This window comes from Emys orbicularis, chromosome 10 (genome assembly GCF_028017835.1).
Source record: "Emys orbicularis isolate rEmyOrb1 chromosome 10, rEmyOrb1.hap1, whole genome shotgun sequence".
Lineage (NCBI taxonomy): Eukaryota > Metazoa > Chordata > Testudines > Emydidae > Emys > Emys orbicularis.
In genome coordinates this window covers 41041903-41113608 of record NC_088692.1, presented here as the reverse complement: position 1 = coordinate 41113608, position 71706 = coordinate 41041903, and the positions used below count along the sequence as shown (strand labels likewise).

The 71706-nt window shown below is 48.3% G+C and overlaps 2 protein-coding genes across 2 annotated transcripts; one reads left to right on the top strand and one right to left on the bottom strand.

Moving 5' to 3' along the window:
- The first annotated feature begins 14502 nt into the window (after window positions 1-14502).
- On the top strand, window positions 14503-21055 carry ANTKMT (adenine nucleotide translocase lysine methyltransferase). The gene is made up of 6 exons (XM_065412382.1): window positions 14503-14546; window positions 14867-15030; window positions 16071-16175; window positions 17119-17259; window positions 18405-18455; window positions 20529-21055. The coding sequence occupies exons 2-6, from the start codon at window positions 14869-14871 to the stop codon at window positions 20715-20717; spliced, it is 648 nt and encodes a 215-aa protein (XP_065268454.1). The 5' UTR covers window positions 14503-14546; window positions 14867-14868; the 3' UTR covers window positions 20718-21055.
- Window positions 21056-21978: 923 nt separating this feature from the next.
- Window positions 21979-65431, bottom strand: CCDC78 (coiled-coil domain containing 78). Its single transcript, XM_065412381.1, has 16 exons — window positions 65331-65431; window positions 63648-63785; window positions 63239-63370; window positions 61438-61524; window positions 60936-61115; window positions 56867-57040; window positions 56720-56770; window positions 53243-53331; window positions 52387-52465; window positions 51067-51192; window positions 49593-49804; window positions 42000-42174; window positions 41047-41090; window positions 30169-30235; window positions 22820-22920; window positions 21979-22105 (listed from the first exon to the last, which is right to left on the bottom strand). Exons 2-16 carry the CDS (start codon window positions 63723-63725, stop codon window positions 21979-21981), a joined length of 1722 nt encoding a protein of 573 aa, XP_065268453.1. The 5' UTR covers window positions 63726-63785; window positions 65331-65431.
- Window positions 65432-71706: the final 6275 nt, after the last annotated feature.

Below are 71706 nucleotides of genomic sequence, written 5' to 3'. Positions count from 1 at the left end.
TACCCAGTCAATATGGGGATAGTTGAAATCCCCCATTATTATTATTGAGTTTTTTATTTTAATAGCCTCTCTAATCTCCCTGAGCATTTCAGAGTCACTAACACCATCCTGGACAGGTGGTCTGTAATATAGCCCTACTGCTATATTCTTATTTTTCAAGCATGGAATTACTATCCATAGAGATTCTATGGTACAATTTACTTCATTTAAGATTTTTACTTCATTTGATTCTATGCTTTCTTTCACATATAGCGCCACTCCCCCACCAGCACGAACTGTTCTGTCCTTCCGATATATTTTGTACCCTAGTATTACTGTGTCCCATTGATTATCCTCATTCCACCAGGTTTCTGTGATGCCTATTATATCAATATCCTCATTTAATACTAGGCACTCTAGTTCACCCATCTTATTATTTAGACTTCTAGCATTGGTATATAAGCATTTTAAAAACTTGTCATTTTTTGGCTGTCCCCTATTGCATGACGTAATTGAATGGGACTTTTTTTCATTTGACTGTTTCTCATCAGATCCTCCCTGTATTTTATCATTTTCCATCCTCTCCTCCTTATTAGGACATAGGGAATCTCCATTTATAGATCCTCTCCTAAGGGATGTCCGAATCACATGCTCCTCCGCACCTGTCAGCTTTCCCCCAGCCCTTAGTTTAAAAACTGTTCTACGACCTTTTTAATTTTAAGCGCCAGCAATCTGGTTCCATTTTGGTTTAGGTGGAGCCCATCTTTCCTGTATAGGCTCCCCCTCTCTCAAAAGCTTCCCCAGTTCCTAATAAATCTAAACCCCTCCTCCCTACACCATCGTCTCATCCATGCATGGAGACCCTGCCTGTCTAACTGGACCTGCGCATGGAACTGGAAGCATTTCAGAGAATGCTACCATGGAGGTCCTGGACTTAAATCTCTTACCTAGCAGCCTAAATTTGGCCTCCAGGACCTCTCTCATATCCTTCTCCATGTCTTTGGTACCTACATGTACCACAACCACCAGCTCCTCCACAGCACTACACATAAGCCTATCTAGATGTTTCAAGAGATCCGCAACCTTCGAACCAGGCAGGAAAGTCACCATGCGGTACTCCCGATCATCGCAAACCGAGCTATCTATGTTTCTAATGATCAAATCGCCCATTACTAATACCTGACTCTTCCTAATAACTGGAGTTCCCTCCCCCGGAGAAGTATCCTCAGTTCGAGAGGATACCACATCATCATCTGGGAAGAGGATCCCAACTATGGGATCGTTTCCCTCTGCTCCAGTTGGATATTCTCCTTCCCTGAGGCTTTCATCCTCCTCAACAGCACAGAGGCTGTCAGACCAGGGGTGGGACTGTTCTACCATGTCCCGGAAAGTCTCATCTATGTACCTCTCTGTCTCCCTTAGCTCCTACAGCTCAGCCACCCTGGTCTCCAAAGGCCGTACACGGTCTCTGAGGGCCTGGAGCTCCTTGCACCGAATGCATACATACACCACCAGCCCATAGGGCAGGTAATCATACATGCTGCGTTGGGTGCAATAAACTGGGTAGCTCCCACTCTGTAGCCCCTCATAACCTTCCCCAGTGCCCCCCATCAAATCCCGGAACCCCCCATTTTAACCTTCCCCAGTACCCCCCATCCAACCCTGGTACCCCCCGTCATAACTTAACCCAGTACCCGCCCCATCCAACCCCGCTACTCCCCATCATAATCATGCCCAGTACACCACATCCAACCCTGGTACCCTCATTATAACCTTCCCTGGTACCCCCGCAATCCAATCCTGGTAACCCCTGTCATAACCTTCCCCAGTACTCTCCCCATCCAACCCAGGTACCCTCCATCATAACCTTCCCCAGTATACCCTGTCCTACCCTGGTAACCCCCCAACATAACCTTCCCCAGTACCCACCCCATCCAACCCCAGTACCCCCATAATAACCTTCCCCATAACCCCCATTCCAACCCCAGTATGCTCCCCATCCAACCCCGGTACACCCCGTCATAACCTTCTCCAGTACCTCCCGTCATAGCCTTCCCGAATACCTCCCATCCAACCACGGTACCAGTAATCATAACCTTCCCCAGTAAGTCCCCATCCAAGCCCGGTACCTCCAGTCATAACCTTTCCCAGTACCCCCCCCCATCCAATCCCGGAAACCCCCATCATAACCTTCCCCAGTACCCCCGATCCAATCCCGACACCCCACGTCATAACCTTCCCCAGTAATCTCCCCATCCAAACCCTGGGACACCTCATCATAACCTTCCCCAGTACCCCCATCCAATCCCGGTAACCCTCATCATAACCTTCCCCAGTACCCCCCATCGAACTCCGGCACCCCCCGTCATAACCTTCTCCAGTACCCCCCCATCCAACCCCGGTACCCCTCATCATAACCTTCCCCAGTAATCTCCCCATCCAAACCCCGGGACACCTCATCATAACCTTCTCCAATACCCCATGTCATAATGTTCCACAGTACACACCATCCTACATCAGTACCACCCCGTCATAACTTTCCACAGTATCCCCCATCCAAACCCGGTATCCTCCGTCATAACCTTTCCAGGTACCCCCCATCCAACCCCGGTAACCCCATCATTACCTTCCCCGGTACCCCATGTCATAATGTTCCACAGTACACACCATCCTACATCAGTACCACCCCATCATAACTTTCCACAGTACCCCCCATCCAAACCCGGTACCCTCTGTCATAACCTTTCCAGGTACCCCCCATCCAACCTCGGTAACCCCATCATTACCTTCCCCGGTACCGCCCATCCTACCCCAGTACCCCACATCATAACCTTCTCCAGTACCCTCTGTCATAGCCTTCCCCAGTACCTGCCATCCAACCACGGTACCAACCGTCATAACCTTCCCGAATACCCCCCTATCCAACCCCGGTAACCCTCATCATAACCTTCACCAGTATCCACCCATCCAGCCCCGGCAACCGCCATAATAACATTCCCCAGTACCCCCCATCCAACTCCGACACCACCCGTCATAACCTTCCCCAGCACACCCCGTCCAATACCGGTACCAACCGTCATAACCTTCCCGGGGTCCCCAACATCCGCCACTGGAACCCCCCATCATGACCTTCCCCAGTACACCCTCCAATCCAACCGCGGTACCCCCTGTCATAACCTTCACCAGTACCTCCCGTCATAACCTTCCACAGTACACTCCATCCTGCCCCGGTAGCTCCCCGTCATAACCTTCCTCAGAACCCTCATTCCAACCTCAGTACTCTCCCCATCCAACCCCGGTACTCCCCTCATAACCATCCCCAGTACCTGGAATCCAACCCCAGCACCCCCACTCATAACCTTCCCCAGTACTCACCCCATCCAAACCCAGTACCCCCGGTCATAACCTTCCCCAGTACACCCCCTCATCCAACCCCAGTATCCCCCGTCATAACCTTCTAAGAACATAAGAACATAAGAAAGGCCGTACTGGGTCAGACCAAAGGTCCATCTAGCCCAGTATCTGTCTACCGACAGTGGCCAATGCCAGGTGCCCCAGAGGGAGTGAACCTAACAGGCAATGATCAAGTGATCTCTCTCCTGCCATCAATCTCCATCCTCTGACGAACAGAGGCTAGGGACACCATTCTTACCCATCCTGGCTAATAGCCATTTATGGACTTAGCCACCATGAATTTATCCAGTCCCCTTTTAAACATTGTTATAGTCCTAGCCTTCACAACCTCCTCAGGTAAGGAGTTCTACAAGTTGACTGTGCGCTGCGTGAAGAAGAACTTCCTTTTATTTGTTTTAAACCTGCTGCCTATTAATTTCATTTGCTGACCCCTAGTTCTTGTATTATGGGAATAAGTAAATAACTTTTCCTTATCCACTTTCTCAACATCACTCATGATTTTATATACCTCTATCATGTCCCCCCTTAGTCTTCTCTTTTCCAAACTGAAGAGTCCTAGCCTCTTTAATCTTTCCTCATATGGGACCCTCTCTAAACCCTTAATCATTTTAGTTGCTCTTTTCTGAACCTTTTCTAGTGCTAGAATATCTTTTTTGAGGTGAGGAGACCACATCTGTACACAGTATTCGAGATGTGGGCGTACCATGGATTTATATAAGGGCAATAATATATTCTCAGTCTTATTCTCTATCCCCTTTTTAATGATTCCTAACATCCTGTTTGCTTTTTTGACCGCCTCTGCACACTGCGTGGACATCTTTAGAGAACTATCCACGATGACGCCAAGATCTTTTTCCTGACTCGTTGTAGCTAAATTAGCCCCCATCATGTTGTATGTATAGTTGGGGTTATTTTTTCCAATGTGCATTACTTTACATTTATCCACATTAAATTTCATTTGCCATTTTGCTGCCCAATCACTTAGTTTTGTGAGATCTTTTTGAAGTTCTTCACAATCTGCTTTGGTCTTAACTATCTTGAGTAGTTTAGTATCATCTGCAAACTTTGCCACCTCACTGTTTACCCCTTTCTCCAGATCATTTATGAATAAATTGAATAGGATTGGTCCTAGGACTGACCCTTGGGGAACACCACTAGTTACCCCTCTCCATTCTGAGAATTTACCATTAATTCCTACCCTTTGTTCCCTGTCCTTTAACCAATTCTCAATCCATGAAAGGACCTTCCCTTTTATCCCATGACAGCTTAATTTACGTAAGAGCCTTTGGTGAGGGACCTTGTCAAAGGCTTTCTGGAAATCTAAGTACACTATGTCCACCGGATCCCCCTTGTCCACATGTTTGTTGACCCCTTCAAAGAACTCTAATAGATTAGTAAGACACGATTTCCCTTTACAGAAACCATGTTGACTATTGCTCAAGAGTTTATGTTTTTCTATGTGTCTGACAATTTTGTTCTTTACTATTGTTTCAACTAATTTGCCCGGTACCGACGTTAGACTTACCGGTCTGTAATTGCCGGGATCACCCCTAGAGCCCTTTTTAAATATTGGCGTTACATTAGCTAACTTCCAGTCATTGGGTACCGAAGCCGATTTAAAGGACAGGTTACAAACCTTAGTTAATAGTTCCGCAACTTCACATTTGAGTTCTTTCAGAACTCTTGGGTGAATGCCATCTGGTCCCGGTGACTTGTTAATGTTGAGTTTATCAATTAATTCCAAAACCTCCTCTAGTGATACTTCAATCTGTGACAGTTCCTCAGATTTGTCACCTATAAAAGCCAGCTCAGGTTTGGGAATCTCCCTAACATCCTCAGCCGTGAAGACTGAAGCAAAGAATCCATTTAGTTTCTCCGCAATGACTTTATCATCTTTAAGCGCTCCTTTTGTATTTTGATCGTCAAGGGGCCCCACTGGTTGTTTAGCAGGCTTCCTGCTTCTGATGTACTTAAAAAACATTTTGTTATTACCTTTGGAATTTTTGGCTAGCCGTTCTTCAAACTCCTCTTTGGCTTTTCTTATTACACTCTTGCACTTAAGTTGGCAGTGTTTGTGCTCCTTTCTATTTGCCTCACTAGGATTTGACTTCCACTTTTTAAAGGAAGTCTTTTTATCTCTCACTGCTTCTTTTACATGGTTGTTAAGCCACGGTGGCTCTTTTTTAGTTCTTTTACTGTTTTTCTTAATTTGGGGTATACATTGAAGTTGAGCCTCTATTATGGTGTCTTTAAAAAGGGCCCACGCAACTTGCAGGGATTTCACTTTAGTCACTGTACCTTTTAACTTTTGTCTAACTAACCCCCTCATTTTTGTATAGTTCCCCCTTTTGAAATTAAAGGCCACAGTGTTGGGCAGTTGAGGTGTTCTTCCCTCCACAGGGATGTTGAATGCTATTGTAATATGGTCACTATTTCCAAGCGGTCCCGCTATAGTTACCTCTTGGACCAGCTCCTGTGATCCACTCAGGATTAAATCTAGAGTCGCCTCTCCCCTTGTGGGTTCCCGTACCAGCTGCTCCATGAAGCAGTCATTTAAAGTATCGAGAAATTTTATCTCTGCATTTCGTCCTGAAGTGAAATGTTCCCAGTCAATATGGGGATAATTGAAATCCCCCACTATTATTGGGTTCTTAATTTTGATAGCCTCTCTAATTTCCCTTAGCATTTCATCATCACTATTACTGTCCTGGTCAGGTGGTCGATAATAGATCCCTAATGTTATATTTTTACAAGAGCATGAAATTTCTATCCATAGAGACTCTATGGAACCTGTGGATTCGCTTAAGATTTTTACTTCATTTGAATCTACACTTTCTTTAACATATAGTGCCACTCCTCCCTCTGCACGGCCTGTTCTGTCCTTCCGATATATTTTGTACCCCGGAATGATTGTGTCCCATTGATTGCTCTCAGTCCACCAGGTTTCTGTGATGCCTATTATATCTATATCCTCCTTTATCACAAGGCACTCTAGTTCACCCATCTTATTATTTAGACTTCTGGCATTTGTGTACAAGCACTTTAAAAACTTGTCCCTGTTTATTAGCCTGCCTTTTTCTGATGTGCCAGATTCTTTTTTATGTGACTGTTTATCATCTGATCCGGCTCCAGTACCCCCCGTCATAACCTTCCCAAGTAACCCCATAAAATCCCGGTACCAACCGTCATAACCTTCCCCGGTACCCCCCCATCCAACCCCAGTACCCCCCATAATAACCTTCCCCAGTACCCACCCATCCAACTCCTGCACACCCCGTCATAACCTTCCCCAGTACCCACCCCATCCAACCTCAGTAGCCCCCATCAAACCTTTCCCAGAACCCCCATTCCAACCCCAGTACTCTCCTCATCCAACCCCAGTAATCCCGTCATAACTTTCCCCAGTACCCCCCATCCAATCCCGGTACACCCCATCATAACCTTCCCCAGTACCCACCCATCCAACCCCGGCAATCACCATAATAACCTTCCCCAGTACTCTCACCATCCAACCACGGTACCCCCCATCATAACTTTCTCCAGTACGCCCCGTCACAACCTTCCCCATGACACCACCCCCCAACCAACCCCAGTACCTTACATTATAACCTTCCCCAGAACCCCCATTCAAACCCGAATACTCTACCAATCCAACCCCAGTACCCCCCGTCCAAACCTTCCCCAGTACACCCCGTCCTACCGCGGTACCCGCTGTCATAACCTTCAGCGGTACCCCCCATCGAACCCCAGTACCGACCATCATAACCTTCCCCAGTACACCCCCCAATCCAACCCCTGTACCCCTTGTCATAACCTTCCCCAATACCCCACGTCATATCCTTCCTCAGTACACCACATCCTACCCCAGAACCCCCCGTCATAACCTTCCACAGTACACCCCGTCCAACCCCGGTAGCCCATTCATAACCTTCCCCAGGATTCTCCCCATCCAACCCTGGTAACTCCTGTCATAACCTTCTCCATTACCCCCATCATAACCTTCCACAGTAAACCCTGTCCTACCCCGGTACCACCCAGTACCCCGGTACCACCCCATCATAGTCTTCCCCAGTACCCCCGATCCAACCCCATGCCTCCCGTCATAACCTTCCCTAGAACCGCCCCTTCATAACCTTCCCCAGTACCCCATGTCATAACCTTCCGTAGTTCACCCCATCCTACCCCGATACCACCCTGTCATAGCCTTCCACAGTACCCCCCATGCAACCCCAGTACCCCAGTCATAACCTTCCCCAGTATCCACCCCATCCAACCCCGGTACCCTCCATCATAACCTTCCCCAGAACCCCCATTCCACCCCAGTACTATCCCCATCCAACCACAGTATCCCCCGTCATAACCTTCTCCTGTACCCCCCCCGTCATAACCTTCCCAAGTAACCCAATCCAATCCTGGTACCAACCGTCATAACCTTCCCCGGTACCCCCCCATCCAACCCCGGTACCCCCATCATAACCTTCCCCAGTACCCACCCATCCAACCACCATAATAACCTTCCCCAGAACCCTCATTCCAACCCCAGTACTTTTCCCATCCAACCACGGCACCCCCCATCATAACTTTCTCCAGTACCCCCCGTCATAACCTTCCCCATTACACCACCCCCCAACCAACCCCACTATCTCCCATTATAACCTTCCCCAGAAACCCCATTCCAACCCGAATACTCTCCCCATCCAACCCCAGTACCCCCCATCTAAACCTTCCCCAGTACACCCCGTCCTACCGCGGTACCTGCCGTCATAACTTTCAGCGGTACCCCCCATCCAACCCCGGTACCGACCGTCATAACCTTCCCTAGGACCACCCCATCCAACCCCATTACCCCCCTTCATAACCTTCCCCAGTACCCCATGTCATAACCTTCCACAGTACACCCCATCCTACCCCGGTACCACCCCGTCATAGCCTTCCACAGTACCCTCCATGCAACCCCTGTACCCCAGTCATAACCTTCCCCAGTACCCACCCCATCCTACCCCGGTATCCCCCGTCATAACCTTCCCCAGTAACCCCAATCCAACCCCAGCTCACACCATCATAACCTTCTCTGGGACACCCCATCCTATCCCGGTGCCGCCCCGTCATAACTGGGGGAAATTATGATGGGGGGTACTGGGGTAGGATTGGGAGAGTATTGGGGTTGGAATGGGGGTTCTGGAAGGTTATAATGGGAGATACCGGCTTATTTTGGGGAGGGGTGTAATAGGGAAGGTTATTATGGTGGTTGCCGGGGCTGGATGGGGGGTACTGGGGAAAGTTATGATGGGATTACCGGGGTTGGATGAGGAGAGTACTGGGGTTGGAATGGGGATTCTGGGAAAGGTTTGATGGGGGGTACTGGGGTTGGATGGGGTGGGTACCGGGGAAGGTTATGTTGGTTGGTACCGGGATTTTATGGGGTTACTTGCGAAGGTTATGACGGGGGGAACTGGAGGTTATGATGGGGGATACTGTGGTTGGATGGGGACAGTACTGGGATGGAATGGGGGTTCTGAGGAAGGTTTTGATGGGGGGTACCGGGGTTGGACGGGCTGGGTACTGGGGTAGGTTAGGCTGGGAGTACCAGGGTTAGATGGGGGCTGTTGTACTGGGGAATTTTATGATGGGGGGGGTCCTGGGCTCGGATGGGGGGTTCTGGGGAAGGTTATGAAGGGGTGTACCGGGGTTGGATGTGGCGGTACTCAGGAAGGTTATGATATGGGGTACCAGGGTTGGATAGGGAGAGTACTGGGGAAGGTTATGAATGGGGTACCGGGGTTACACGGCGGGGTACTGAGGAAGGTTATGTCGGGGGGTACCGGGGTTGGATGGGGGGTGTTCTGGGGAAGGTTATGACTGGGGGTTCTGGGGTTGGATTCAGGGTAGTGGGGAAGGTTATGACGGGAGGTATTGGGGTTGGATGGGGAGAGTCCTGGGGAAGGTTATGAGGGGAGTACCAGGGTTGGATGGGGGCGTACTGGGGATCGTTATAACGAGGGGTACCAAGGTTGGATGGGGCTCATTGGAAAGGTTTTGAAAGGGCGTACCGAGGTTGGAGGGGGGGTACTGGGGAAGGTTATTATGGTGGTTGCTGGGGTTGGATGTGTGGTACTGGGGAAGGTTGTAACCGGAGTTATGGGGTTGGATAGGGGGTACTGGGGAAGACTATGACGGGGTGGTACCGGGGTAAGACGGGATTTACTGTGGAAGGTTATGACAGGGAGTGAAAGTACATCCCGTCAAACCCCAGTAGCCCATTCATAACCTTCTCCAGGACACTCCACATCCAAACCCGGTACCCCCAGTCATAACCTTACCCAGAACACCACCCATCCAACCCTGGTAACTCCTGTCATAACCTTCTCCATTATCCCGTCATAACCTTCCACAGTAAATCCCGTCCTACCCCGGTACCACCCTGTCATAGTTTTCCCCAGTACACCCGATCCAACCCCATAACTCCCATCATAACCTTCCCTAGTACCACCCCATCCAACCCTGGTACCCCACTTCATAACCTTCCCCAGTATCCCCATCCAACCCCGGTACCCCCCATCATAACCATCCCCACTACACCTCCCAATCCAACCCTGGCACCCCCCGTTATAACCTTCCCCAGTACGCCCCCAATCCAACCCCGGTACTCCCCTCATAACCTTCCCCAGGACTCTCCCCATTGAACCCTGGTACCCTGCATCATAACCTTCTAGAGTACAGCCACATCCAACACCAGTACAAACCATCATAACCTTCCCCAGAACACCCCCAATCCAACCCCGGTACCCCCCGTCATAACCTTCTCCAGTACCCCCTGATCCAACCCCAGTACACCCCGTCATAATGTTCACCAGTACCCACCCCATCTAACCCCAGTACACCCCATCATAACCTTCCCCAGAACCCCCATTCCAACCCCAGTAGTTTCCCCATCAAACCCCGATACCCCCAAAAACCTTCTCCAGTACCCCTTATCATAACCTTCCACAGTACACCCCCGTCCTACCCCGGTACCACCCTGTCATAGCCTTCCCTAGTACCTCCCCATCCAATCCCAGTACCCCCCTTCATAAAATTCCCCAGTACCCCGCATCCAACCCGGTACCCCCAATCATAGCGATCCCCAGTACACCCCCCAATCCAACCCCGGTACCCCCCCGTTATAACCTTCTCCAGTACCCCCTCTCCAACCTCGGTACGCCCCGTCATAACCTTCCCCAGTACTCGCCCCATCCAAACCCGGTACCCCCAGTCATAACCTTCCCCAGAACAACCCCCAAACCAACCCCGGTACTCCCGTTATAACCTTCTCCAATATCCCTCATCATAACCTTCCCCATTACCCCCCTCCAACCTCGGTACGTCCCGTCATAACCTTTCCAACGACCCCCATCCAACCCTGGTACCCCCCGTTATAACCTTCCGCAGGACTCTCCCCATCTAACCCCAGTACCCCCACTCATAACCTTCTGCAGGACTCTCCCCATCTAACCCCAGTACCCCCACTCATAACCTTCCCCAGTACTCACCCCATCCAAACCCAGTACCCCCTGTCATAACCTTCCCCAGAACACCCTCCATCCAACCCCGGTACCCCCCATCATAACCTTCTCCAGTACCCCAAGTCATAACCTTTCACAGTACACCCCGTCATACCCCGGTACCGCCCCGTCATAGCATTCCCCAGTATCCCCCATCCAACCCCGTACCTCCCCTCATAACCTTCCCTAGTACCGCCCCATTGAACCCCGGTAACCTGCTTCATAAGATTCCCCAGTACCCCCAATCCAACCCCAGTACACCCCGTCATAACCTTCCCCAGTACCCCCCATCCAATCCCCGTATCCCCATCATAACATTCCCCCAGTTTTCTCCCCATCCAACCCTAGTACCCCCCGTCAGAACCTTCCTCAGTACCCTCCCATCCAACCCGGGTACCCCATTCATAATCTCCCCAGTACTCTTCCCATCCAAACCTGGTACTCCCAGTCATAACCTTCCCCAGAACACCCCCCCGCCATCCAAGCCTGGTCCCCCTGTCATAACCTTCTCCAGAACCCCCCGTCATAACCATCCCCAGTTCCCACCCCATCCAACCCAAGTTGGCCTTCCCCAGTATCCCCCATCCAATCCCGGTACCCAATTCATAACCTTCCCCAGTACCCCCCATTCAACCCCGGTACCCCCCATCATAAGCATCCCCACTACGCCCCCCAATCCAATCCCAGTACCCCCCATTATAACCTTCTCCAGTACCCCCCATCATAAACTTCCTCAGTACACCCCATCCTACCCCAGTAGGTCCGCGTCATAATCTTCCCTAGTACCACCGCTCCAACCTCGGTACGCCCCGTCATAACCTTTCCAACGACCCCCATCCAACCCTGGTACCTCCCGTTATAACCTTCCCCAGTATGCCCCCATTCAACCCCGGTACTCCCCTCATAACCTTCCCCATGATTCTCCCCATCCAACCCCAATACCTCCCATCATAACCTTCCCCACTACCCCGAATCCAACCCCAGCACCCCCAGTAATAACCTTTCCCAGTACCCCCCCATTCAACCCCAACACCCCATTCATAACCTTCCCCAGTACTCTCCCCATCCAACCCCGGTAACTCGCATCATAACCTTCCGGAGTACAGCCACATCCAACCCCAGTACAAACAATCATAATCTTCCCCAGAACAGCCCCAATCCAACCCCGGTACCCCCCGTCATAACCTTCTCCAGTACCCCCGATCCAACCCCTGTACCTCATTCATAACCTTCCCCAGTACTCTCCCCATCGAACCCCGGTACCCCGCATCATAACCTTGTGGAGAACAGCCACATCCAACCCCAGCACACCCCATCATAACCTTCCCCAGTACCCCACATCCAATCCCGGAATCCCCATCATAACACTCCCCATCCAACCCCAGTACCCCCCGTCATAACCTTCCTCAGTACCCCCCATTAAAAGCCAGTACCAACCGCCATAACCTTCCCCAGTACCCTCCCATCCAACCCTGGTACACCCCGTCATAACCTCCCCGAGTACCCCCCATCCAAACCCAGCCCCCCCATCATAACCTTCCCCAGTACACCCCCCCATCCAACCCTGGTACCCGCCATCATAACCTTCCTCACTACCTCCCCATCCAACCCCAGTACCCAACATCATAACCTTCCTCAGTACCCCCCCATCCAACCCCAGTACCCCATTCATAATCTTTCCCAGTACTCACCCCCTCCAACCCTGGTACCCCCGCAAGTACCGCCACATCCAACCCCGTCATAACCATCCCCCAGTACCCATCCCATCCATCTTGCATCTGAAGAAGTGAGGTTCTTACCCACGAAAGTTTATGCTCCCAATACTTCTGTTAGTCTTAAAGGTGCCACAGGACCCTCTGTTGCTTTTTACAGATTCAGACTAACACGGCTACCCCTCTGATACTTGACATCCAACTCCAGCACACCCCGTCATAGCCTTCCCCAGTACCCACCCCATCCTATCCCGGTACCCCCCGTCATAACCTTCTGGAGTACAGCCACATCCAACTCCGGTACACCCCATCATAAGCTTCCCCAGTACCCACCCCATCTAACCCCGGTACCCTCCATCATAACCTTCCCCAGAAACCCCATTCCAATACCAGTACTCTCCCCATCCAAACCCGGTACCCCGCGTCATAACCTTCCGGAGTACAGCCACATCCAACCCCGGTACCCCCGCCCCCCCGTCATAAGCTTCCCCAGTAAAGCCAACCCTCATCCAACCTGGTCCCCCTCTCATAATCTTCCCCAGTACAAACCCCAATCCAACCCCGGTACTCCCCATCATAACCTTCTCCAATACCCCCTGTCATAACCTTCCTCAGTACACCCCATCCTACCCCAGTACCCCCCGTCATAACCTCCCCAGTTCCAACCCCATCGAACCGTGGTACCCCACATCATGGCCTTCCCCAGTACCCCCCCATCGAACCCCGGTACCCCATTCACAAGTTTCCTCAGTACTCTCCCCATCCAATCCCAGTACACCCCGTCATAACCTCCCCCAGCACCCCCCATCCAACCCTGGTACCCCCCATCATGACCTTCCCCAGAACCCCCATTCGAACCCCAGTATTCTCCCCATCCAACCCCGGTACCCCCCGTCATAACCTTCTCCAGTACCCACCGTCATAACCTTCCCAGTGCACCGCGTCCTACCGCAGTACCCCCCGTGATATCCTTCTCCAGAACCCCCCATCCAACCCCGGTACCAACCGTCAAAAGCTTCCCTGGTAGCCCCCCATCCAACCCCGGTACTCCCCATTATTACCTTCCCCAGTACACCCCCGAATCTAACCCCAGTACCAACCGTTATAACCTTCCCCAGTACTCCCGTTCCTAACCTGGTGCCCACCGTCATAACCTTCCCTGCTACCACCCCATCCAACTGCGGTACCCCCATCATAACCTTCTACAGTACCCCCATATCTAACCCCGGTATCCCCCATCATACCTTGATAACAACCGTTATAACTTTACCCAGTGTCCCCCATCCAACCACGGTATCCCCCATCATAAACTTCCCCATTGTCCCTCATCCAACCCCGGTATGCACCCTCATAACCTTCCCTAGTACCCCCCATCCAATACAGTGCAACCCGTCATAACCTTCCCTAGCACCCCCCCATCCAACCCTGGTTCCCCTGTCATAACCTTCCCCAGTACACCCCCCTCACATCCAACCCCGGTACCCGCCATCATAACTTTCCCCAGTACCCCCCGTCCAACCACAGTCCTCCCCCCCCCGGTCATGACCTTCCCCACTACCCGCCCCATCCAACCCCAGTACCTCCCATTCAACCCCAGTACCCTCCATCATAACCTTCCCCAGTACCTCCCATTCAACCCCGGTACCGCCGAGAGTTATGTTCCGAACCTCTAAGTCTGTGGCACCTCCTTTGGTGGGTCTCGAGGTGGGGGAACTGGGTGTAGTGTTTGGGAAGAGAGGGAGGGTTAACGGCTGTCTAGGTCCCAGCAGCGGAACTAATGTTGCTAGGGACGTGTTTTCCGCACGGACCACCTTTTCAGTATACCTGTGTTCACGAGCGGAGCACCACCTCCTGTTCATCACCGGAGAGACGCGCGCGCCAAGACAGTATGCATGTCTCGGTACGGTAGTATGCGTAGTGCATTATGGGACGCATACGGGTAGTTCTTGATGAGTTTTGTGTAGGGACGCCTGATTTAAAGGGGCCGCGCCCTCGAGCCTAACCTCTCCCCTGCCCGCCAGGTGGGGGAAACGGGCCGTGGGAGGGCCCATGGGGGAAGGGCGTACATGAATACAGGTACCTGAGGGAGGGTGTAATAGTGGGGGTTTTGCCACCCTGTGTGTGCAGTGCTGTAAATACAAATACAGCATGCTGAATACGTGCCAGGTATGATTAGCTGGTTAATGAATAAATCTCCTTCCGATCCTGGTGTTTTTACAGCTATGGATCCTGATGACATAGAAGAGCTGGCAATGGAGTTTCAAGGGAAGACTATTGGTGGCTGGGGCCTCGTGCAGCTTGCAGCAGGCACAGGTTTTGCTGCCTATGTTATGTGGGCAGGAGTTCTCATGCCTGGCTTCCGCAGAGTGCCTTTAAAGTTACAGGTAGATCATTCGCCAGTGCTTTTTAATGGGGATTTGTTCTGGTTTAAGAGAAGAGGCCGCATTAAGTATATATTTGGGGGGGAATGAATATTACCAAGCTTTTTATATAACATGATTTTATTCCCCCAATGTGGTTTATAAAGGCACCCTGGAAGATGCATGAAACATTTCTTTACTATGGCGTTTCTGTTCTGTCACGTACCCACTGGTTATAGGGTCACTTGTGAACTCTGGCCTGCTGGCACAAGGATATTTGAGGCATTTGCTATGGGAAATAAAACCACATGAGAATTATTTTGTCACATTTTTTGTTCTTAGCAACCTTGCCAATATCTCTTGTTTTAAGATGTTTAATTCCAAAGGCTCCCAAACCACTTTACAAACTCTGCACCTGAAACATAGCTGACATGATTAATATTTGTAAAACTGTTTTGTTTGCAAGTGAAAAGATCTCTATGATAGGTTTCATTTTTAGTACTCCAGCTGTGTTTTGGTGAGACCTAGTTAGGATCCAACCTTCCGCTTGGGTAAGTGGGTGCAGCTTCATTTAAGTCACTTCCACCAGTTGTGGATCTGGCTCAATTTCCAGTTGTGCTTAGCATAGTGGCTGAGGCTAGCTCCTCTAGGTCTCAGTCCCGTTTGCTTTCTTCAGCTGGGAGTCTCCTGACTGTTTAGTGCTGCTTCCTCCTATTCAGATAGACCTAATGTGTAGGTGACCAAAGTGCCTGTCCTTGACTTCACTTTATGGCCCTGATCTTGCAGTCAGATCCATACAGGCAAACCCTTGTGCCCATGTGGAAATCTAGTGAAGTGAGTTGAGCTCTGGGCTATAACAAGCGTTTGCCTGTACAAATCCATTTGCAGGATTGGGCCTTGTTTATAATGAATGTGCAGCCTGCACAAGTGTGGAACTACGTGTCCCAAAACACCATGCTTTGTAGGATGCTTTACTGCATCCTGCAATACTCTGACACAACTGGAACACCAGAAAGGTAACTTGTGTTTGACTGGGGCTTATATTTCTCATTTCTCTAAACTAGGTGCCATATGTACCATCAAGTGCCAAGCAAGTTGAGAATGTGATGTCGTTGCTGAAAGGACGCTCTGGGAAGATGGTGGATTTAGGGTCAGGAGATGGCAGAATTGTAAGCGAGAAAAAAGTCCTTGTGTCTGATATTCAGAGCTGCTGGTTTGCATTTTGAAGAGTTAATAGTGTTAAAGGTAGATCTCCCACTCCAAGAGCATCCACATCCTGCTCCCTGTTATGTCAGTGCATAGCTAGAGAAACTTAGTTGGGGTTGTGGTGGGCTTACACCAGTGTAACTCCTTAGACTGAAAGCTCTTTCAAGGCAATTGCTCTTAGCCATTCCCTGCAAAGACTCCTGGGACTGGAGTAGCTGGGAGTTGCTCCATAAGGAGCATTGCCTATGTCCCTTTCCTAGACTTGAACTCCTTAACGAATTTGGGATGGAGCAGTTGAGAGCCCCCACATAGCTGTTACTCCTGAACATCTTCTTAGAATGACTTCTGCTGGGGAAGGGAGGGATTGGAGCAACTATAGTACCCTCACAACCAGTAGAAGGGAATCGCCTTAGCTTATCAGAAAAAAATTCTGATAAGACTGGTACTTACAACCATTCTCAAACCCTGTCTTGTCCCTTCCTCCTTTCCTCATTCTTAGTCTGAGCTTGCAAGGTGCTGACTTCCTCTTGGGAGGTCCTGAGCATTCTGAACTGAGAGGAGTTGAAAACTCAGCCCTTCACAGAATCACACCCTCAGTTTCTCTCTATTCCACTGCCTCCCTGATTTATCTCGAAGGACGTACCATGTTACATGTTGAGCCTTGCCAACTACCTTCTACGCTGGCATCTGGTCATTAATCATCTACTCCTTACCTTCCTACCCCTTTCCCTACAAGAGCTGCTTAGAGAATGCAGTGCAGGTAAAGACAGTACTCTTATCCATTCCCCACAGTGACTGCTGCTGGGAATGGAGTAGCTGGAACCTGTCTGATCTACAGCCACTGCTCCAGAGATTATTTCAGGAACAAACATGGAGGTTTATTTTGGTTTCAATTCCTCTCTCCAGGTATTAGAAGCATATAAACAAGGCTTCAGACCAGCTGTTGGCTATGAACTCAACCCCTGGCTGTTGAGACTCTCCAACTATCGCGCCTGGAGGGCTGGGTGTTACGGGAAGGTTTTCTACCAATGGCAAGATCTATGGAAGGTAACTTCTTGTGATGGAGTCAGGACTCTGGATTTCTCAGCCTGACTGACTACATTATCTCTAAGATCAAAGGACCTACCTCTGCTAAACACAGATATCAGGGCTTTAGCCACACTGGGCAAAAGGTCAGCATTCTCCTCCAAACCTACTTATTAGAGGCACTGGTTTTTTTTCCCCCTTTCCCCCACTGGAACTGGTCCTTATGGATCAGATATAATTTGATCATCCAACTCTTTGTGTGCTAGAAACTTTCCTCAGTTCCTACATCAGCAGCACTGTGGCAAAAGGGAGAAGAAAGCCACATTGGCCCTCTCTGTCCAGTAATATTGAATTACTGTTAACTCACCTCTGTAGGTTCCTCAGGTGTGTTTAGCTGGGATCATCCATCTGTTTTCCTTCTCCTGGCCTTTAACACACACAGCTGAAAATGATGTTGAAAACACTGAGGTCTGGAGCCTTGGGAAGCTCTACAAGAGGGACAATGAAAGAGCCCCCTACCTTGCATAAATGTCCTTTCTCAGTGCAGCAGGAGGGCATGCTTGAAGATGTTCCTCTCATATTGCCCGTCTATACCTGGGACTCTAGACATGCATCAAGCCTCCTAAAGATCTATTAGCAAAAGCTGAACCTCTCCACACATCTAAAACTAGGCTGGAGAAAACACTGGCAGGGATGGACTAGATCAGTGATTCTCAACCCACGGGCCGCTTGCGGCCCAATCAGTAGTATATATATTGTGTGGATGCAGCTCACATAACACACGGAGAGCCACATACGCCGCCCACAATGGTAAATAGGTTGAGAACTACTGGACTCTATGGACTAATAAGTCAGTCCCATCTCTACATTTTGGGACCCTAAGATTTTATTTAATCCGTTATCAGAGACACACCTGCATCTAGCCCAGTAACAGTGTTTTTGCAGCACCTCCTGATAACAGCACAACTCCCCCTCCCAAAAATCTCACTTGCTCAGTATTATTGACCTCTTTGGGCTTTAGAATAACTTTCTGTATGTCAACAAGTGATGTTTGACCCTTATACACAGATTTAAGAGTCCACTGAGATCCTCTTTCCCCAGCACACACTGCACTGAACCTTCAGCCTGTTATTTCTCTCTCCATGACTGACTTTATCTTCTTAAAGGTAAACCTGTCTGACTGCAACAACATCTCTGTGTTCCTAGCTCCCAGTGTGGTAAGTCCAAGCACTCTCTAGAGGCTGGTACAGTTGGTTAAGGGTGAAGGGCTGGTTGCCAATTTCCTACTTTGTTGGGCAAATCAATGAGAAGGGAGGATACTCGAGAAAAGGGATCATCTGAATGTTGGCAAAAAACCCTTAAGAAAATGGCACTAGAACTATATATGTTTCACATAACCAACGAAATCCTAGTGCATCTGCCTTAACAAGGCTGCTGTGGACACCTCCTAATGGCCCCATCATAGTCAGTGGGGGTTTTCCTTGAGTGGGGATAGTCCAAATGTTGGATCTGCTGAGAAACTGCCCATGTGTGCTGGGTGTACACTCTTACTATATCCCCAGCCAGCACTGTGAGATGCTGAGCACCGGCACGCCCAGTGACTACGGAGGTAGGTGAATGCAGTCAGCACTGTGTAGCTGTAGGGACGGATACAGCAGAGTTTGCATTTTGTGCTGAACACCTGCGCCTCCTGCTTGTTTCAATGGGTGTAGCAAGTGCTCAGTGCATCTGCAGATCTGGCCTCAGTTCAGAGATAAAAAGAGGGTTAGCATAAGCCCTTCTTATTGTGATAGACTGCCAATACTTAGAAGTCGTCCAACAGGGGCCCACTGTGTCTTGCAACAGGGGCCTACTGAACTCCATCCCAGGTAGTGCTGAGATAAGTTTCTATGAAGGTATTATTTATTGCTCTGTGGATATTAGCACCAAAGAATACAGTACAGACCCGTTTACGCGTGAATCCGCTTAACGCACGGTAGCGCCATGCCTCCCAGTGCTACCTATTTAACACGCAGTACAGGAACTTGCTATGTAGCGCTACAGATTTGCTCACTAACTCACTGACAGAAATCGACAGGAAGTGCGGAGCGGAAACGTGTTGTATGTCTTTACCGCCGACGGGGGGGGAGGCAGGGAGGGGCAGCAACTTTAAAGCACTGCCGCAGCAAAGGACCGTCCTTAAACGCTTTAATGTTGCTGCCCCTCCCCCCCCCCCCCCCCCCCCCGCCAACGGGGGAGACAAAAAGGGCAGGGACATTAAAGTGCTGCAGTGCTTTAAGGACAGTCCTTTGCCGCGGCAGCGCTGGGCCGCCGACGGGGGTGGGTGGGCGCAGCAACGTTAAAGCGCTGCCGCAGCAAAGGACCCTGCAGCGCTTTAAGGTCCCTGCCCCTTTTGCCCCCCTCGGCTGCCGATGGGCAGGGGGGCAAAGGGAACAGCTGCCTTGGGGCCGGCAATTTAAAAGGGCCTGGGGCTCCGGACGCCGCCCTTTAAATCACCACGGGAACCCTGGGCAGCACAGACCAGGTGGCCTGGAAGGGCTGGCTGGGGGATGCTGACCCCTAGCCCTGCCCCTTCCACCCGCAGCCCTGCCCCTTCCGGGGGCCAGAGCCGCCCCCGCCCTGTACCGGTAAGTGTCCTGAGTTTCTTTCACCCCTGTGTAGTAATAATAATATTTTTATTAGATTACACATTTAAATTTATATTCTTGCAAAGCACCGTTAACAGATGGTATTTGGGACACTGTGAATACGTATGTAATCCTAGATAATTATACATATGTATATATAGATATCTTAAGATATTTCAGCATGGCCCTCTTAACCCGCGGTCCGTTAACACACAGTTGTGACGGCTTGACTCCCCCCATCCGCACATAAACGGGTCTGTACTGTAGAACTTGCTGGCATTAGTGTCCTTGGCTTGGTTTGGGTGTTTACGTCTCATCTCCATGGAGCCAGCCCCCTTCTGGGCCATTACTGTTTACTGTTGAGATCAAATTAATTTCTGAACATAAAGCCAAGGTCAATGAATGTGTCCTGGATTGTAAGTTCTCCAGGGCAGGGGCTTCATCTATAAATGCGTTTGTACCATGCTCACCATAATGGGGTCCGGATCCTGACTGGGGCCACTGGAAGCTACTTCAATATCAATATTAATAATCAAAATGACAACTCTGCTAACCAATGGCAAACCTGCAAAAAGTCTCTAGAACACATAACACACACAACTTTTCCCCCTCCTTGTGATACTAGTGACTGAGTAACAGCTTCCCCTTCCTCCTCCCCATTAGCTACCTCTCCTTGAGACAAAGCTGCTTGCAGAACTGCCGGATGAGGCCCGGGTGGTGGCTGGACGCTTCCCCTTTCCCACCTGGATGCCAACCACCAGTGTTGGAGAGGGTATAAACAGAAGCTGGGCCTATGACATCAAGACTGTACGGCAAACACGGCAGAACAAACCTGAGGGATGCCCAGAATGAGTCAAGAGCTCAGCTGCAGCTGGGGTTTACAGTCTGGACAATAGCGTTAGAGCCTCTGCAGATGTGTGCGCTTTTTTTAGCCCCTCAGAACTGCTCTGGAGGGCAAATGCTGCCATAGTGTTACTGCTCAGCTGAATAGCCCAGCAAGCCTGGGGGAGGAGGGGGTTGCGATGAGCAGGGAGGGGTGATGATTTGTCAGACTTTACCCCACATGCTCTGGCTTCCCTAGAACCAGAATCCTGGACAACCTTTGAACTGGGGACTTGGGCTGGAAATCCCCAAAGAACTGTCACAAGACTCAAGAGCTGAATCTTTGATTCTTGTTTAAAATAACTCATTTCTCTTCTTAATAGATTTGCAATTCATTTTCTAACAATAAAAGGGCTGTAGGACTTGGTTCATCCTTCTGGCAGGGCAGGGCTGGGGTGCTGCCTGCCCCTCACCGTAGACAGAGCCATTCTGGACTGTGTTCAGAATTCCCTGGGAGGAAGGCTCAGTAATGCAGCTTCTCCAGCTCTCTCTCTTTCTCCCTGATCATCAATTCCCTGTAGGTCCTCCTCACATAGTCACCACCCAGCAGGTCCTTCTCCATGGAACAACTCACCGTGAGTGCAGAGCTGTAAAGTCTCCTCAGTGCCCTGTCCATAAGAGCAGCTGAGCTCAAATCCTAACCTGAACCCTACCTCTATTCCTCTCCAGCTCAGACAGGGGCGAGGTGGTGGGAGTTAGCACCGGTGAAGCACAGCACTTTGCAACTGTTACAATGGTAAGGGCAACTGACTAGCAGAAGGTGAAGGGAACCTGTTAATTCAGGTGCATAGTAAGCTGAGTCCACCAGCTCTGCAGTAGACTAAGTTTGGGTGCTGGTTCAACCCACTCTGGTGCTGCACCACCCTGAGGTACCAGCAGTGGTGCTCTGTGGCTACTGAGCACTTCTGCAATGAAAGGGAAATCTTTATGGTCTGCTAGAGGGAGGGAAACCTCACAAAACAAGCTAAAGGGGGAACAAAGCACTGAGTTTTGATCTGATTTTAGTAAATTTATTTACCTCTGTAGGGTCAAATGTATACTGCTGATTTCCTTCTCAGCAAGTCCTAGTCCTCTAGTAAGAGGACCCCAGTATGAAGAGCACTCGCTGGAGTGGATTATCTCTTGGTGTGACAGAGCACTGAATATTACAGCCAGGCAGCCACTCAGTTTTACGTCCTTGTCTTTCCTATGATGAACTAATGACTGCTGCTTGTCAGGGCCATGGCAAAAGCTACAGTTCATGGCTGATGGTCCTTTTGGATCTCTGCATTAAGTGAGCATCAGAAGCCCCAGCACTGAATGCTCTGGGTGCCTCGCTCCCTACAAGTTTCCTTAACCTCAGGATCTCCTGCTTGTACCTGAAAGAAACATAGGTTACAAAGAAAAGCAATGTCAACCTTGCATCAGCTGTGGTCATAAGAACCCTGCTGATGACTGAGATTGTAAAGCCAATGTGAGACTGAAGCCAAGTTCCCAAACATTATCCAGCCAGGGGGAAAACTACAGCTAAGGGTAATGCTAGATTTGTCCCGACCCTTCATGTGAACTGATACCTAGGAACTCAGCCAAGGGATTCCATCAGCAACAAGCCTGGGAGTTACACCAGTTATGACTTTGGTCCTCTGTTTTTAAGAGCAATTAGTTGCAGTTGTACAAGCTAAGTGTAATAGCGCCTCCTGGTGGTGGCAGCACTAGCAGCTTTTCTCTTTTGTTGTGGCTGTGATGAACCAGTGGTTGACAGCCGACATGTTGAGTGTTGCAAAATGGAAAGGCTTTGAATTCTAGACAGTCTTCCCCACTCACCCCCTCCTTAGCCTCCTACACAGCTTTCATCATCCCCAGGGTGGGCTGCAGCCCAGAGGAAGGAAATATTATGTCCTTGGAAAGGACAGATGCAAACTCCCTTGATCATGCTGAGTTACTGATACAGCCAGCTGCTCACAAGCTGGATTCACTTTCAAACATTAGCTGGGTTGCACTGTGGGAAGGCAGCAGTTATCACAGTATTCACCAGCCCTGGAAGTAAGCCTTGTGCATGGGGCAAGGGACAGATGAAGGGATCCCCATCTCACCTTGCAAGATGCTTATCTACATATTCCTGCAGCTCCAGCACCTGCTCTTCTGCCACAATTGCCTGAGTCAGCAGCTGGCTTCTCTCCTTCTCCAGATCTTCCTGGGGGCAAAAATAACAAGGAGAGAACAAGAAATGATAAGGGAGTGCTTTGGGGGAAGCATTGGACTGGTGCTGACTCTCTCCCCTCTGAAGTGGTCATCAAATCAGAGGCTGCTGAATTTCTCATGCACTCTGACAGGTTTCAGAGTAGCAGCCGAGTTAGTCTGTATCTGGAAAAAGAACAGGAGTACTTGTGGCACCTTAGAGACTAACAAATTTATTTGAGCATAAGCTTTTGTGGGCTACAGTGAAGTGGGCTGTAGCCCACGAAAGCTTATGCTCAAATAAATTTGTTAGTCTCTAAGGTGCCACAAGTACTCCTGTTCTCATACACTCATCCTCCAGCCCTGAGATTTCTGGGAATTAAGCTAAATAAGATGCCCGATTAACTGAAAATCAGAACAACATTCAGACACATGAGCTTCCCAAAGAGCCAAACTACAGGTGTTCAGTGCCCTGAAAACAATGACATCCTGCCATTGCAGCCAGCTTGGAGACACTGTCAGGTGCATTGAGATGGGCTGGGAGGGGAGGTGCTGTTTAATACCAAAGCCTCTGGTTACACGACTAGCAGGAAAGTGCTAAATCCAGTCCTAAGACACCCCCAGTTATCCCCAGACAACTGCCTCACAACCTACTCTCTCCACTAGGGCGATGTGGGGATTGGTAGTGTGGCTTCCAGATGTACAGCATTGGAATGTATATGACCTCCATCCCCTTCCCTGGCAAGAGTTTTTAAAGAGATCTTCCCTTTATAATAATAATCTCTGGCTCTTATCTAGTGCTTTTCATCAGTAGATCTCAAAGTATTTTACAAAGGAGTATCATTATCCCCATTTTACAGCTGGGAAAACTGAGGCAGAGTGGTGCTATGACTTCCCCAAGGTCACCCAGCAGGCCAGTGGCCAACCCGGCATATCTCCTGAGGTTTTAGTCCAGTGCTCTATCTGCTAGGCTACACTGCTTCCCTCCTTTTGTCATTGTCTAAATGAAATTAAAAAAAAAATAACCCAATCATGTGACCACAGAGTGTTATGTGATTTCTCCTAACTTGTATGGACAGAAGCAATGATAGGAAAGCATGTTTTTCTTCAGTGTCTATAGCTAATCCAGGCTAGGAAATTGAAGCCCTGCTGCAAATGCTTTCAGCAGTTGTCCCCCCTAACCCAGCACTGAAAGTGATTAAAGTGCTAGAGTACTGCAGGCAACAGTGTTTCAGAAACTGTGCTTAGGGTGTCTACGACAGCCTTTCCTCCTGAACATTTCCCTTCTTTTATTCACCAGTGGTAGTAATAAAGGGAGCGCTAGTGTTTTTAACTGCCATGCCAACCAACCCTGCTCAGGGCAAATCTAGACAACATGGTGGTAAAACTGCCAGCTTGTCCACTGCCAGTGGTGTTATCTCCCAGTGGAGCTGCACTGCTGCTGGTGCACAGATAGGAAATGTTATGGAAGAGCTCCAGCAGGTAGCAGCATGTTAGATCAAGAAAAGCATCTGTCCTTGGAATGAACATGTAATGGTAACGGTGGCTGTTATAAACATACAGTTAAGAGTAGCATAAAATTCCTCCTTTACCTGTAAAGGGTTAAGAAGCTCAAATAACCTGGGTTGGCACCTGACCAAAAGGACTAATGAGGGGAGAAGATACTTTTAAATTGTGGGGGAAGGTTTTTGTTTTGTGTTTCTTTGTGGTTTTTTGGGGTTAGCGAGGAATTCGGGCAGGGAAAATACATTTTTTTAAGCCATACCTGAACTAAGCATTTAAGATTACAAATTGCAAGTAATAGGAAGGAAACGCTTTAAATTATTTTTTATTTTAGCTTGTGAATTGTTTTTATGCTAAGAGGAAGGTTTATTTTTGTTTTTTTGTAACTTTAAAGTTTTGCCTAGAGGGGAATTTTTTGTGTTTTGAATTTTATTACCCTGTAAAATTACTTTTTATTTTTATTTTACAGAGGTGCTTTTTTAACTTTTTTTTTTATAATAAAGTTTTGTTTTTTTAAGAATTTGATTGGTTTTTAGTGTTCTAAAAACCCAAGGGTTTGGTTTGTGCTTACCTTGTTAACCTATTTGGTTAGTATATTATTTTTAAGCCTTTCCAGGAAAAGGGATGAAGGGCTTGGGGGGATATTTTGGGGAAACAGGAACTTCAAGTGGTTCTTTTCCTAAATTTTTGTTTAACTTACTTGGTGGTGGCAGCAATACCCATTCAAGGACAAGGAAGGATTTGTGCCTTGGAAACGTTTTTAACCTAAGCTGGTGAAATATAAGCTTAGGGTTTTTTTTATGCGGGTCCCCATATTTATACCCCAGAGCTTAGAGTGGGGAGGGAATGGGCAACCAGCGGTTGCTCTTTGCCTACAGGGCTGTATCACATCCCAGTTTAGAGTTTTCACCATTTGAACTTGTGTATGGCCACGAGGTTAAGGGGCCATTACAGTTGGTGAAGCAGCAATGGGAGGGGTTTACGCCTTCTCCAGGAACTAACATTCTGGACTTTGTAAACAACCTACAAAACACCCTCCGAACCTCTTTAGCCCTTGCTAGAGAAAACCTAAAAGATGCTCAGGAAGAGAAAAAAGCCTGGTATAATAAACATGCCAGAGAGCGTTCCTTCAAAGTAGGGGACCAGGTCATGGTCTTGAAGGCACTCCAGGCCCATAAAATGGAAGCGTCGTTGGAAGGGCCATTCACGGTCCAAGAGCGCCTGGGAGCTGTTAACTATCTCATAGCATCCCCCACCTCAAACCTAAATCCTAAAGTGTACCACGTTAATTCTCTAAAGCCCTTTTATTCCAGAGAATTAAAGGTTTGTCAGTTTACAGCCCAGGGAGGAGATGACGCTGAGGGCCTGAAAGTGTCTACTACGAAGGAAAAGGTGACAGTGGCGTGGAAGAGGTGAACCTCTCCATGCCCTTGGACGTATGCAGCGACAGCAGATAAAGGAGCTGTGCACTAGCTTTGTGCCGATGTTCTCAGCCACTCCAGGACGGACCGAACGGGCATACCACTCCATTGACACAAGTAATGCTCACCCAATTAGAGCCCAACCTTACTGGGTGTCTTCTCAAGCCAAAACTGCTATAGAATGGAAGATCCAGGACATGCTACAAATGGGTGTAATCCACCCCTCTAACAGTGCACGGGCATCTCCAGTGGTTCTAGTTCCCAAACCAGATGGGGAAATACGCTTTTGTGTGGACTACTGTAAGCTAAATGCTGTGACTCGCCCAGACAACTATCCAATGCCACGCACAGATAAGCTATTGAAGAAACTGGAAGGTGCCCAGTTCATCTCTACCTTAGACTTAACCAAGGGGTACTGGCAAGTACCGCTAGATGAATCCGCCAAGGAAAGGTCAGCCTTCATCACCCATGTAGGGCTGTATAAATTTAATGTGCTCCCTTTCGGGCTGCAAAATGCACCCGCCACCTTCCAAAAACTTGTAGATAGTCTCCTAGTGGAATTGGGAGAATCTGTAGTCGCCTACTTTGACGATGTGGCCATCTTTTCTGATTCATGGGCACAACCCGTTAAAGCATCTACAAAAAGTCTTCAAGCGCTTAAGAGAGGCAGGACTAACTGTTAAGGCTAAGAAGTGTCAAATAGGCCTAAACAAAGTAACTTACCTTGAACACCAGATGGGCCAAGGAACTATCAACCCCTACAGGCCAAAGTGAATGCTATCCAAAAGTGGCCTGTCCCAAAGTCAAAAAAAAAACAAAAAACGATCCAATCCTTCTTAGGCTTGGCCGGATATTACAGGCGATTTGTACAGCACTACAGCCAAATCGCCGCCCCACTGACAGACCTAACCAAAAAAAAAAGCAGCCAAATGCAGTTCAGTGAACTAAAAAGTGTCAAAAGGCCTTTAACCAGCTTAAAGTGACACTCAGGTCTAACTCTGTGCTAAGGGCCCCAGATTAACAAACCTTTCATAGTACAGTACAGACCCGTTTACGCGCGGATGTCGTGAGTCAACCCATCACGACTGCGTGTTAATGGACCACGGGTTAAGAGGGCCATGCTGAAATATCTTAAGATATCTATACACACACACACACGTATAATTATCTAGGGTTACATACATATTCACAGCGTCCCAAATACTGCGGGCCTATCTGTTAACGGCGCTTTACAAGAATATAAATTCAAATGGGTAATCCAATAAAAACATTATTATTACTACACAGGGGTGAAAGTAACTCAAGACCCTTACTGGTATGGGGCGGGGGCGGCTCTGGCCCCCGGAAGGGGTGGGGCCTCGTATGGAAGGGGAGGGGCTAGGGGTCAGCATCCCTCAGCCAGCCCTTCCAGGCTGCCTGGTCCATGCCGCCCGGGTTTCCCATGGTGATTTAAAGGGCGGCGTCCAGAGCCCTGAGCCGTTTTAAATTGCTGGCCCCAGGGCAGCTGCTCCCTTTTCCCCCCCCCGGCTCGTTGTCGGCCAAGGGGGGGGGCAAAAGGGGCAGGGACCTTAAAGCTCTGCAGAGTCCTTTGCCACGGCAGCGCTTTAACGTTGCTGCGCCACTTCCCCCCCCCCCCGCCCCTGTTGGCGGCACAGCGCTGCCTCGGCAAAGGACCGTCGCTTTAATGTCCCTACCCTTTTTGCCTCCCCCATCGGCAGCCCTCTGGTAGGGTCCCTACCGGCAGGGACACCGACGGGGCGGGGGAGGGGCAGCAACGTTAAAGCATTGTCACGGTGTTCGGGGAGATTTTGGCAAACAAGTAAAGTGCCTAAACCACTATTGTGTATTACTAACAGTTGTCAAGTTAACAGGCCATACTGAACCATTCTTGCTTATTGCTAACAAAAGTAGTGAAGTCAGCAGGTCGTAAATTGGTCATACAGTGGCCTCAGTGTAACCAGACAGGAGGAGCGGGGGTTTGGGGTGCCACAGACAGGACAGCTTGACTCCACACCCTTCCTGCTAAGAGTGTTAAAATTGCTGATGCATGTATTGTAGAAAAACAAGAAGTCTGTTTATATGTGCCCCCGGGAATGTTTGTCAGGGCCCAAAGGCATGAACACTCTGGAAAAAAAAAAAAAAATCTCTGGTTAATTGGCAATCATAAGGTGCCTGACCTTTTAACCCTACTTGCTTAGCAAGTTTTCTTTAAGGGATATCTCATTGTATTACTAATGTATAAATAAGGGGGAAAAGTTTGAGGTAATTGGACTTCTCAGGAGGGGCTCTTCAGGGACGCTCCCTCTGGACGCATCTTCGGGTCCCCACCAGCAGACGGAAGCCTGGCCAGCTGAAGCCTGTCACAGTGCCACTCAAAAGCCACACTCAGCTTCGGTAATTATCGAGGGTTGGGGGTGTTTCACTAACCTGTTGCGGACGTGTGTAAGTGCTTGAGACTAAGTAAAGTTTAGCTTTAAGTAAAAGCACTCTTGTGTTGTCCTGTTTGTGCCAGCCATCGATCAGTTGGATGGCCGTGTCTCCCTTGATTTATTTCCTAATACCACCTCGCACAGAATAAAAGTTACTGAGATCTTTGGGTTCAAAGAACCCCGGGTAACAGCAGCAGCACTTTAAGGACGGTCCTTTGCCGCGGCAGCGCTTTGAGGATCCTTAAAGCACTGTCGCAGCAAAGGACCGTCCTTAAAGCGCTTCTGTGGCAGCGCTTTAACGTTGCTGCCCCTTCCCTCCCCCCCGTCAGCAGTAAAGATGTACAACACGTTTCCGCTCTGCACTTCCTGTCGATTTCTATGTCAGTGAGTTAGTGAGCAAATCTGTAGCGCTACATAGCAAGTTCCTGTACCGCGTGTTAACGAGTCTCATGTGTTATATAGGTAGCACTGGGAGGCATGGTGCTACCACGCATTAAGCGGATTCGCACGTAAACGGGTCTGTACTGTAACCACAGATGCGTCCGAGCATGGTGTGGGAGCCGTTTTAATGCAGGAAGGACCGAATCAAAACATCCTGTCGTGTTTCTCAGCAAAAAACTGTCTGAAAGGAGAAGCCACTGGTCAATAAGGAATGTTACGCCATTGTGTACACTCTGGAAAAGCTATGCCTATACGTTTGGGGACGGTGTTTCCAACTGCAAACCGACCAGGCTGCGCTGAAGTGTCTTCATACCATCAAGAACAATAACAAAAGACTTCTTCGGTGAAGTTTAGCTCTCCAAGATTTTAATTTTAAAATACAACACATTTCAGGAGCTTCTAACAAAGTGGCTGATACACTCTCCCGTGAAAGTTTGCCAAAATGAACTGGTTAAAATCGTCCTTAAAATGTGAAAAATATTGTTTGTTTTTATATAGTCAGTAGTATATCTAAAGATACATGTGTCTTATTAACTCTGTTTTCTCCTAGAGCTCCAGGAAAAAATCACAGCCAGTGTGGAGCAGGCTGTCCAGCACTGTCTATGATTTGGGGGGCGAGTCATAAACATACAGTTAAGGGTAGCATAAAATCCCTCCTTTACCTGTAAAGGGTTAAGAAGCTCAAATAACCTGGGTTGGCACCTGACCAAAAGGACTAATGAGGGGAGAAGATACTTTCAAATCTGTGTGGGAAGGTTTTTGTTTTGTGTTCCTTTGTGTTCTCTCTGAGGAATCAGGGCATGGAAAATACATCTCCCAAAGCCATACCTGAACTAAGCATCTAAGATTACGTTAGATTATCTTTTGGTTTAGCTTGTGAATTGTCCCTATGCTAAGAGGAAGGTTTATTCCTTTTTTTTGTAACTTTAAAGTTTTGCCTAGAGGGGAATCCTCTGTGTTTTGAATCTTATTACCCTGTAAAATTACTTTCCATCCTGATTTTACAGAGATGCTTCTTTTACTTTTTTCTTTATAATAAAGTTCTGTTTTTTTTAAGAATCTGATTGGTTTTTAGGGTCCTAAAACCCCAAGGGTCTGGTCTGTGCTCACCTTGTAAACCTATTCGGTTGGTATATTATTCTCAAGCCTCCCCAGGAAAAGGGGTGAAGGGGGTTGGGAGGATATTTTGAGGAAACAGGAACTCCTTTTCCTAAATCTTTGTCTAACTCACTTGGTGGTGGCAGCAGTACCCATCCAAGGACAAGGAAGGATTTGTGCCTTGGAAAAGTTTTTAACCTAAGTTGGTGGAATATAAGTTTAGGGGGTCTTTCATGTGGGTCCCCACATCTGTACCCCAGATTCAGAGTGGGGAGGGAACCCTGACAGCGGCAGTGACCATTACAATTGCAGAAGTGCTTTGTCTATGCTTAGCCCTCTTTTCAGTCTGCCTCAGAACAGAAAGCATTTTACCTGCGTGGTATGTGTGAACTCCCGGAGCTGCTTCCTGATCTCTGCCCAGCCCTCCTCATCCAGCTTGCTAGGATAGAGCAGCAGATGTTAATTACAATCATATATACAAAGCCAGACCATCCCTAAACCATGGGGCTCAGCATGGCCACCAGACATGCTACTGCCTTTTCAGCACCCCAGAAAGTATAAATTTCAGATCATCTTCCAGAATGATTCCCTGTATGGCTGCAGAGCACATCTCTGTTCCTTCACCTACCTGGGCAATGAGAGTCACAGGTCCTACAACCTGGATCTCTGCTGGGGTGGCTGGGTTTGCCCTTAGTTTACATCAAACAGACATGAGAAGGTGCAGAAATAATCATTAACCTGACTCAGTAGGGCTGAACTTTGTGGGGAAAGAGGTGAGAGACACAACAAATCAGTAGTGTAGCTAGTGGGGTTCAGGGGAAGCGGCCGCTTCCCCTGACCACACTCCCCAAAAGTGGCACCTGCGGAACGGGGCCGCGGGCTGGCTCCCGGCACTCCGGCCGGCCGGCCGAACAGGGCTGCAGGCTGGCTCCTGGCACTCCGACTGGCCGGCGGAACGGGGTCGCGGGCTGGCTCCCGGTGCTCCGGCTGGCCGGCGGAACGGGGCCACGGGCTGGCCTGCTGGCTCCCGCCTCCCGGCGCTCCGACCGGCCGGCAGAACAGGGCCGCGGGCTGGTTCCCGGTGATCCGGCCGGCCGACGGAACGGGGCCACGGGCTGGCCTGCTGGCTCCCGCCTCCTGGCGCTCCGGGCGGCCAGCGGAACGGGGCCGCGGACTCCCGGCGCTCCAGCCGGGACTCCGGCCCTGAGAGCGTGGCCGGGGGTCTCGGTGCCCCGGACAGTGCTCCGGATGGGGAAGTGGGGCGGCCCTGCGCATGTGCCGCTCCGTCTTTCAGCGGCATTTCGGCACATGCGCAGGGCCGCCGAAATGCCACCGAAGGACCGGCGCCTTTTTTCTCTGCCGCTCCTCCTCGGCTGCAACCCTGGCTACACCACTGCAACAAATGCTAAACACTAGGGCATGGCTACACTCGAAACTCCAAAGTGCTGCCACGGGAGCACTCCCCCAGCAGCACTTTGAAGTGCGAGTGTGATCGCAGCGCCAGCGCTGGGAGAGAGCTCTCCCAGCACTGCAGGTACTCCACCTCCCCGAGGGGATTAGCTTACAGCACTGGGAGCGTGGCTCCCAGTGCTGGGGCACTGTTTACACTGGTGCTTTACAGCGCTGTAACTTGCTGCGCTCAGGGGGGTGTTTTTTCACACCCCTGAGCGAGAAAGTTGCAGCGCTGTAAAGTGCCAGTGTAGCCATAGCCCGCACTTAATTCTTTTTGTGCTTCTGCACAAATCCACTCATTCTAATGTGGAGTGTAAAAACGGTGACAGATGAGCTAATTATGAAGAAAGGCAGCCAAGCCATGGGAAAGTTCTTCCTATTCTGTCCTGGGCTGAATAAGCAAAATATAGGTCACATCTGATGGCCAGGGGATTTTGATTATATAGAAAGAATGGTATGAACTGAGGAATGCATTGTGTTCAAACTCTGTAGCCCATATATAAGTTAAAGACTTAATTGGGACTGAAAGAGCTTCCTCTGGTGTCTGTGTTAACTGGGAAAAATAGATGACATTCTGGAAGAAGGGGACTGTAATATTATATAAGTAAAATAGTTAAGAGATCAAAAATAACAGCAAAATACATGTCTAAATAGTAATGGGAAATACAGCAATGACTCTCAGTGAAACAACTCTGTTAACTACATGCATTTGCAATGTTGTAGCTGTATTGGTCTCAGGATATGAGACACAAGGGGGGCTGAGGTAATATCTTGTATTGGATTAACTTCTCAACAGAAGTTCGTCCAATAAAAAAATATTTCCTCACCCCCCTTGTCTCTCACAATGTGCATTGTCAGGCTAGTAACAGGAGGGAGATCGTGGCAAGGATGTAAACATCAAGATACAGAAAATAAACGTCATTACAAGTGTGGATAGAACACAAGCTTCTAAAAGAAACTTAACAGGAAGATTCATCACTAAGGTCCAGATTCTGCTACTTTTGTCCCTTATTCCTCAAGTAGTCCCATTGCAATGAATGGATGCACTCAAGGATTAAAGTACTGCTCAGCATGGGAAACAGTGGCAGAATCTGGCATAGAGCTCCACATGGACTCCTCCTGAGGGTCGAAATGACAGTCTGGACCTATACATAGAATGCTTCCGCCGACGTGCACAGGCAGAAATTGTGGAAAAACAACATCGCTTGCCTCATAACCTAAGTCGTGCAGAACGCAATGCCATCCGCAGCCTCAGAAACCACCCTGACATTATCATCAAAGAGGCTGATAAAGGAAGTGCTGTTGTCATCATGAACAGGTCTGACTACCAGAAGGAGGCTGCCAGACAACTCTCCAATACCAAATTCTACAGGCCACTTTCCTCAGATCCCACTGAGGAATATACTAAGAAACTGCACCATCTACTCAGGACACTCCCTACACTAACACAGGAACAAATCAACATACCCTTAGAGCCCCGACCGGGGTTATTCTATCTACTACCCAAGATCCACAAACCTGGAAATCCTGGACGCCCCATCATCTCGAGCATTGGCAGTCTCAGTGAAGGACTGTCTGGATATGTGGACTCCCTACTCAGACCCTACGCCACCAGCACTCCCAGCTATCTCCGTGACACCACCGATTTCCTGAGAAAACTACAATGCATTGGTGACCTCCCAGAAAACACCATCCTAGCCACCATGGATGTAGAGGCTCTCTACACAAACATCCCACACACAGATGGAATACAAGCTGTCAGGAACAGTATCCCTGATGATGACACAGCACAACTTGTTGCTGAGCTCTGTGACTTTATCCTCATGCACAATTATTTCAAATTTGGTGACAATATATACCTCCAGACCAGTTGCACCGCCATGGGCACCCGCATGGCCCCACAATATGCCAACATTTTTATGGCTGACCTGGAACAACGCTTCCTCAGCTCTCGTCCACTCAAGCCCCTTTTCTACCTACGCTACATTGATGACATCTTCATCATCTGGACCCATGGGAAAGAGACCCTGGAAGAATTCCACCATGATTTCAAAAGCTTCCACCCCACCATCAACCTCAGCCTGAACCAATCTACATGGGAGGTCCACTTCCTAGACACCACAGTACAAATAAGCGATGGCCACGTTAACACCACCCTATACTGAAAACCCACCGACCGCTACGCCTACCTTCATGCCTCCAGCTTCCACCCCGGACACACCACACGATCCATCGTCTACAGCCAAGCGCTGAGATACAACCGCATCTGCTCCAACCCCTCAGACAGAGACCAACACCTACAAGATCTTCACCAAGCATTCTCAAAACTACGATACCCACACAAGGAAATAAAGAAACAAATCAACAGAGCCAGACGTGTACCCAGAAGCCTCCTGCTACAAGACAGGCCCAAAAAAGAAACCAACAGAACTCCACTGGCCATCACCTACAGTCCTCAGCTTAAACCTCTCCAAGGCATCATCAGTGATCTACAACCCATCCTGAACAATGATCCCTCGCTTTCACAGACCTTGGGAGGCAGGCCAGTCCTCGCCCACAGACAACCCGCCAACCTTAAGCATATTCTCACCAGCAACCACGCACCGCACCATAAGAACTCTAACTCAGGAACCAACCCATGCAACAAACCTCGATGCCAACTCTGCCCACATATCTACACCAGCAACACCATCACAGGACCTAACCAGATCAGCTACAAGATCACCGGCTCATTCACCTGCACGTCCACCAATGTTATATATGCCATCATGTGCCAGCAATGCCCCTCTGCTATGTACATTGGCCAAACTGGACAGTCACTACGCAAGAGGATAGATGGACACAAGTCAGATATCAGGAATGGCAATATACAAAAACCTGTAGGAGAACACTTCAACCTCCCTGGCCACACAATAGCAGATGTAAAGGTAGCCATCTTACAGCAAAAAAACTTCAGGACCAGACTCCAAAGAGAAACTGCTGAGCTCCAGTTCATTTGCAAATTTGACACCATCAGATCAGGATTAAACAAAGACTGTGAATGGGCTATCCAACTACAGAAGCAGTTTCTCCTCCCTTGGTGTTCACACCTCAACTGCTAGCAGAGCACCTCACCCTCCCTGATTGAACTAACCTCGTTATCTCCATACTGATTTATACCTGCCTCTGGAAATTTCCATTACTTGCATCTGATGAAGTGGGCATTCACCCACGAAAGCTTATGCTCCAATACTTCTGTTAGTCTTAAAGGTGCCACAGGACCCTCTGTTGCTTTTGGCATAGAGCTAGCGCTCATTTCTAGGGACACTTGGTAACCATGTAGCTTAGGGTCTGACTGATTCAGAAGGGTTACATATTTGGATCTCTTTAAAACTGAATTTCTGTTTGAAATATGTCACACTAGACACTCCACGGGTAAGGCTTTAAAACAGTTTATATTATAAACTGAATTCTCTCATTCACACAACCCAATTTCCTGGGGGTGGGGGAGGTAGGGGGCCAGGAAGGGATGACTTCCACCTACCATTTCTCACGTGAAGTCATTCACAGAAAAGTGTTCAGGAAAGTGTCAGATTAATTGGACAAATATTCTGGTTGATAAAGGTTCATATCCCACCCTCATCACCGGGGGATCTGAGCACTTTCCAGTAGCACATTAAGAAATTTTAACTAATGTTTATCACATGTCTGTTCTCTCATCCTCTTCCCAAGGAGAGAATTGGGTGTGTAGTGTAGTGTTTTGCTGTGTTAGGGTTTTTACAAGAATGAGATGTTGAAGAGGTGGGAATTTTTTCTGAAAATTATTCTCTCTTCTGTCCACTCAGAACTCCAAAGCAGCTTCATCTAAGAACTCCTAGCTTCTGTTATACTCTAATCTGCAGTGACAATAGTGCATGGGACACCTTGACCAAGCTGGAGCATAAAAGCTGTTAGTCATTAGAGACCGAGCCTGAGATACTGCCCTGCCCTGATGCCACTATGTAGACCTGTTCAAAGTAAGTGCCAAGTGCATGTGAAATGATAACAAATCAGATGACTAGTGTTTTACGCCCACTTTGTCCTAGTGGGAATGACTGCATGAGGAATAAGGCAACAGAGAAACAGGCCCTGAATTTGTTGGTCTTATATGTAATAGCTTTAGGGAGGGATCTAGTCCAAGCTCCACTATGTGTAATCTAAGCTTTCATTGAAAAAAAAAAAAATGTTTCTAGCCCTCTGTGTTGGGAAGAGAGTTCTCTATGCTTACAAGTTTATCAGGGTGACGTTACCAAAAAACAATAGGCTATTCATGGTGGAAAAATTGTAGTCCCTCCAAGTTACTCTCCCTCATCTGCCAATCATCAGAATTGCTACTGATTCTTCAAGTTCCGCATAGCGAGTATCTTTAAACACATACCCATATAGTGGCAGTACTGAGGACAGCAGCAATGGCAGGCCCATCTCAGCCTGTACACTTCTCTGCTCTGGATTGCAGCATCTCTTCTTAGTTTCTGAGTCACTACTACTTCCTATCACTAGAGTCCTGCAAATCTGCGGCTATCCACTTTATATCCACGGACCATGTTTGTGGATTGGATGCGGATACAAACTTTGTATACGCACAGGGCTCTACCTATCACTGCTTCCTGGAAAGATGGATCCCTTAGAGAGAAGTGGGGACAGTGTCCTCTGTAGACCCTAAGGACATGAGGCCATGTGTGTCTCCTGCAGCTACAGTGCCCCCTGCAGGAGGCATATTTCTAATCTTAACAGTTTTGTCCTAACATCTGTTTTCTTTCTGTGATCTAGGTAATTAAAGTCTCAGTAGCGAGGAAAGAAAGATAACTCATCAAAAACTATTTAATAAGTGACAAGAAACCAAATCTAGGAGGTACCAGATACAGTTGTGGCACACCTGCACCAGCCCCTACTCCACCCAAAACTTGCAAGCGTGTTCATGTACTGTGAGAAAGCAGAAACAAGTCTGCCCTGATTCTTTAAGGACACAAGTAGTCCCATTTAAATCAATGGAACTACAAGTATGATTAAAATTAGGGCCTCAATGGCTACTTCATTTCAAGACCAAGCATGCTGTACCTGACAAAAGAAGAAGTTACGCACCTTGTGCAGTAACAATGGTTCTTCCAGATGTATGTCCCTGTGGGTGCTCCACTCTAGGTGTCGGTGCGGCCCTGCGCTGGAGATTTCTCACAGCAGTACTCAGTCAGGGGAAGGGCGCGCACAGGAGTCATCTCATGCGGCCGTTGGCACCTCCTGTAGCACGTGCTCCCCTGACTGTCCCCTCCGTTCCTTCTCCACCACAGAGCTTGTCTGTGTGAACTCCGAAGTAGAGGGGAGGAGGGTGGGTAGTGGAGCACCCACAGGGACACACATCTCGAAGAACCATCATTATTGCACAAGGTGAATAACTTCTTCTTCGAGTGGTGTCCCTGTGAGTGCTCCACTCTAGGTGCTTGTAGAGCAGTACTCCACCAGGGGTGGTAGGGGTTCGGAGTTATGTATAAGTGTGTGATGAGAGCACTGTGAGGCCAACAATAGAGTCTGAGACAAGGCCTTGGGTGATAGCGTAATGCTTTGCAAAAGTGTCCTCCGATGTCCAGATTGCAGCTCTACAAATATCTATTAAGGGGACATTGTTCAATAATGCAATTGATGTCGCTATGGCTCGCGTTGAGTGGGATCTGATGCCCACAGGGGGTTCTTAGTGATGCAGGTGGCAACAAGTTTGAATACAGGTAGACCCCCCTTTGGAGAGTCCCTGGGTCGATATTGTAGAGCCTTTGGAGCGCTCTGCTGTAGAGACGAATAGTCTTGGTGACTTGCAAAATGGTTTAGTTCTGTCCAAGTAGAAGGCTACAGCCCGTCTGACATCTAGCATGTGCAACGTTGCCTCTCTAGAGTTGTTATGTGGCTTGGGATAGAAGGCAGGTAAGTGTATGATTTGGTTAATATGAAAATTTGTAGCCACTTTGGGCAAGAATTTTGGGTGAGGACATAACATGATTTTGTCTCTGGTAAATACAGTGTACGGTGGTTCAGCCATCAATGCTCCTATTTCGCTGACACATCTTGCAGACGTGATTGCCACTAGGAATGTGACCTTCATTGACATATGTAGGAGTGAGCAGGTTATTAGAGGTTCAAAGGGTGGTCTTGTGAGACATTTGAGCACAAGATTGAGATCCCATGGTGGTGCAGGTTGGCGTACTTCTGGGTACATGTTCTGTATATCTGCTAGAATATCTCTCTGGATGGAGAGTCAGGCCCTTGTTCTGGGACAGGAGGTCCGTCCGGAAAGGCAGCGGTTGTGGGGCACAGACTGCTAGACGTGAGAGGTATGGAAACCAAGTCTGTCTGGGTCATGTGGGGACAATGAGAATGATGTATGCTCTGTCGAATCGTATCTTGCAGCTGACCAGTGGGATCAGCGGGAAGGCGTACATGAGTGACGCGTTTCACAGGATGAGGAAGGCATCCCCTAACGATCCCGGTGCCAGGCCTGCCCTGGAGCAAAATAGTGGACATTTGTGATTTGTTGCGGAGACAAAAAGGTAGATTACTGGGTGACCCCATTTTTGGAATATTGTGCCGAGAACACTGTTGTGGATTTCCCACTCGTGTTCTTGTGAGAAGTGCCTGCTGAGGTTGTCGGCTGTAGTGTTTTGGCACCCTGGTAGGTATGATGCTGTGGATGCAGAAGTTCCATAAATTCATGGCTTCTACGCATAGCGAGTGAGACCTTGCTCCTCCTTGGCGATTAATGTAAAACATGCACACCACATTGTCAGTGAGAACAGAGATTGAGGTTTCTCGTATGAGTGGGAGGAAGTGTCGGCATGCATTGTGTACCGCCTGGAGTTCCAGGAGATTGATATGTAGTCAGGTTTTTGTCACAGACCACTTGCATTGTACATTGTGGTGACCCAAGTTGGCGCCCCAACCTATCAGGGAGGCATCTGTTGTAATAGTCACGGATGGGGGGTCTTGTTGAAAGGGAATCCCGGAGCATACATTCCCTGGCTGTGTCCACCATTGTAGGGAGAGGATAACCCTTGGTGGTAGCATCACACGTCTGTTGAGAAAGTGTTTGCTGGGTGCATAGATCGTGCTCAACCAGTGCTGCAGACAGCGCATGTGGAGTCTGGCATACTTTACTATGAAAGTCGTAGCTGCCATATGTCCCAGAATCTGAAGGCATGTCCTCACTGAAGTTTGTGGGCTGATGGTCACTGTGGAAATAAGATTGGTCAATGTAGTGAATCTGTGGTTTGGCAATAGTGCCTTGGCTTGTATGGAGTCTAGGTCGGCTCCGATAAACTCCAATCACTGGGTTGGTTCCAGGGTGGATTTCTTTTTGTTTATCTGTAGACCTAGCTGGTGAAACAGGTCTATTGTGGTCTTCAGCATGCCTGCCGTTTGTCGATTGGCACCCTTGAGAAGGCAATCGTCCAAATAAGGGAAGATTATGACTTCTTTGCGTTGTAAATGTGCTGCTACTACTGCGAGCGTTTTTGAGACTACGCGGGGAGCAGTGGACAGTCCGAAGGGAAGGACCCTGTATTGGTAGTGGTTGGCTCCCACTGTGAATCGCAGGAACTGTCTGTGGGCAGGATGTATTGTAATATGGAAGTATGCATCTTGGAGGTCGAGGGCTGCAAACCAGTCCCCCCCGTCTAGCGCTGGGATTATTGTGGCCAGAGTGACCATTTTGAACCTGTGGTTGCGTATGAACCTGTTGAGTTTTCGGCGATCTAAGATTGGTCTCCATCCCCCTCCTTTCTTCTCTGTCAGGAAATATTTGGAATAAAAACCCTTCCCTTGGTATTGATGTGGTACTGGTTCTACAGCACCCAGCAGTAGGAGATGGTCTACTTCCTGTTGCAGAAGGTGCTCGTGAGAGGGGTCCCTGAAGAGGGATGGGGAAGGGGGAGGGTAGGGAGGATGGCTGTGAAAGGAATGGTGTAGCCAGATTGTATGAGCTCCAAAACCCATTGATCTGTGGTTATTGCAGCCCAGGCATGGTAAAATGGGCATACGCGGTGACCAAAATTGTGGGATGGGGTATCTGTTGGCGCTAGAGGTCTGGGGAAGTCGTGCATACCCTCAACCAAGACTTCAAAATTGTGGCTTAGATGTAGATGGACAGATGGACGAGGCCTAGTTCTGTGGAGCTTGTTGTCTCTGAGCCCGTTGTTTGGGTCTGTTCTGAGTGAAGTATCGTGGTTGTTGACGATTAAACAAGGGGTCTCGTGTCCTCTGGTATGGTGTAAAACAAGGGCATTTGTTAGGCGGTTGGTGTATGCCTAGTGTACGCAGCATTGCTCGGGAGGCCTTCATGGTATGGAGGACGATGTCTGTTTGAGATGAGAATAGTTTATCCCTATCGAAGAGGAGGTCCTCCACTTTTAGCTGTAGTTCTTTTGGAATTCCCGAAGCCTGCAACCATGATGTTCTTCTCATAACCACAGCTGTTGCGGTTGTTCGGGCAGCTGTGTCTGCTACATCCATTGAGGCTTGCAGCACTGTGCGGGCTATTAACTGACCCTCGTTGATGTTGAGTTGAGGATGTTTATGCTTGGGGAGGTCCTCCTCTGCACCAGGATAGTCAGTGCCGTGGAGGAGACTTGACATGTCAGCTCCGGTGCCACGTGTTGGGGCTCGGCAGGGGTCCACTGAGGGATGGTGCTGGAGGAGCCCAGTACCTCGTAAGTGCTCACTCTGGATGAGTGGAGCACTGAGGGTAAAGACCTCACTGGAGAAGCTCTCTTTTTCTGAGAGACCCTTGCTGGAGAGGTCGAGGCTCGCTTCCTGACAGTTTTGGAAGTCGGAGCCTTATCAGAGCTCAGAGATCTCGGTTTATGAGACGCCCAGGAGGACGTCTCTTGCGGAGGTTGGAGGGATTTCTCCAGCAGAAGCATTTTCAAGCAGAGATCCCTCTCACGTCTTGCCCTTGATGTTAAGTTGGTGCAATGTATGCATTTCTGGGAGAGATGAGTTTCTCCCAGACCGCGAATGCAGGATATGTGGCCAGAGACCGGCATCGGTTCACGGCAGGAGTCACACTTTTTAAATCCTGTTGAGCCCGGCATGACTGCAGTTAAGCCTCTGCCCACTCTCAAGAGATAAGAATAGGAGTTAATTGTAGTGGTAAACTGTAAAAACTGTTCCCAAACTGGGATTTAAGCAGAGAAAGAGTCTTCTTTCGTCTCTTTTTTTTTTGGTTTGTTTTTGTTTTTGAAGAAAAACCTCTAAGAGGAACTAACGAAACTATGTAGACTAAGACTAACTAAACAATGTAACTAAGTATAGACTAATAAGAAGTTCCTATTTAACTTGTAACTTTGTTTATTTTCCCCCCCAGAAAGTATCAAAGAGAGCACTGCCACGGAGTTCCGTCTGCAACCGAGGACGGTTGAGAAGGAACTGAGTGGACGGTTGGGGGAGTGCGTGCTACAGGAGGTGCCAACGGCTGCATGAGAGGACTCCTGTGTGTGCCCTTCCCCCGACTGAGTACTGCTGCGAGAAATCTCTGATCTCCGGCGCAGGGACGCACCGACACCTAGAGTGGAGCACCCACAGGGACACCACTCGAAGAAGAACTGACATTTCCACTCACATACGTTTTTGTAGATATTAAATTATTTCAGTCAGCATGGCCTCTCCTGTCCCTATTTATTACCTTATCCCCAAACAGCTGAAGCAAGTCCTGGATCCTTAGTGTAATGCAGAGGGATGAAGGAGGCAGCCACCTTTGACACAGAGATTACAATACCAATTACATAAATGGAAGCTACTTACTGGTGAAGAGATGGTCCTAGCACAGAGCTTTCACTCAGTCTTTTCTGTAGGCAAAGGAAGAACATCATCTTTGTGACATTAACCCAATGGAATCCCTGTTCCTTTGCAGGGCCAGCATTGGACATCTCAGTATGGTAAATGGCCACCACTGACACTAACAAGGAAGTGCTCTGCAAGATGTTCAAGGCTTGTGGCTCTCTCTCTCTACTGGGAAGTAAAGGTAGCTCATTTGAACTAAGACCTTAGGAACATAACTGCTCTTGGGCAAAATTAAGGGGAGGAAATGGATAAAATTGGAACCTTTCCAGGTATTGTCTGCCATTCAACTCCTTGTATATTTTATTTTGCCAAGACAGTAAAGCCTCCAAGGATAGTGAAATCTTTGCTCTGCCCTCTCTTGCCTCCCTGGCTTTTCTCCAAAAAGTGAGGCTGCAACTATAGTATCCTTAAGGTAGTTATGGACTATTCACTCCTTGGCTTACTCCACGATCCCCAGACTGAAGAACAACCCTCCCCCACAGATCTCTTTGTCATCCCTGCAACCTCTGCAGTGTGCAAACCTACACACTGCAGAGGTCCAGCAGGTACTACTATACTAGACATGACAGCTGTTGTCAGGTGTCCCACCTCTTCATAGTTGGCACAAGGAGAGGCACAAAGGGATGGAGAGCATGGGCCATCCCTGGTGCTGCCCCCCAGAAGGGCAGCCTGGGTTACAACAAACACTAGAGCAGTGGTTCTCAACCTGCGGCCCAATCAGCACACAGCTGCAGCCCATGTGACATCTTCAGGGCCATACATGTAGTATTGGATGTGGCTCATAATGGTAAATAGGTTGAGAACCACTGCACTAGAGGATCAAGAGGGGAAAATGAGAGATCAAACTGAACCTCTCCCTCCACCTGACAAGTCCACTCCCTGCACAACAGTAATCCAGTGAAGCATGTGGTTACCTTCTCCTGCAGTTCATGCAGCTGTCTCTCTAGTTTTGCTTTGTCCTCTCGCAGCTGGTTTAGCTCCTGGGTTGTGCTTGTCAGTAGCTCAGAATCTGTGATGGTGAAATGGAACTCAGGAGGGCCTGGGTCCATCTCGCTGCTGCCCTGAGACTGGATCTGCTCACGCTGCATCCTTAAAAGAAGCCAGCAGGGTTAGTCAAACAACAACAAGTAATAACAATGATGGAGGCAGCATCAGCTTGGTAAATTACTGTCCACTGGTTTCTGCATATCTGATACCAATGAAAGGCCAAGCCACACACTGAGATGAATAGGACCAGCCAGAAGCATTCACATTATTCTTTGGCATGTTTCTGCTAACAGAGAGGATAGAGGAACTCAGAGTTCCACCATAGCCAGTGCACCTCAACCATTACCTACAGTCCCATCTCCTGGGAAAGACAATGGTACATGGTTGTGTTTCAGGGAAGGGCTGTATGAAATGAGGAGGACACAGCATCAAGTATGGAGCACGTGTTGCATGGAAGGATTATGTAGCATGAGTTACCCCTGGTTAAGAAGAATTAAAGTACCTGCACAGGTTGTGCCATGTTTGTCTTTCTTCCACAGGACAGAAACGACTTTGTCTGTACAAAGTGCAAGCTGGTCTCCATATTGGAAGAGAAGGTTCGAGGTCTGGAGAAACAAGTATCGACCCTGCGCTGCATAAGAGAAAATGAAGATTTCCTGGACAGACGTCAGGATATGTTTCTACAGGCACAATGTTCTGAAGAATCGGAGCAGGTTGCGCAGAGGGGACTGAGGGACGGTGAAGAAAATTGGCAGCATGTGACCTCTAGAAGAAGAAAGAGGAGCGTCCATGTATCAGCAATGGAGATACAGGTGAGCAACCGTTTTCATGTTCTCTCCACAGGTACTAATGCGGAGAGTGGAGTAGATGATACATCTGAGGGAAGGGAGCAGAAGGAGACTCCACCGATTGGAAGGCATGAGATGCACTGTCCTAGGGATGGGGGTTCCACGACCACCGCTCCCAAGAGAAGGAGGAGGGTGATGGTGGTCGGGCACTCCCTCCTCAGGGGGACTGCGTCATCTATCTGCCGCCCCAACTGAGAAAACCGAGAGGTCTGCTGCTTGCCAGGAGCTAGGATTCACGATGTGACGGAGAGACTGCCGAGACTCATCAAGCCCTCGGATTGCTACCCCTTCCTGCTTCTCCACGTGGGCACCAATGATACTGCCAAGAATTGGCTTGAGCGAATCACTGCAGACTACGTGGCTCTGGGAAGAAGGATAAAGGAGTTTGAGGCGCAAGTGGTGTTCTCGTCCATCCTCCCTGTGCAGGGAAAAGGCCTGGGTAGAGACCGTTGAATTGTGGAAGTCAACGAATGGCTATGCAGGTGGTGTCAGAGAGAAGGCTTTGGATTCTTCGACCATGGGATGGTGTTCCAAGAAGGAGGAGTGCTAGGCAGAGACGGGCTCCACCTAACGAAGAGAGGGAAGAACATCTTCGCAAGCAGGCTGGCTAACTTAGTGAGGAGGGCTTTAAACTAGGTTCACCAGGGGAAGGAGACCAAAGCCCTGAGGTAAGTGGAGAAATGGGATACCGGGAGGAAGCACGAGCAGGAGAGTGCAAGAGGGGAGGACTCCTGTCTCAGACTGAGAAAGCGGGACAATCAGCGAGTTATCTAAAGTGCCTATACACAAATGCAAGAAGCCTGGGAAACAAGCAGGGAGAACTGGAAGTCCTGGCACAGTCAAGGAACTATGATGTCACTGGAATAACAGAGACTTGGTGGGATAACTCACATGACTGGAGTACTGTCATGGATGGATATAAACTGTTCAGGAAGGACAGGCAGGGCAGAAAAGGTGGGGGGAGTTGCATTGTATGTAAGAGAGGAGTATGACTGCTCAGAGCTCCGGTATGAAACTGCAGAAAAACCTGAGAGTCTCTGGATTAAGTTTAGAAGTGTGAGCAACAAGGGTGATGTTGTGGTGGGAGTCTGCTATAGACCACCAGACCAGGGAGATGAGGTGGACGAGGCTTTCTTCCGGCAACTAGCAGAAGTTACTAGATCGCAGGCCCTGGTTCTCATGGGAGACTTTAGTCACTCTGATATCTTCTGGGAGAGCAATACAGCGGTGCACAGACAATCCAGGAAGTTTTTGGAAAGTGTAGGGGACAATTTCCTGGTGCAAGTGCTGGAGGAACCAACTAGGGGCAGAGCTCTTCTAGACCTGCTGCTCACAAACCGGGAAGAATTAGTAGGGGAAGCAAAAGTGGATGGGAACCTGGGAGGCAGTGACCATGAGATGGTCGAGTTCAGGATCCTGACACAAGGAAGAAAGGAGAGCAGCAGAATACAGACCCTGGACTTCAGAAAAGCAGACTTTGACTCCCTCAGGGAACTGATGGGCAGGATCCCCTGGGAGAATAACATGAGGGGGAAAGGAGTCCAGGAGAGCTGGCTGTATTTTAAAGAATCCTTATTGAGGTTGCAGGAAAAAACCATCCCAATGTGTAGAAAGAACTGTAAATATGGCAGGCGACCAGCTTGGCTTAACAGTGAAATCCTTGCTGACCTTAAACGCAAAAAAGAAGGTTACAAGAAGTGGAAGATTGGACAACTGACCAGGGAGGAGTATAAAAATATTGCTCAGGCATGCAGGAGTGAAATCAGGAAGGCCAAATCACCCTTGGAGTTGCAGCTAGCAAGAGATGTTAAGAGTAACAAGAAGGGTTTCTTCAGGTATGTTAGCAACAAGAAGAAAGTCAAGGAAAGTGAGGGCCTCTTACTGAATGAGGGAGGCAACCTAGTAACAGAGGATGTGGAAAAAGCTAGTGTACTCAATGATTTTTTTGCCTCTGTCTTCACGAACAAGGTCAGCTCCCAGACTGCTACACTGGGCAGCACAGTATGGGGAGAAGGTGACCAGCCCTCTGTGGAGAAAGAAGTGGTTCGGGACTATTTAGAAAAACTGGACGAGCACAAGTCCATGGGGCCGGATGCGCTGCATCCAAGGGTACTAAAGGAGTTGGCAGATGTGATTGCAGAGCCATTGGCCATTATCTTTGAAAACTCATGGCGATCAGGGGAGGTCCCGGATGTCTGGAAAAAGGCTAATGTAGTGCCCATCTTTAAAAAAGGGAAGAAGGAGGATCCGGGGAACTACAGGCCAGTCAGCCTCACCTCAGTCCCTGGAAAAATCATGGAGCAGGTCCTCAAGGAATCAATTCTGAAGCACTTAGAGGAGAGGAAAGTGATCAGGAACAGTCAGCATGGATTCACCAAGGGCAAGTCATGCCTGACTAACCTAATTGCCTTCTATGAGAAGATAACTGGGTCTGTGGATGAGGGGAAAGCAGTGGATGTGTTATTCCTTGACCTTGGCAAAGCTTTTGATACAGTCTCCCACAGTATTCTTGCCAGCAAGTTAAACAAGTATGGGCTGGATGAATGGACTATAAGGTGGATAGAAAGCTGGCTAGATCATCGGGCTCAACGGGTAGTGATCAACGGCTCCATGTCTAGTTGGCAGCCAGTTTCAAGTGGAGTGCCCCAGGGGTCGGTCCTGGGGCCGGTTTTGTTCAATATCTTCATTAATGATCTGGAGGATGGCGTGGACTGCACTCTCAGCAAGTTTGCAGATGACACTAAACTGGGAGGAGTGGTAGATACGCTGGAGGGTAGGGACAGGATACAGAGGGACCTAGACAAATTAGAGGATTGGTCCAAAAGAAACCTGATGAGGTTCAACAAGGACAAGTGCAGAGTCCTGCACTTAGGACGGAAGAATCCCATGCACTGTTACAGACTAGGGACTGAATGGCTAGGAAGCAGTTCTGCAGAAAAGGACCTAGGGGTTACAGTGGACGAGAAGCTGGATATGAGTCAACAGTGTGCCCTTGTTGCGAAGAAGGCTAACGGCATTTTGGGCTGTATAAGTAGGGGCATTGCCAGCAGATCGAGGGACGTGATCGTTCCCCTCTATTCGACATTGGTGAGGCCTCATCTGGAGTACTGTGTCCAGTTTTGGGCCCCACACTACAAAAAGGATGTGGAAAAATTGGAAAGAGTCCAGCGGAGGGCAACAAAAATGACTAGGGGGCTGGAGCACATGACTTATGAGGAGAGGCTGAGGGAACTGGAATTGTTTAGTCTGCAGAAGAGAAGAATGAGGGGGGATTTGATAGCTACTTTTAACTACCTGAAAGATGGTTCCAAAGAGGATGGATCTAGACTGTTCTCAGTGGTACCTGATGACAGAACAAGGAGTAATGGTCTCAAGTTGCAGTTGGGGAGGTTTAGGTTGGATATTAGGAAAAACTTTTTCACTAGGAGGGTGGTGAAGCACTGGAATGGGTTACCTAGGGAGGTGGTGCAATCTCCTTCCTTCGAGGTTTTTAAGGTCAGGCTTGACAAAGCCCTGGCTGAGATGATTTAGTTGGGAATTGGTCCTGCTTTGAGCAGGGGATTGGACTGGATGACCTCCTGAGGTCCCTTCCAACCCTGATATTCTATGATTCTACCATATATACTCGTTCATTAGCCCATTTGTTTATAAGCCAACCCCCCAAGATGGTTAGGTAAAAACAGCAAAAAACTGTATAACCCTTTCATAAGCCGACCCTATATTTCAGGGGTTGTCAAACTTTGGCTCCTGGCCCGTCAGGGTAAGCCGCTGGCGGGTCGGGACGTTTTGTTTACTTGGAGCGTCTGCAGGCACGGAGCCCCTCAGCTCCCAATGTCCGCGTTTGCCGTTCCCAGCCAATGGGAGCTGCGGGACTTTGCCAACCCCTGCTATATTTTAAAAACTGGCATCACAAGAAACACTCAAAAGTTTTGCTAGAATTATTTTAATGTACTCTAACGAAAAAACGGTTGTTGTTCTAATAACTGAACAAATACGTATTCACCTTCAAAATTACAGTCACTATTTAAAATCAGTAAATGGATATTTAAAAACAAAACAATGAGACTTTAAAAAGTCTTAAAATCCTTCAAAGTCTGAATCAGTCTCTGGTTCACCAAACAGTTCATTAAATTTGGCTTCAGTCACAGCTGCACCTGCATTGTCATCGTAGATGTCGGCAGTGTTGTCTTCAGACTCAGATTCCTTCTCATCATCAGCCTCTGTTGTGTCATCATCAAATATGGCATCATCTTCTGACCCGTCGAGTGCATTGCTAATACAGCATTTCCTAAATGATTTTTCTACCATTTCCGAGGGAATGGATACCCACGTGTCCTTGATCCACTGGGCGACCAGATGGATTTCGGGCTTCATAAGATTCCCGCCTTTTGTCAACTTCGCCATGCCTGAGCACATCCATTCAGAGTTTCAGACCACATTTTGCGTAGCCTGTCTTTAAAGGGTTTGTTCAGGCAGACATCAAGCGGTTGTAGAACTGAAGTTAAGCCTTCAGGTATTACAACCAAAGTAGTTTTCATATTTTTGTCCACATTTTTCACCTCATTCATCTTGTGTGCCCTGAACATGTTCCAAGTGAGCATAGTAGGTTTCTTGAAAAGTGCTCCTGGTCTCTTATTCCACACTTTTTCCAGCCATTCAATAGGCCCACTTTCATCCATCCATCCCTTTTCGTGTGCACGTACAATGACACCATCAGGAAATTTCATGTTTTTAGGCAAGGTTTTTCTTTTAAAAATAACAGGAGGGAGCTTTGATCCATTTGCCAAACATGATAAAACCACCGTAAAATGGATTTTTTTCATGGCCAGTTAATTAAAACTGTATTTTCACCAACACCGGTTATTGTTCTGTTGCACGGGAGATCGAATGTCAGTGGTGTTTCGTTCATATTTCCTATTTGTGACAGTTCAAATGCATATTCCTTTTGATATTTTATAATAAACCTTTGGAAAGATTTGATTTTTTCTTCCAGATCTCTAGGCAGCTTTTGCGCTATCTTTGTTCGCTGACGAAGACAGAGACCATGACGGTTCATGAAGCAAGTACACCAACTCGCTGATGCGACAAACATTGATGGCTTTACTGACTTGTATTTGTCGTCTTTCGACATTTGCAGAGCATGCAGACGAATTCCAGTTCTAGTGACAATGTACCCATTTTGTCGACATTCAAGAACCCAATTATTGAGATCTTTCTCTAGCTCAGGAAATGAAGCGCACCTCGTTGGACATTTTTTCTTGCTTCTTGGCATGTCTTTTAGTGTTTTATTTTTTCGCCATTCTCTTACTTGCTTCTCATTGATACAGAATTCACGAGCAGTGGCGCAATTATTGTTTGAGTCTGCATATTCAACAACTTTAAGTTTGAGCGCTGCATGATAAGACCTTTTTCTTTTGATTTCACCATTGTTCATTTTAAATACTAGTATGAAAATAGATTATTATTATTATAGTAGTTATAGATTTTGTAGGACTTTATATAGGAATGTCACCTGCTTTATCACTGTCAAATTATTATTGTTCTTTGTTTATTTCAAAGCAGCCCTGTAGATGGGCATGTAGGGAGGGGTAGCTCAGTGGTTTGAGCATTGGCCTGCTAAACCCAAGGTTGTGAGTTCAATCCTTGAGGGGGCCATTTAGGGATCTGGGGCAAAAATCTGTCTGGGGATTGGTCCTACTTTGAGCAGGGGGTTGGACTAGATGACCTCCTGAAGTCCTTTCTGACCCTGAGATTCTATGATAAGAGGCTATTTCAATTTTATTAGAGATTCCATCGATTCTGCACATTATATTTTCATATTGGCTCGAGACTTATGAGGTCCATTTCAAGCCAATCTAGTCCACTAAACAAAGCCTTTGCAACTTTAAAAGGCTGCAGTGTTGACATCAATAAATGGGTCGGCAAACTTTGGCTCCCAACCTGTCAGGGTAAGCCGCTGGCGGGATGTTTTGTTTACTTGGAGCGTCTGCAGGCATGGAGCCCCTCAGCTCCCTGTGGCCGCAGTTCACCGTTCCCAGCCAATGGGAGCTGCGGGAACTTCCGGTTTGCCGTTCCCAGCCACAGGGAGCTGAGGGGCTCCATGCCTGCAGACGCTCCAGGTAAACAAAATGCCAATGTATTAGATATTCAATTCAATGATTCCATAGAGTTTAAAACCATCAAATTTTGGTGTAGACCCGTTTATAAGCCAACCCCCGCTCTTTGATGCGCCACATTTTTACCAAAAATATTTGGCTTATGAACGAGTATATATGGTAAGTGCTGTGCATTTGTACTGCACCTCTTGTCTATAGAGCTTTAGAAAGTTTAGCAAGTGTCTTAATTCACATTTTACATGTTGGGAAACTAAGGCACAAAGAATGCCTGAATTTTGAGAAGAGTCCCAATTTTGGGTGCATAAGTTGAGACTCTTTGCTCCTGATTTTCAAGAGTGTTTAGCGAGTCAAAAACAGAACCCAAGTCTCCAGACCACAAATTCTCCGTTCCAATCACTAGCCTCTGGTTGCCTCTCCACCATTAATGGAGGATGGTGTGGTGTTGCTCTGAAGGACTATAGAGCCCAAATTGTTCTAAGCAGTCCTTACCTGGGTGCTTTAGAGGGATGATGATCTTTCATGGCTACAGAAAAGACTCAAAAGCCCCCTGACCTACCTATAAGCAATCAGCAGGTTTTCATGCCTCTTGACAAGGTTCTGCATGCGCTTCTTGTAACCACGCACAGCTCCAGCCAGCTGCTCCTCCCGAGATTTATGGGCAGCCCGAATGTCCTTCAGCATGCCATCCACAAAGCGCTTCATGTAAGCATGGTCAGTTGGTACTTTGTTAGGCACCTTAGAAGCATTTGATTTACTGTCCATATATTCCTTTAAACACAGAGAAGGAAATCAGCTCAAGCAGACTGCTGGACATGGAATGGCTGTTTCCTAAGACACTCAACCAATGTATTAGGATGGCTACTCCCTGTCCTGCATGGCGGTACACAGGAGAACTCCTCATCATCAGAATGCTTAACATTTACAGCACTTTCCAATTAGTAAGTGCAGTACAAACTAACTAGCCTCCAACAAGTGGGGAAAATGAGGCACAGAGACGTTAATGCCTTGGACACACAGTCAGTGGCAGAGGTGGGAGTGCTGGCTTCTATTTCTCTGCTCACTCGATTAGGCCACACTATCTCTGACTCCTTGTTTGTTCAGAAGATTACATAGCTCTATTAGAAACTGAACTGTTCTTCTTAGCAAAGGTTCCCTTCAATTGTTCTCTTGATACATCACCACACTGCGATCTCTTGGAGCTGTTGGCAAAGACTCTGTACTGCTACCTAGGGTGGAGAGACTAGCAGATTTCTTCCAAGATATGGCCAATTTTTCTCAATGAACTGTCCTGCAGAATGTACTCAGGGATCAGTGTATGTCCTATGCCATGAAGTCTGACACTTTTGCAGTGCTCTGAGTCCTCAGTGATCCTCTGCGAGACTGGTTGCATGCCAGAGAAATGTATTCCCATAATAACCTTAGGCCACTCATGTTACAAGATTCTGTGATACAGCAGGAAAGGTGAAGGGGCCATGGATCATGTTTCCTCCCGGAGGAACAAAGGGAGGATTCTTTTACCACAAACCATGAAGTCAGCACACTGTGAAGCCAAAAGTGGCACAGTCTGGCCTGCTGAGAGAGACTTCCAGGGCACTGGGTTTAGAAGCCAATTGAAAAGTAGCCATAATAAATAAAATGAAAGTGCAATTAAAATAACTTGACCGAGAGAGAGACATGGCAGAGACTCGGTGATTGTTCTGGGCTGTCACATGGGAAATCTGGGGCAGGGAATGATTTGGGTACTCCTGCCCCCAGACTCATGGGCTGCAATCAGAACACATGCAGTGTACAGTTAGACTTTCATAAAGAGGGAGAAAAGATCCCATTCTTCAACTCTCCCTACAGCCATCAGACAGAGTGATATTACTGCACTGCATGTTCCACTAGCCTGCAGCTCGAAGAGGGAAACAGCAGTGGTTTGAGAGCAGTGGGCAGTACCCAAACTCAAATGTCTGTCCTGTAAAACCAGAAGGAATAACTAAACCCAAAGAAAGGAAATGCAGATGCCCATACATGGCAGGGATCCTCACCGCCAGGTCCTTGATGTACTGAGTAAGACGACAGCGATATTCTTCATTCAGTTCCTTCAGCTGAAGTTGCAGTTGGGAATTCTCAACCTCCACCTCTTTGAGCTGGCTCTGAGAGGTGAGCAGCACCTACAGCACAGGAAGCATACAGTCACCCCCAGGGAATCAGGCTCTTCCCTGAGCCTCCTATTGGCCAGCTGAGCTTTAATCACTAGTATTCAATAGGAAAAGGAAGGTTAACTTAGAAACTTTACTTTCAAACAGTCCACTTTCCCAGGAAAGGGGCACTATTTAAAAGCAGGCCAAAAGGGACCACAAGAGACAGTTCATAAGGGGCAGAGAGGGAGGGAAGATTCTGCTGTCATCCAAGAACAACCCAGGAAATGTTTACTGCACATATTTCTATGCTGCCCATCCCCCAAAGAATCTGGGCACCAACTGAGCACGTCATTGGCACCTTCCCTCTGGGGATCTCAAAACACTTTACAAGCATTATGGAATGAAGCCTCAGAACCTTGTGAGGGAGGAAATTCTTATTGCCTCTATTTTATAGATAGGGAAACTGAGGCACAGAGCTGTTCAATAACTAAGAATTGGACTAAGACTCAGCAACTCATTTACATGGCCCCTTAGTATTGAAGAACTGAATCTTCCAGGTACTAAGGGGGTTCATTTATCCAGAGGAACTGACAGTTTCTGGCTTCTTAGGCCTGGTCTACACTAACCCCCAAATTCGAACTAAGGTACGCAACTTCAGCTACGTGAATAACGTAGCTGAAGTCGACATACCTTAGTTCGAACTTACCGCGGTTCAGACGCGGTCCACACGCGGCAGGCAGGCTCCCTGTCGACTCCGCGGTACTCCTCTCGCCGAGCTGGAGTACCACAGTCGACGGCGAGCACTTCCGGGATCGATTTATCGCGTCCAGACCAGACGCGATAAATCGAACCCGGAACTTCGATTGCCAGCCGTCGAACTACCGCGGTAGTGTAGACCTGGCCTTAGAGACAGAAGCACAAAACTTGACACATCCATGGAGGATGAGCTGGCCCTGCTCCATAGTGCTGCACAAATGTGCTGGACACAGGCGTTTTTCCTTGATATAGTCTGACCCTGCTATCAGAAACAGCAGTCGAGATTGATCAAGCCCTCCTGCAGAATGAGATGCTGACAAGACTTCATGGAGGGGAGACTTACAGATCAGAGCCTCACCCATCTTGCTATTGGCTCCAAGTTACTAGTGTATGGTGCTGTACAACCAAAGGAGAAGCTGACAATCTAGGTGAGTCACAGTGTCAGAGGATGGGTCCTAGGGATCTTACCACTGACTGCTCCACCAGTTTGTGCTGAGTATTGCGAATCACTCTCTTGGACTGCTGCAGCTCCTTCCCCATTGCCACCCTGCATACACAGAATGGGGGACGTGTTCACTTTAATCACGGAGGTGCTCTTCCATCAATGGCTGCTCCATTGGCCCAGAATACTGTCCAGGCCATTTGGCATACTGTAGTACTTAAGGCAAGGAACTAATAGTATTGATTAGAGCCATAAAAAGCATAGGCAGGAGCTATACACCTGTCCTACCCCACAACTCCATGCAACATTGCCAATTTATGTCCTCAAGGCTGAGCAGCCCAAACAAACCTGATATCCAGGTACAGGTATCTCCTAAGCAGATACTACCAACTGTGGACCACTGTATGCTAGGCTGAGACCATCAAACTCAGTTCACTTGAAACCAAAGGCAAATTTTATCCCAAGCCTGCTAATGTGAAAGGGAGAGCAAACCCCCCCTAGTACCAGCCTTTCCCCTAGCATGAACTGAGCTCCTCAGTCTCTGCCTATTGATGGAAGGAAGAATGATCATATGCTCAAGACACAGGAACTCAGGAGTCCTGGGCTCAGTTCATGCTCTGTCACAGACTCTGTGTGATCCTGGGCATGTCAGTTAGGCTCCAATTTTCAAAGGGGCATCAGGGATTTAGGGACCCAAATCCCACTTCAATAGGGGACAGGCACCTAAAAGCCACAGGGCCCCTTGAGACTCCTAGCCTTTATCTCTAGCTGTAAAATGGGGATGCTATTCAATTTGTTCATGTTGGTGAGGCTGAGATATTCCAGTGCGAGGGGCCAGGCAGACAACTGTACTAGGGGGTGGGATGGCCTCAAAACACTCACACTCTCTGTTCCAGCTTCTGTTGCTGAGAGTCGTACGTTTGCTTCATCTTTTCAATCTCAGCTTTTATGTGATCCTGGTTTCCAAGCATCTAAAGGACAAGAATGAATGGGAAGATGAAAGGCATCCTGCAAAGAGAATGACTGAACTGCAGAGAAAGCTCACTGAGAATGAGAAAAAATTACCAGTTACCTAACGGATTGCCACTTGCTGGGAAGATGTGTGCTAACGGGGGCGAAGTGAAATGCAAGGGAAAGGGCAGACTGAATAGGGAGCAGGGCCGGCTCTAGGTTTTTTGCCGCCCCAAGCAAAAAAAATTTGGGCTGCCTCCCCGTCCCAGCCCTGGGCTCCTCGCCGCACACCCCTGCTGCCCCAGCCCTGGGCTCTCCCCCACACACACACCCCCTGCCGCCCCAGCTCTGGGCTCCCTCATTCCTCCCCACACACACCTCCTGCTGCCCCAGCCCTGGGCTCTCTCCCACCCCCACCTGCACCCTCCTTCCGCCGCAGCCCTGGGTCACTGGTAACTCACTCCCACGGCAAGTCATTCAGCAGGAATTTTAGATGTGCACAGAACACAGACAGGATTGGTTCCCACATGGTTACAGAACTGCAGTAAAGTGGAACAATTTTCAGCTTGTGTGATTGGAGGATATCTGGATGCATATTATAAGACTGCCCTACATAAATGAGGAAAAGTTGAGGTGCCTTTATTATTCTTTTATTCCACTCTTTCTTTCTATGGGGAATTTGCCAATGCAATATCACTGTCTTCCTTTTAAACAAACAAACAAAAAAGGCAATGGCTGTTGAAAATAGCAATTCCAGTCCTAATAACCACTGGGAAGCATTTCTTGCTGTAGTGGGGCAGCTGCCCCACTCCCTGAGATTATGGGCTGCGGCAGGCCAGTGGGCCTGCGCAGACGCACAGCCAATCAGAGAAGGGCTTACTGGGAGCCAATCAGGGCCCAGGTTGGAGACAGCCAATCAGGGCCAGGCTCAGCCCTATAAAAGACTGCACAGGGAGAGAGCAGTCAGTCTGTCCCAGGCCTTTGAAAGGGGAAGGTCTATCTCCAAACTGGGAGACTAGCACCGAGGACAGCGCAGTGCTGGCCAGGCTCAGGGAGTAGAGAGAAGCTCTAGCCTGAGGCCTGCCAGGCTGCAGGCCCTGAGTGGAAGGGCCTAGCGGGTGCAAGGGGCTGTAGGGGAAGCGGCCCAGGGAAGCGGACAGACGAGGGGAGAGTAGGAGGACAGTGAGGCTGCCGCCAGAGGGTCCCTGGGTCGGGACCCAGAGTAGAGGGTGGGCCTGGGTCCCCCCCTACCCCTTTGCAGTACATCTAGCCATTGGCCGTAGGGAGCGGCCAGTACAGACCACGCCAGATCCCTGATGGGAGGGATTAGACTTTGGGGTGTGTGGTTGACTACGGTGGCTAGACAAGGAGACTGCTGATTGACCCCCCCCCCGGAAGGGGGTGTGGAAGGACTGAGGGGCACTGCTGGAGGGCAGTGGTCCCGAAGAGGACGCCGTGAGTTGGTGAGCGACGTGGGCTCAGACACGCCAACCGAGGGCGAGATGACGGTCGGGACACCACCAGGAGGGGGCGCTCCACTGGACTGAGCTAATTCCCGGAACAACCAGTAGGAGGCGCCATGGTGGTGAGTCCTAACCCCGTTACACTTGCTCAATTTTATCCTACTTTTTCTACAGCAAGTTACAGTGGATCAGTATATTTGATTTGGGAGAAATGAAGTAACAACTGCCCAGACTGAGCTTGAGCACTCCTGAATTTCGAGGTGTTCAAATCTGGAAGGCAGGTGCTGGGGGGGGACTGTGGCTCCGCGGGGGAGCACGGCAGCATGTATGCAGCAGTGTGTCTGGCACTGCACGGAGCCAGACACGCTGGTCTGAGTGGAACCGTAAGGGGGCTGGGGGGTTGGATGGGGCGGAGGTTTGGGGGGGCAGTCAGGGGACAGGCAGTGGTTGGCTAGGCATAGGAGTCCCAGGGGTTTGTCAGGGGACTGGTTGGGGTCCTAGGGCAGAAGTTGGGGGGGGGGGGTCTCAGGAGGCGGCAGTTGGGGACAAGGAGCAGCGGCGCTTAGATAGGGGGTTGGGTCCTGGGGGGCCGTTAGGGGCAGGGGTGATCAGGGGAAGGGGAGCAGGGTGGGTTGGATGGGTTGGGGTTTCTGTGGGGGGCAGTCGGAGGGAGTGGATGGTGGCAGGGTGGGGCTACCCTCCCTCCCTGTGGAGTGTCCTATTTTTTGAATGTTAAAATATGGTATCCCTACTCACAGCGCAGCTCTCCATTCACAGCAGGCTGCAGCATGAGGTCTCAGCTACCTCACTCCCTCCCCCTCTTTCCTGTTGGTAGTGGCCAAGGGAATGCTGGGAAATGTAGTTCTTTCCCTGCTCCAGGGCTGGCTCTATAGGCAGGGAGCTAACCAAGGAACTACAGCTCCCAGGGCCCCCTGTTGGTTCTCAGCTCCCATGCTGGATCCTGCCGCCCCTGCAAATGGGCTGCCCCAAGCACGTGCTTGCTTTGCTGGTGCCTAGAGCCGCCCCTGATAGGGAGCAGCTAATACACTACAATACAGCTAATACAATAGGAAGGTTGTGTTAAATCTATCCTGGCTGCATAGGTATCATCACACTAAGAGTGGACTCAGATGAGATTTGGATAGGAGGGTCAGTTTACCATGAGAAACTGAATGGTGGGTACTGAAGCACTAGTCAATATCACACAAATGATGATGCAACTGAGGCAAGAGGCTACTCCAGCCCATCATTCTGGGGTTGCTTTATCACCACCACCTCCAGGGGGTCATCTGTGTCCCTAGCAGAGCTCTCAAGATCCCTCATTTTCACACCATCCATTCAGCCAAGGATGGAAGGCTAATACTCCCTTAACTAGTCAAAGATTCACTGTTGAGCAATTTGAGACATCAGCAGAATACATTGCTGGCGTAAGCAGGCACAGCTCGCTTGACTTCAGTGCTCTTTTCCCCCCAGCGGGATACTATGTGGATTGATTGTGCAGCTCTCCCAGCTCTGGGGGCAAGAGAATGGGATGGAGTCTCCTGCACAGCAGTGCAGAGGTGCTACCACTGAGCCAACCCTTCTGTGAGATTATGGTGAACATGCACTTGGCAGGTAACACAGACCCACTTCCTTTAAAACTCTTGTCTATAACTGCCCAATGAAAATGGCTGGGGGAAGCTCCCAGCTCCTCCAGTCGCAGCCTCTCCTTGCAGAAGTCACTGTATAAAACAATGCAGATCCAGTTTTCTAACAAACAACCTGAAGAGAGAGTACATGCTATTTGGTAACTACACAGCTCTCAAGAAACTAGGTGTAGGCAATTCTCCAAATTCAGTCTGACAGATGTTTTGCATGGGGGAAGGGTGGGCAGGGAGGATGAACCCCACACAATAAATAATCACAAGTACACAGCTCAGATACACATGCAGTGTTCCACACTCACATGTCTCTCCAGTTTTCGACGTTCGTGTTCAGAGGCAACTATATCTTCTGGCTGATTTAAAAAAACAGAACAGGGCAGTGGTCAGATTCTGGTCTCTTGGCGGAAGCAAGGAGATCAGACTACCTAGGAGGCCAGACAAGTCCATACCTTCACTTTCCGGGCAGAGAGGCGGTGGACCACAGCCCGCACCCTTTCCAGCTCGGCCGAGGTTTCATTGGCCAGCGCTTGGGACGGGGAGTTGTTACTCCATGACTGAGGAAGGGAGCTCCTGGTGTTGACCAGGTTTAGCAGCTCTATGCTCAGCTCTTCATTCTTAGCAACCTGCAAAGTAAAACAAGAAGGGAACCGTTTCATTTCTTAAGCTTTCCCCTCTCCAGCTCTGTGTGTATTATTCATCATGCACATGCAGTTCTTTATATACACAAAGCATTCACTTTTATCCCTCTGGATAGCAGATTTTTTCTCTCACCTGTCTGAATATGGTGGTGAACTATTTAATTCTCATGAAAAGGCAGGACTGGTACCATTGACTAGAACCAGCTAGAGAGAGCAGAGGTGTTGCTGTGTGTGTGTGTTTTTTTTTTTTTTTTTTTTTTCCCCCTCCCCTTACACAGCTCTGCCAGTGTCCCTCAATTCTCCCCTGCAGCATCCATGCTATTCCAGTTCTGGAGCCCTCACACAGCTCTGCCATTCAGGACTTGCAGGTCCTCCTGCTAATCCTCTCCCCCACCCCCTCAGCTCTGCCAATGCCTCTCACTCCTGACCTGCAGTGCCCCTTACTATTCTAGTCCTGGACCTTTCCTGACCAAATTGAATGGTGTTACAAAAAATGGACAGATATCCTCTAGGAACTAGTCTGATGCCACCCAAGTCATTTCATTTTTGATCTTTATTATAGCTGAACACAGACCTCCAGAAGTAGATTAACCCACAGCACCACCTAGCCATTCAGATTCAATGCAGTGCCAGTAGGAAGTTGACACATTTTGGAAGGATAAACAGCATCTCAACTAGAAAGGCTCAGTTACAGGGGATCTGGAGTGAATATTGAGGGAATTCATATCTCAAGGGAGGATTAAATAACAAAATTCTGATGGGGGTTTTTGACTGGGGACAAGTTTGAGTAATTGTTACCAATTCGCTGAATCCTGAAGGATGTGACGCTTTGGTAACCTTAGTCATCCATTTCAATAATGGGTGATCAAAAGATAGCATAGGGTGGGCTGAGGCAGTGACGGGAGGAGAAAAGAGAGACTGACAGACGGATGAGAGATACAGCTGTAAAAGCTGACAGGAGCTCCCAAGGAAAAGAGAGCCTACATGAGATTTTGCTTTATGTGGATAGTTACAGGGAGACAGGACCAAGATTTGCAAAGGGCTATTTTGAGGAAGTTGCACAACCTCCCAATGTCCCTGAAGAACCCCACAGCACCCTCCGGTAAATCAGAAGAAGTGTATTGATTTAGATGGAATATATGGGCCAAAGGTGTTAATACAGTCACTGTCCAACATTAAATGGTGTTAAACAAGATCTGGGTTTGGTATACAGAGACCTCAGCTTGCTTGGTACTATGGCAAACACACCATTAAAAATCCTTTTAACCTTTTGTTAAAGACAAAGAAAAGAAGGGGAAAAAAGAGGTAAAGGGTTTGAAATGTAAAGTATGAAATAAGACGTTCATTGTAACAACATCCCCATTCCCTTTTCCGTTGGAGAGAGGTTTCAAAAGAAACGCCCACCCCTCTGGTCGGACATTCTCTTAGATGGTATCTGAAATGGAAATAACTGCAACCTTGGGGCCAAAGAGAAGAAGTTAGTTTAGATGGGCTTGAGCTGTCATTGTTGCTGTTGTTGTTATAATCCAATCCTGTTTCATCCCAGGCAGTGTTTAGGATTCAGCTGGAACTGGAAGAGATGGCTATGTTATCAGGGTCCCTCTCTCTGGCCAGTCTGGATATCTCTGAGGATTAGAACAAAGGAGGTCTGGAGTCCCAGGAGACAGTGGAGATGGCAGCTATTATGGTGAAGCTCGCTCCAGTAGCCCCTGTCTGTTCTTCTGTATTTTCCTCCCAAAGCCTCTTTCTTCAAGGACCCACAAGGGGTGTGATGGCTGGAATAGCCCATCTCCCCATTATTTTGTCCACCTATTAGGCCTAATATCGGACACATCGATTTTGGTTAATTTATTTCTGGATCCACATTTTCTTGTTTACCAGGCATGATCTTAACACAGTCCTTGAGCTATATCAGGAGGCCTTTTGGTTCAGACTAATTCAGTCTTTTTATCTCCCGTGGGGGGGGGGGGGGCGGAGCCGGGGGGGCCGGCGAGCCCCGGCGGGGGCGCCGCTCTCCCGCCGGGGGGAGGGCGGCCGGAGCCCCGGGGCGAGGGTGGCGGGCCCGGGCGGGGGCTCCGCTCTCCCCCCGGCGGCCGGGGGCAGGGCGCGGGGGGGAGGGCGGCCGGAGCCCTGGGAGGAGGGCGGCGAGCCCCGGCGGGGGCTCGGCTCTCCCCCCGGCGGCCAGAGCACCGGGGGCAGGGCGGCGAGAGGGCGGCGAGCCCCGGCTGGGGCTCGGCTCTCCCCCCGGCAGCCGGGGGAAGGGCGCGGGGGGGGGGCGGTCAGAGCGCCGGGGGGAGGGTGGCGAGCCCGGGCAGGGGCTCCGCTCTCCCCCCGGGGGCAGGGCGCCGGGGGGGGGGAGGGCGGCGAGCCCCGGCGCGGGCTCCGCGCCCCGGCGGGGGCTCCGCTCTCCCCCCAGCGGCCGGGGGCAGGGCGCCGGAGGGGAGGGCGGCCGGAGCCCTGGGAGGAGGGCGGCGAGCCCCGGCGGGGGCTCGGCTCTCTCCCCCTCCCTCCCCCCCCCCGGCGGCCAGAGCGCCGGGGGCAGGGCGGCGAGCCCCGGCGGGGGCTCGGCTCTCCCCCCGGCAGCCAGAGCGCCGGGGGCAGGGCGGCGAGAGGGCGGCGAGCCCCGGCTGGGGCTCGGCTCTCCCCCCGGCAGCCGGGGGGGGGGGCGGCCAGAGCGCCGGGGGGAGGGCGGCGAGCCCGGCTGTGGCCCCCGCTCTCCCCGGCGGCCCGAGCGCCGTGCCGCCCCCCTCCAGGTGCCGCCCCAAGCACCAGCTTGGTTGCCTGGTGCCTGGAGCCGGCCCTGCTGACTGACATCTTAGAGGCCGGACTTCTCCAAAAGGGCCGTATGGCTGGATTGGCCTTTTTAGCCAATCTCATTTGCCTTGGACAGACACAGAGCAATTTTTGAATAGAAACACAGAATTGTTTTCATAATGCTTTGGAGACTCTCCCTGTTATTTACAAGAGCTCACGAATGAGCTCACAGAGATGCTTTTGGGCCAAGCAGCCATGACAACACACTGGCAAGTTCACAGACAGCTCGTAATTAGAGTGTCAGAGGCTCATTGTGTCCTGAGGAGACCACTGTGGGTTTTGAACCTGAGGCTCCTTTTGAAAAATCTGTACTGAAAAAATAATGAGCAAAAGCCACACATTGTGACTAGTCCCAGCTAGCTAATTCAAAATCACTCTATTCCAGCAGTGAGTCCAGTGGTTAAAGCAGGGGACAGGAAGTCAAGAGACTACTGGTGAAATCTTGGCCCCATTGACTTCAATGAAACCAGGATTTCACCCTAGATTTCTAATCCTGACTCTGCCACTGACTTGCTGTGTGACTTTGGGCAAATCACTTAATCTCTGTGCTTCTATTTCCATACCTGTAAAATGGGCCTATATTACCTACCTTTATAAAGTGCTCTTAGATCATTGGCTGAAAATACTTAGTATAATTACTATACCATTAAAACTATAATTTAAATTTTAAAGGGACATGTCAACTTGAAAATCACATTTCCACCTGAAAATTGCATACCTCCCATGGGTAAAAAGAAACTAAGATTACTAAAAGAAAGTACCCCAAAAAATCCTTCTCCATTTGTTCAGTATGTTTATTCTGACAATATTTTATGTGTAGTTTCACTGCAGTTTCACTGTTTTGTTTATGGTCCATTACACATCCTGGTTCATGCACTAACAAATAAGGCTGCTCTGTGAGGAGCTCACATTCATGCTCTTTCCCAGGCCCTACAGGAAGATGTTCTCCAGCAACAGCAAAGTAGAAATTGAAGAGGCAGCAGGCAGGCATGTGCACAGAGGAGGAGGGCAACATCAGTGAGAGCAAAGCCTGCATTGTGAGGAAAACTCAGCAGGTCTCACTCACCTCCTGTTCATGTTCTTTGCCCAGGGCCATATAATTGCTTTTCAGAATGATGTACTCATCAGCCAGCTCCTTGCGATTGGTCTCCACAGTGTGCAGGCGTTCCTGTAGGGCATCATGCTCCCCAGTGACCTTCTCATCATGGAGCTCCAACTCCAGAATATGGTTCTCCAGGGTCAGGATCTACAGTGTGCAGGAGGCACAATTAGACAACAGGAACTGAGTGGGGCAGTGCAACATTCCTAGGTTTTCACTTGGACAAACAGGTTCTCATCAGGCTTAGCGCACAACTGACAAGTTTGGGAGTGCATTTCAATGCTCATGCAAGTGAAGGGAGAATGACAGCTCTAGCAAGAGTCAGGGACAAACTGTGGGTATTAGGTGCACACCAAAGATACACTGACTCTAGGGCTAGAATCTAGAATCTGACAGAGGATGATTAAGAAGAGCAGCAGAGATGGGCTAATGCATACAGAATGTAATGCAGTATTATAGTGCCACATACCATATTTTTCAGTTCAAAGTTCTCTGCCTCATACTGCTCTCTCATTTTGTTTGTCTCGATCTGGAGATCAATGAGGTCCTTAGAAATCTATGAGAGACACAAATGAGACTGCACTGTAATCTCAGGTACAGAAATCCGCTGCAGGAAATTCCAGTTTCCTGAAATTAGGGCTTACAGGACATAAGTGGGGTTTCAAGGACAATGAGAGGTAAGATTTCTTCAAAAAATTACTTTTGAAATCAGCGATATTTTTACCCTGTAGAATCCGTTCAAGAGACTGACTCCCCCTTCACTCCGAAGGCGGTATATGCCTGTTCCAGGTGTAACAGACCCAGACCAGTGGGGTACAGGAGTCTGGTAGAGGGCAAATATACTGGTCACTGGATGAGTAGTTTTCTGTTCCCTGAGTGACCAGAGCAGGGGCTGCACTAGAGTAATCAGGAACCTGCTAGAACCAATTAAGGCAGGCAGGATAATTAAGACACCTGGAGCCAATTAAGAAACTGCTAGAATCAATTAGGACAGGCTAGCTAATCAGGGCACATGAGTTTAAAAAGGACCTCACTTCAGTTTGTGGTGTGCATGCGAGGAGCGAGAAGACATATTGCTGGAAGACTGAGGAGTATAAGCATTATCAAACACCAGGAGAAAGGTCCTGTGGTGAGGATAAAGAAAGTGTTGGGAGGAGGCTATGGGGAAGTAGCCCAGGGAGTTGTAGCTGTCACGCAGCTGTATCAGGAGGCACTCTAGACAGCTGCAGTCCACAGGACCCTGGGCTGGAACCCGGAATAGAGGGCGGGCCCAGGTTCCCCCCAATCCTCCCAACTCCTGATCAGACACAGGAGGAATTGACCTGGACTGTGGCTTCTACCAGAGGGGAAGGTCTCTGGGCTGTTTCCCGACCCACATGGTGAATCTGTGAGGCGAGAAAATCTGCCAATAAGCGCAGGACCCACCAAGGTAGAGGAGGAACTTTGTCACACAGGGTAATGCCAGACTAGCCAGCCTGACAAGGTTTATGAAAAAGAGAAGCCCTCGTATTTATGTTTCCAATCTATGGGCCAAATCCTACAGTCTTTATTCAGTCTTCACTCAGATAAATGTCCCACTGAAGACAATGGGAGTTCTGCCTGAGCAGCGACTGAATCGGGACTAAGGATTTGGCCAAGAGAAAGCAGGCTAGCCTCCAGGAATGGTCGGGAGCCTCAGTTAAAGTTCAGGGACTGCCATTGAGGCCAACACTTCAGTGTTCCTGATTATGCCAACAGGTCTAGACCAAAAAATATAAGCACAAAAGAGATCTGCAAGCAGACATGCCTCTTGTGATCTGAGCACCAGCTTATTATGGAGGCACTGACCACGGCTCCATAGGTAAAACTGAGAAGAATTTTGCACCTTAATATTAAAATATACTGATGCTGAGACACATCAGCTGAGAACTGTGGAGACACCCAAGACTGGATTCCCTTATAACCCCAAAGAGGAAGAGTATAAAGAGCAAGTAAAAACTAGGAAATTAAGTGATCACGTTCTGAGACATCTCAGCCTTTTCCAGAAGGAAGTGATGTGGAATAGTGGCTATCTGGAAGTTGACATAGTGCACCAGTCCTAGCCTTCCCCACCAGAAGTAACTAGAAGGAATAAGTAGAGTAGCCCTGGCTGTTGGGGAGTGCACATGTTTTTATAGACCTTCAGGGAGAATATCTTTACATTTCCCAAGAATTCTACATACCCATATATTACTTGAGCTGTTGAACCCCACTGAGCCCAGAATCTCCAGCTCCCAAGGTGCATGCATTACCTTAAGTTTCTCTTCCTCACTGAAGACCAGTCTGGATGACAAGTCCGTTTTGGAACCAGCCAGCTTCCCCATCTTCTCCTGCAGTTCTTCAAGCTTTGTGTACAGTCTTTCGTTCCTATCCTGCAGCTGCACCTGGGTACACAAAACAACTCCAGTGACGCCCTATGCGGAGCAGAGACAAGATCTTCTCCCCCATGCACAGCACTGCACAGATAGGCAGGTTGGGGGAAGGGAAGAACAAACAGCTTACATGATGAGAAAACACAGCTTTCTGCATACAGTGGCTTTAACAGATTGGAAAGGGGGTTGTCAGTTGCCATTTTCATCCTGCGATTAGGATCAAGTTTTCAAAATACCTGACTCAGTATGCAGGAAAGGCACTGAAGACAAATTTGCATTTCACACTTACATTTTCATTGGTGAGGCACTGGACCTGTTCTTGGAGGGTGCTTATGCTCTCACTCTCCATGGCACTCCTAAGATCCATGTGTTCATACAGTCGGTGCTGAAGGGCCAGGATCCTTGCCCAGTACTGAGTAAGCAATGACTAAGGATCAAAGAAAGAACTGGAGATGGGATTTTGGTGACAAAAATCTTTATCTGCCAATAGTTCTTTCCTCTATGGATAGCATACACAGGGTTGCTATCAACTGAGGTTGCTAGAGGGTGTGGTTTTCATTTTGTTTATGAGGTGGAGCAAATGACTACACCTGCTCCTAGGAACTGCCAAAGAGGAAGCAACTAATGACACATCCAGTCTGGTATCCTGATTGCTCCCATGGCATATACTAGAGGTTTCAAAGGAAAGCTCAGCAGGTCCCCCTCTTTGTTGTATAAGGGTCTCAGTAAACATCTCACTTGTATCTTTATTGTATTTTTCCCATATTCTTCCTATCTGATCATATTCTTTTAAATAACTAAATGTTCTTTGTCAGATCATTGTAACCCTTCTGTTCTGGGCAGGATACTGCAATAAGACAGCAATCTATACATGCAACAGAGACATGGGTTGGTCTGCTTCAGTCTCAGGAAGTGGTTTCACTCACAGACATATCCTAGAAGAATGACATTCCTGAAATGTAGAACCTGGGATGAATTCAGTGTAAAGAGGAACTCTGCCTGCACCTTTCCAGAACCAGTGGAACACAAAGAAGTTATTCTGTACTGAGATGTCTCTGATCTGGAGAAATGAGGCTAAACTGAAACACACAAAACTGGGACTGCCATCTTCTGATGTGCCACTTGCTGATTGCCAGGCATAGGCCAAGTGGACTCTCATTACACTGAAGGAGGGAGTCAAAATATTTATTCTGAGGGGGAATTGAGGGTTTTCACCCATCCCCTAATCCTTGGTTTATAAAGCACCCTCTCCCTATAGATGGAGTATACTTACCCTGTGTCTGGAACGGGAAAAAATCTTTGGAGGTTGAAATGCTATTCTATAACTAGCCACTGGGGGTGGAAAAGAGCTTTGCCTCTACGCTCAGGACAGAGTATCATCTCCAATGTTTCCAGCCCATGATGGTCTGAGAACACTAATGCTGGGCAATATCAAAAGATGTTGGGTTCAGGTTTGAGTTTACCTGCTAAATTCAGAAAATTCAAAATATCCATGATCACATGGCAGTAGCCACCAAGCAGGACTGAGGTTTTTGGGATGGGGCAGAAGTGGCAGGAGAGAAAGCACAGCAGGGGGAAAGTAGCCAACCTTCTCATCTTTTCTGTGCTCTGGTCTCCCACAGTTCAAAATTTCCTAGGGCATCATCACAACATGAGGATGCAAGCACCACATCACCAAACTCAAACATCCACTGGTTGAATTTAGTTTGGCTGGTTGAATTTAGTTGAATTTAGATATGAATCATGCAGTTGAACATAGGTTTGTATCTTTTGGTGACCTATTAAACCAGCCCTGTTTTTAACCCAACGAACAATGCACTGTGAACCCAACCATCATATTGACATAGATTTTGCAGTTTAAGCAGCCATTAATATTCAGTGTTCAGCAACCCAGCCCTATTAAATGTCTAGATTCCTCCCAGAAAAGATCGAGCCGAGGCCAGAATCTAGGGATTTGGGATCTATACTGTACCTCTACAAAGTAGTCATTTAAAACAGGGAAGTTCTTAACTTGCGAGAGAGCTTCAGTACAGCCGCTAGGTGCCAAGAATCCAAGGTTGGAGACAGGCAGAAAATAACCGTGGTCTTGCTGTTCCCGGCCAGGGCTTCTTCCAGCAACTGGGTCAACTTGGAATCACTGTGCGGAAAGTAAAATAAAACCGACATTGGAATCTATTCCCTGCCATTTCTGAAATTAACTGTAAAGTCTCATCTAGTGCCAACTAAGGGCAGTCAGATGGCAATATCCAAGCTCACCTCTGGAGCTGAGATCATCAACACTCATTCCACTTGTGAAAACTTTAAATTATTTTGTTCCTTTGTCTCTTTCTAGTAGCGTATATCACCAGGCATCAGAGCATAGGGAATCCTTCACTTTGCTACTCCCAGCATGGGTGTATGTCAGGCAGGACCTCAGACACCAGGGCTAGTGATAAAGGTTAGGATTTTCAAAGAAACCTCAGGGAATTAGATATCTGAATCTCAAATCCTACTGAACTTTAATGGGAGTTGAGTGCCTAACAGCTGGTTGGGAATGTTTTGACTCAGCATATTTTTATCAAAAAATACCAATTTGTCAAAATTGAAACCATTTATGGGAACATGTCCATTTCAACAAAATTTCCTATTTGGGAAAGAATTGGAAAAAAGTTTCCAAATTGTCAAAACGTCCTGTTTTGACATATTCAAAATGAAAAATTCAGGTTTCTTGGTTTGAAATAGATTTGTGTTTTGAAATTGAAATTAAATTCTAGTAAAAAAAAATTTAAATGTCAAAAGGTCAAAATTGAATGGAAACATTTTGACAGACCCGAACCAAAACACTTTTTGGATTTTCAGTTTGCAAAAATGTTTGAGATTAAGTTTTCACCCCGATTTGAGATGAGAAATTTTTTCCAAATCTCAAAAATTTTCCTGAGATGGGAAAATCATTTCCCACCTAGCTCTAGTGCTTAACTCCCTGGGGTTCCTTTGAGAACCCCAGTCTATGGAAACAGCCAGTTTGGCTGAATGGGACACCAGTCTTACGCTTTGGACTATTTAATCTCTCTTACCCCATTTCAATCAGAGGCTTCCTGCATGTGTTGTCCCAAGTCTTCCTGGCTATGTTCCAGCAGCATACGTCTGAGCTGGCCTGAGTGAGGTTGCCTGTCTCACCTACGCCCTCTCTTAAGCGTTATCTTCACAACACCCCTAGTTTCAGCCTGCTCAAGGAACAGACAATATATTGCTCCCCAATTCAGGCCTTTTACAAGACAGTACAATATTTTACTCACTAGGCCATCAGGCAGTCCAGAATTTTTACTTAAACTGCTCGTATGCCATCTCTCATCCTGCTTGTGCAGCCCTTTAATGAAGGGCATTCCATCAATGCAGACCATATAATAGGAAAGGCCTGCACAGTGCAGCTTATACACTGAGCCAGATTCTGAGCTCAGTCACAACAGTGTAAATCCATTGACTAGGATGGAGTTACTTGGGGTTTACACAAGTGTGACAGAGATCATACACTGGCCCTGAATGCAGAAAAATGGCCACTAAGACAACATTCACTGTAGTTGATCATTCAATTTGGATATGGGTAGAATCATAGAATATCAGGGTTGGAAGGGACCTCAGGAGGTCATCTAGTCCAACCCCCTGCTCAAAGCAGGACCAATTCCCAACTAAATCATCCCAGCCAGGGCTTTGTCAAGCCTGACCTTAAAAACCTCTAAGGAAGGAGATTCCACCACCTCCCTAGGTAACCCATTCCAGTGCTTCACCACCCTCCTAGTGAAAAAGTTTTTCCTAATATCCAACCTAAACCTCCCCCACTGCAACTTGAGACCATTACTCCTTGTTGTGTCATCTGCTACCACTGAGAACAGTCTAGATCCATCTTCTTTGGAACCCCCTTTCAGGAAGTTGAAAGCAGCTATCAAATCCCCCCTCATTCTTCTCTTCTGCAGACTAAACAATCCCAGTTCCCTCAGCCTCTCCTCATAAGTCATGTGCTCCAGCCCCCTAATCATTTTTGTTGCCCTCCGCTGGACTCTTTCCAATTTTTCCACATCCTTCTTGTAGTGTGGGGCCCAAAACTGGACACAGTACTCCAGATGAGGCCTCACCAATTTTGAATAGAGGGGAACGATCACGTCCCTCGATCTGCTGGTAATGCCCCTACTTATACAGCCCAAAATGTCATTAGCCTTCTTCGCAACAAGGGCACACTGTTGACTCATATCCAGCTTCTCGTCCACTGTAACCCCTAGGTCCTTTTCTGCAGAACTGCTTCCTAGCCATTCGGTCCCTAGTCTGTAACAGTGAATGGGATTCTTCCGTCCTAAGTGCAAGACTCTGCACTTGTCCTTGTTGAACCTCATCAGGTTTCTTTTGGACCAATCCTCTAATTTGTCTAGGTCCCTCTGTATCCTATCCCTACCCTCCAGCGTATCTACCACTCCTCCCAGTTTAGGGTCATCTGCAAACTTCCTGAGGGTGCAGTCCACGCCATCCTCCAGATCATTAATGAAGATATTGAACAAAACCGGCCCCAGGACCGACCTTTGGGGCACTCCGCTTGAAACCGGCTGCCAACTAGACATGGAGCCATTGATCACTACCCGTTGAGCCTGACGATGTAGCCAGCTTTCTATCCACCTTATAGTCCATTCATCCAGCCCATACTTCTTTAACTTGCTGGCAAGAATACTGTGGGAGACCGTATCAAAAGCTTTGCTAAAGTCAAGGAATAACACATCCACCTCTTTCCTCTCATCCACAGACCCAGTTATCTCCTCATAGAAGGTAATTAGGTTAGTGAGGCATGACTTGCCCTTGGTGAATCCATGCTGACTGTTCCTGATCAATTTCCTCTCCTCTAAGTGCTTCAGAATTGATTCCTTGAGGACCTGCCAGCTGATTGACAACCTGGTAGAAAGCCACCAAGGACTTCTTCAGCAGAGGCTTCTCTCAAACTCCCACCCCACAGGTTCTCAATGAGGTTCTCTGCTCCAGGAAGATCCACAATTTTCAGCCAGTACCTGACTGGACTAGGCTATTTATGGGATGCTGCGAGAGACACAGGAAAAAAAATCAGTCAGAACTCAAAGAACTGAGGCAGTTAGTTAGAGGCACCAGGATCTGAGAGTCTCCAGAGTCATGCAGAGCAGGATCCTTGTCTGACTCTGCAGACTCTGCTACCAGAAGCTAGGTAGACAAAGGATTGGCTCACAATCTAAACGGAGGCTTAAGAGTCAGAAAGAATGGAAAAGAGCAAAGCTTTCAAATGTGTTTCTTGCACCTTCTTCTGAAGCATCTGGTACTGGCCATTGTCAGGCACAGGATACTGGATTAGATGAACCATTGGTCTGATCCAGTACAATTCCTAGGTCAAGTCCTAGCACTTCCTTAGTTAACACTTAGCAATGGTAAGTTGGCTACATTTGAACATAATTTATAAGGGACAAAGAAATAAACATGAGAAAATGCATTAAGACACAGATGTGAAAACCCAAACTCTGAAACCCTAGGTCCACACTCACCACCTGCAGGTTAAAGTGAGTGATGACACTGGAATGGTTCGAAGTCAGCCCATAGTTGCTCACAACCCCAGTTCTGTGTGCCCAGCCCTGGCAGAATGCTGTGGTGGCTTCTGCTGCTGAGGACACCATCATATGAGACAGCCCCTGACAACCAAGAGAGCATGACTGGTTGACACAGCTGGTATTTGAGTGCTGATAACTACATGGGCTAGAATCATGGCCCCCATGTCCTCTGATCCACATCTGACCCAAATTATGGTGGCAGGAATCCCAGAATCATATGGTTCTAATGCCACAAGGCATCCCCCATGACTGTCCTCACTCCAGGACAGGTCGATATGACTGGAACAGTATCCCTTGCTTTCTGGGATATTAAATTTCTCTCCCACTATTGGGCAGGGAGGGAGGTGACGTTACATTTAGGAGAGGAAGTTGAATTCTTCATTCCCCATCCCAGCAAACCTTGAGTCCATTGATTCATAGGTTCCAAGGCCAGAAGGGACTATTGTGATCATCTAGGCTGATCTCCTGTATAACACAAGCCATAACACATAACTTCCCCAAAATAACTCCTAAAGCAGATCTTTTAGGAAAAACCTCCAATCTTGATTTAAAAATTATGATAGAGAATCCATGACTGTTGGTAAATTGTTCCAATGGTTAATTACCCTCACTGCTAAAAATGTATACCTTATTTCCTGTTTGAATTTGTCTAGCTTCAACTTCCAGTCATTGGATCATGTTATACTTTTTTGTCTGCTAGATTAAAGAACCCATTATCAAAATATTTGTTCCTTATGTAGGTATTTACAGAGTGTTATCAAGTCACCCCTTAACCTTTGTTAGCTGCCCCACTGCATCCTTACCACAGTGATGGAGAAGTACATTAGGATATGTTTCCAGTAAAACAATATAATACTTTAAGCCTCTGAAGTATCATTCGATTTAGAGATGGGCCTAAACCAAAACCCATATACAAACACCCCCATGCTCTTATTTAATCAAGCCCCATGCTCCAGGATAGGTAATAGATACTGTTGGACAATCTACTTTCTTGCATTTCTTTCTTGAGCTCTACAATATTCACAACCTCTGTCCCATCCTCTTATCAACAGGATGTCATAGAATCATAGAAGATTAGGGTTGGAAGAGACCTCAAGAGGTCATCTAGTCCAGCCCCCTGCTCAAAGCAGGACCAACTCCAACTAAATCATCCCAGCCAGGGCTTTGTCAAGCCGGGCCTTAAAAACCTTGGTCCTTGAACCTTATTCAAGCTGCAGCTGATAGCTAGGAGGGACCCTCCCAAACCTATCTTCGTCCAGCTGAGCCGAGGAGTGGAAAGATGGCCAAATTCTGAAGCAAGACACATTTTGAAGTTTCAAAAGCCTTTTGCTTGCCCAAATTAAATGATGTCCCGGGAGACATGAAGGCCCGCCACTGCCCAACACCCATTTGACTGGTGGTGATCTTCAAAGGGAGTCCTGCCCAGTCCTTCTCAGCCCTCATTCACACTCAGAAATGGCCCCAGCTCAGCCATCAATGACGATGCACCGGTGCTGCCTCCTAAATGTAGACCAAGACATAAAGGAGTTTCCACCAACTGAACTAGTCAATGTGTACCCCTGGATATAAGTGAGATGAATCTTAATTAGTTCAATCAGTGCCAACTCTGGTTTGCTCTTGTCTACATGGTACAGCCACACGATTACTGGCCAGTGGCTGAGTTGGAATTATTCCCAAGCATAAATAATACTTTAGTCAGAATGGCAGTTGAGATGTGAGACCATAACCGTGGTGTGCAGGCCATGAGGGTTAAAGCTGGGAGAACTTGATGAGTGATTGTCAAGAGTTAAAGAAATGCAAGTTCTTAATCCCCATGTTTTGTTATCCTTTTCATCATCTCTATTATTCCTTTTGGTCACATGAGTTTAGATAAGAACCTGTCTCTTATGTGTGGATAAAATGCAATGCTCTGAGAGAGCCACAAGTCTGAGTAACTTCTTAGTGTCTGTCCAAACCTAGACTCAAAAAGACAGGGAGTGAAGAAAAGAGAGGGATAGGGGAGGGATGTAGGCTCCATCTTGAGCAGAGTATACCAGCTCTACATTAGTGGCATCTGGTCCAGGTTGCTACATGAACATAGAAAGGGACCAAGAGGCAGAGCCATTCTGGGGCTTATGGGAAGGAAAACCTAATGAAATATGCAATTATGGCTTATTCTTCTGCAAAAGCAACCGACACCACTGAAGTGATTTCATAAGAGGATTAAAACAGTGACAAGAATTCATAGTCTCTTCACACCTACAGCCACATCCACATACCAGTGCTGGGATATACAGAAGCTGATAGTGGGTGTTTCAGTGAACTAATAATGAGACCCACACCCCCATCCGCCAAGCACAGTTGGGCCTTTAGTATAGACATGGCATTAGAATCCAAGGCTAGTTCTCTGATTCCAGAATATAACCTCTGAGCATAATCAGAGGCCTGGTCTACACTAGAAAATTAAGTTGGCATAATTACTGTGTTCAGGGGTGTGAAAAATCCACCCCCCAGAACAATGTAATTAAGCCAACCTAAGTCCCTGTGTGACCAGCACTAAACTGATGGAAGAATCTTCCATCGATCTAGTTACTGCCTCTTGGGGAGGTGGACTACCTACTATGCCGATGGGAGAATCCCTCCCGTTGGCACATAGGTAGTGTCTACACTGAAGTGCTATAGAGACAGCTGCAGCAGCACAGCTGTGCCACTGTAGCACTTTAAGTGTGGACAAGTCCACAGTCACTTACTCAGATACCAGTTCTGGGATGCATATGAAGC

Excerpts from the sequence above, each read along its gene's own strand:
- ANTKMT (XM_065412382.1), top strand. The coding sequence starts at position 14,869 with ATGGATCCTGATGACATAGAAGAGCTGGCAATGGAGTTTCAAGGGAAG. Across the intron at positions 15,031-16,070 it reads GAGTGCCTTTAAAGTTACAG|GTGCCATATGTACCATCAAG; the intron begins GTAGATCATTCG and ends TCTCTAAACTAG. Across the intron at positions 16,176-17,118 it reads GGTCAGGAGATGGCAGAATT|GTATTAGAAGCATATAAACA; the intron begins GTAAGCGAGAAA and ends TCCTCTCTCCAG.
- CCDC78 (XM_065412381.1), bottom strand. The coding sequence starts at position 63,725 with ATGGATCTTAGGAGTGCCATGGAGAGTGAGAGCATAAGCACCCTCCAA. Across the intron at positions 61,116-61,437 it reads ACTTTGAACTGAAAAATATG|ATCCTGACCCTGGAGAACCA; the intron begins GTATGTGGCACT and ends TGCACACTGTAG. Across the intron at positions 56,771-56,866 it reads TCTCTGCCCGGAAAGTGAAG|CCAGAAGATATAGTTGCCTC; the intron begins GTATGGACTTGT and ends TTTTTAAATCAG.